Raw genomic sequence first — 72,089 nt, 5'->3', positions numbered from 1 at the left:
CAATCTTCCAAATGTGGGATCTAGGCAGAAAATGAAGCTAAAAGATGTCTGAATTCTGAGAACTGGAAAGGAAGGAGATTGCATTTCATGGAAGTCAGCACCATCTCCAGAACTGGGTGTGAAAAAATATGAACAGGCTAGTGATTTTTTTTTTAGTGATAGGATAAGGGAAAATTTGTTATCACTTTTTGCTACTCAGTTATTAGTTATAAAAACAGAGGGCTTCTATACATCATAAAATACAGTCAGAAGTTTAGAGTCAGGCATATACGGGTTTAAATGTCAGTTCTACCAATTAATAGCTTCATGATCTGGTTGAGTTTTCTTAACCCCATTTTTATGATGTGGAAACTGAGAACCAGGAAATAAAATAATCTCTAGTTTCAAAAACTTGAGTCATTTTATAGGAATTATCTAGCGAACATATGGCCCCAAACTGAAGTTAGTTTATTTTCTTCATATGACTACAGGGCAAGCCTAAATGCTTTGTGCAATTATGGATACGGGATCATGAAGGTGCCATAATGTTTTTCATCTAAGTAATATCATCTTGTTCCACAACTAAAGAGCTACGTAAACCTAAATGCATGGCAGGTTGGAATCATAGGTGTGAAGGAGTTCCTTCTGGTAGGATTAACAGAAAATCCAAATTTGCAACTCCCTCTCTTTTTGCTTTTTGCCCTCATTTATTGCATCACTCTGGTAGGGAACTGGGGGATGATTGTTCTGATTCGGTTAAGTGTTCGACTTCATACTCCAATGTACTTCTTCCTTAGCAACCTCTCTTTTTGTGACATCTGCTACTCTACTGTCTTTGCTCCTAAGATGCTGGTAAATTTCTTATCAGAACATAAGTCCAGCACATTTTCTGGCTGTGTACTACAGAGTTTCTTTTTTGTGGTATATGTGGCTACAGAGGGCATCCTCCTGTCTATGATGGCTTATGACCGCTATGTGGCGATAGCTAATCCCTTGTTGTATACAGTCATCATGACTCAAAGGGTTTGTATTCAGATGGTCCTTGTGTCTTACTTAGGTGGACTCATTAATTCCTTGACACATACGATAGGCTTGCTCAAACTACACTTCTGCGGTCCTAACATTGTGAGCCATTATTTCTGTGATATTCCTCCGCTTTTGAGACTCTCTTGCTCTGATTTCCATACCAATGAGAAGCTGCTTTTGAGCTTCTCCGGGGTTATTGCAATGTTCACTTTCATTATCATTATGGTCTCTTATGTCCACATCATCATTGCCATCCAGAGAATTCGCTCAGCTGAAGGAAGGCACAAGACCTTACTCTATGGGTCTGCGACTTTTAGTTACATCCAGCCAAGCTCCCAATATTCACTGGAGCAGGAGAAGGTCTCTGCTGTATTTTACACATTGGTGATTCCCATGCTAAACCCGCTGATTTACAGCCTTAGGAATAAGGATGTGAAAGATGCTGCAAAAGGTCAATATTGTGGAAGATAAACCCCACTGGACTGAATCCTGTGCGTGCCTTTGCTAACCTGACATTAATCAGTTAAGAGATAGGAGACTTTTAAAACTGTTTCATAGATATAATCACAAGCAAAACTATGACAAAATATTCTCATGCAATTTGGGGCAGAAGTGTTGAATATGGCATGAAGATTAAAAATCAATTTAATTCCCATTCATCATTTTGGTGATATAATAGTTTAATTTCCTCAAAAGTGGATAATTTTTTTTTCTAACTAAATGTCGTGCTAAATTCTGAAAGAGCTCACTGAGGATCCAAAAGAATCAGACTTTGCTGAGGTCTTAAAAGCTTGTAAGTGGCTACCTAAGATACGTCTACTCGTTCCATCCAGTTAGGAGCAAAGGAGAACGAAGAAAGTCAAAGACATAAGGCAAATATTAATCCAAAGGACTAATGAACCAAAAGCACCACAGCCACTACCAGCCTGAGCCCAGGAGAACTCCATAGTGCCTGGCTGAAATCGGGAATTGCTCTGACGAGGATCACAATAGAGGGTCCCAGACAGAGCGGGAGAAAAATGTAGGACAAAATTCAAATTCACACACACACAAAAAAGACCAGACTTAATGGTCTAACAGAGACTGGAACAACCCTTGAGACTATGGCCCCTGACGCACCTTAACTTAGAGCTGAAGTCACTCCCGAAGCTTACCCTTCAGTCAAAGATTAGACAGGTCTATAAAACAAACAATTACACACATGAGGATTGTGCTTCTTAGTCTAATCATGTATATGAGACCAAAAGGGCAACACCAGCCTAAAAACAATAAGAAGAAGGCAGGAATGGACAGGAATCATGGACAGATGGAAACAAGGAATAGAGATGTGGAAGAGGAGAGTGATGACACATCATAGGGACTGCAACCAATGTCACAAAACAATCTGTGTATAAATTGTTGTATGAGAAACTAAATTTTCTCAGTAAAGTTCCACCTAAAGCACAATTAAAAAAAAAAAAAAAAGAATAAGACTACTTCAAATTAAAAGAATATTCTAGGACAGGGATTTACCAAATGCATTTGTGCCTCAGAGAAAATTTGAAATATTCCCTTAGTCCAATTCTCTAAGATCAGTCACACAAATTGATTTTATTCTAAAAATGCCACCATTCAAGTAAAAATATATACCTTCTATTTTGTATTTAAATTTGCATATCTCACTAGTATCTTATAAAAAATGGCTGTAGAAAACAACTCTTATTTATAATTTATTTATTCAACACACTTCTATTGTGCCAGTTACTCTGTGTGATCTAAACCTAGACAGGTTTATGCTAGGCAACAAAAGCAGTTAGAGGAGCAGGGAGCAGATGAGCATGGGAAATGGAAGAACTCTTTAAAAACATGAAAATATATGAGTTTAGCTCTACCATTGAATGCTTAAACAAAGGCAATAGAAAATAAGGCTGATGAGTCATTTAGGGCCGTATGTATGAAGGCCTTTGGACGCCAGGATAACATGCTTTAAAACCCAATGTATGGTAAGTGGAGTCCTAAGTGAAATATAAATAGAACAGAAAAATTCTCATGATAACACTGTAATCAACATTTTGGAAGGCAAGAACAATTTGGGAAAATTACTCCAAACCTATAACAAAAACAATAATAATAAAAAATTATTACTTTGAGAAAGAGAAGAAGTATTACAGGTGAGCAATAGAGAGAAGTGAGTGATTTAAGACATAGTTCATGAAAAGCATCAACAGGACTTAAAAAAATAGATTTTTATTTTTGAGGGAAAGAGTATATAATGGATGGAAGACTTTGAAACTGTGTAACTAGCAAGACAAATTGGTTAAGGAGAAAAAAGATGAAATATAAAATATATACGTATATTAAAAAAAAAAAGCTATTGCTGTTGAGTTGATTTTGACACATAGTGACGCTATAGGAGAGAGAAGAACTGCCCCATAGCATTTCCAAGGTGAGCCTGGAAGAAAGAGCTTTCTGAAAAGTGGGTATAGCCAAGAACAAAGATTTCCTAGAGTGATCAAGAAACAACAAAACAGGCAGAACTGGAGAAAAGAGAGCAAGGAGAGATGTAGCAGGAGATGCTGCCAGAAAGGAAAAGGGAGCCAGACTGCATGGGCTGTATAGTCTAGAGACTTTGGACCTGAATGAGAGGAAAGGCAAAGAGTCTCATCAGGCAGAGGAGTGACATGATCCAACTTGCACGTTAAAAAGTTCACTTGAGCTGCTGTGTTGATAATAGATAAACCATGAAGGGCAAACCAGCCAGGAGGCTGCACAATAATTCAGTTAAGAGATGATGGCATGTTAAACCAAATCTATCATAGTGAAAGTAGTGAGGAATACAAGTGCAAAATACATTTTGATAGTAGACCTAGGCAGGATAGTGGAGAAAATAGAGGAATCAAAGATGATACCAAGGTTTTCTATTTTTTTATTATTATTTTTTTAATAGACAGCAGACAAAAGATAACAGCTTTCAAAATCTCAAAAAAGTGTATTGTTTTCAAGCATATATACAATATTTATGAAGTTGACTGTATGATGGGACAAAAACATGCCTTGATACACATCCAAGGATGGTATGTACTAGTTCTGTAAATGCAGAAAAGCTACTTAAATTTACTAAGAAGTTTTTTCACTTGTAAAGGGATAATAATCATACCTCCTTCAAAGTTTTATTAGATAGAAGAATAGATCGAGAGAGAGAGTTTACTGTGATTTTATTCTCTGTTAAGACCTGAAATTCTATAAGCTCACAATAATATGAAAATAATACCTTAAGGATCAAGAATCTAAGACACTTTAATACTACAAGAATAAAAAATTCAAAACAAATTTAAGCGATATAACACATTGGGCAGGGTTTGCAGGTTATTGTAAGATGAGAGTATTACCTTATATTAATCCTCAAACTTTGGGCAAGCATGAGAAACATATTAAAAAATAAAACTGTTACATTATTATGTATAAATAAATATATGTATATAATTGTGTATATATTGATATGTATGTATGTACACAGAGAGAGGGAAAGCAAATGCAACAATTGCACCTGGTGTTTATAGGCAAAGTACACCTAGGTGATCATTGTAGGAGTCTAACAAATTTGTGTTGTTTTTTAATCTCTAATATAAGTTTGAATTTTTTTTTTTTTCAGAATAAAATGTTAGAAAAACATGGCAAAGTGCTTATGAAAGAAACACTTTTATTTTGGGGTGTGATTGAGCAGCTGATAGTCAAGGCAGCATTTCTACAAAAATACCAGGAAAAGCAAGATAAGATAAAGAATCTATTGAAAAAGAATGAATCACTGCTAAGTCAAAGAGAACTGGACTGACTGCAAATTCAGAAGGATTAACCTTGGAGAGGGTAGCTGACTCATTGCACTGACTCAGGGCACACCTGAAAATCTAGGTTTGGCAAAAATGGAGGGCCCTTTGGGGCTCAGAGTAACTAGCAGTGTTCCTACCAGATGTTCTATAAGTCTCAGCACACATGGCTGTATTTTTCCTCAGGACATTAACCAAATTCTGGGCCTTGAGACCAAATATATAAACAGAAAAAAAAAAAATGGATGGATGGATGGATGGATGGACGGATGGATGGACAGATAGTCATAAGTGGAGAACTTATACAATGTAAAATGGTACAACCACTTTGGAAATCAATTTGACACTTCCTTAAAAAGCTAAAAATAGAACTACCATATGATCCAGCAATCCCACTCCTTGGAATATATTCTAGAGAGATAAGAGCCTTTATAGGAACAGATATATGCACACCCATGTTCATTGCAGCACTGTTTACAATACCAAAAAGATGGAAGCGAGCAAGGTGCCCATCAATGGATGAATGAATAAATTATGGTATATTCACAGAATGGATTATGACACATCAATAAAGATCAATGATGAATCTGTGAAACATTTCATAACATGGAGGAAACTGGAAGGCATTATGCCAAGTGAAATAAGTCAGTTGCAAAAGGACAAATATTGTATAAAACCACTATTACAAGAACTTGAGAAATAGTTGAAACAGAGAAGAGCATATTCTTTGATGGTTACGAGATGGGGGAGGAAGGGAGGGAGGGAGGGAGGGAGAAGGTTTTCACTAATTAGATGGTAGATAAGAACTATTTTAGGTAAAGGGAAAGACAACACTCAATACAGGCGAGGCCAGCACAACTGGACTAAACCAAAAGCAAAGCAGTTTCCTGAATAAACCGAACACTTCAAAGGCCAGCGTAGCAGGAGCGGGGGTTTGGGGACCATGGTTTCCAGGGACATATAAGTCAATTGGCATAATAAAATCTATTAAGAAAACATTCTGCATTCCACTTTGGAGTGGTGTCTGGGGTCTTAAACACTAGCAAGCAGTCATCTAAGATGCATCAATTTGTCTTAATCCACCTGGAGCAAAGGCAAATGAAACACACCAAAGACACAAGGTAATTAATTGCCCAAGAGCCAGAAAAAGCCATATAAAGCAAAGACTACATTAGCCTGAGACCAGAAGATCTGATGGTGCCTGACTACAAACGAAGACTGCCCTAAGAGGGAACACAACAGAGAACCCCTGAGGGAGTAGGAGAGCAGTGGGAGGCAGGCCCCAAATTCTCTTAAAAAGACCAGACTTAATGGTCTGACTGAGACTAGAAGGACCCCGGTGGTCATGGTCCCCAGGTCTTCTGTTAGCCCAAGACAGGGACCATTCCTAAAGCCAATTTTTGAGACAGGGATTGGACTGGACATGGGATAGAAAATGATACTGGGGAAGAACGAGCTTCTTGGATCAAGTAGACACATGAGACTATGTTGGCATCTCCCGTCTGAAGGGGAGATAAGAGGGTAGAGGGAGTCAGAATCTGGATGAATGGACACGAAAAGAGAGAGTGGAGGGAAGGACTGTGATGTCTCATTAGGGGGAGTGCAATTAGGAGCATATACCAAGGTGTTTTTTTACCAAGGTGTTTATAAATTTTTATATGACAGTTGGACTTTATTTGTAAATTTTCACATAAAACACAATAAAAGTAAAAAAAGTAGACAATATCAAGTATTGATGAAGATGTGGAGCCATGGGAACTCTCAGGAAGCACAGATGATACTGTGAATTGGAACACTTTGAAAAATAATTGAAAGTCTTCCATAAAGCTACATGTACAGAGTACAGAGCCTTTGCAATATATTTTCTAAATTTTCTAGTTTACAGTACTGCAATGAAACTGAAAAATGTGATTCATGCTCAGGAATAAAAAACAATTAGTGGAAACTATCTCTGAATGGCCCAAGTACTGGACTTAGCCACAAGAGATTTGACACCTCTGATTATGGTACTGGTGAAAAATACTGACAATGGCCTAACTTGAGCATGGTGTTTTCAATCACCTCACCTGCATGCGAAAGCTGAACAATGAATAAGGAAGACCGAAGAAGAATTGATGCCTTTGAATTATTGTGTTGGGGAAGGATATTGAATATACCATCAACAGCCAAAAGAATGAAAAAATCTCCCTTGGAAGGAGTACAGCCAGAGTGCTATAGCCAGAGTGCTCTTTAGAAGCATGGGCGTCAATGATTGTGAGGATGGCTCAGCACCAGGCAGTGTTTTGTTCTGTTGTACCTAGGGTCACTATGAGTCGAAATTGACTTGAGAGCGCCTAACGACAACAACATGACACAATTACTCATCAAAAACAGAATCTCAATAAACAGAAAAAAAAGTTATACAAAAGTACCAAATGAAAATTCTGTACTTAAGAAACAGATAACTGAAATGAAAAAATACACTAGGGAGGACTGAGATCAGATAGGAGATGTGTAATGGATTGAATTGTGTCCCCCCAAAATGTGTACCAACTTGGCTAGGTCAGGGTTTCTGTGCTGAGAAGCTCCTAGGCCAGGGGAAGGCTGATAACAAGGACCCTCCTCCAGACCCAACAGAGAGAGCCTTTCCCTGAAGCTGGAGCCCCGAATTTGGACTTCTATCCTCCTAGGATGTGAGAAACTACATTTCTGTTTGTTAAAGCCATCTACTTGTGGCATTTCTGTTATAGCCGCACTAGATAACTAAGACAAGATGGAAAAGGAAGGAATCAGTAAACGTGAAAATAGATAATTAGGCATGATCCCATTTCAAAAACAAAAAGAAAAAAAAAATGAAGAAAATAACCACAGCCTCAGAGACCTGTGGGATACCACAAAGGGTATTAATATATGCATAGTGGAGAAGGAAGAAAAACAATAGAAACAGAAGAAGGAGGAGGAAGAAGAGAAGAAAGAGGGGCAGAAGGAGAAGAAGAAGAAAGGATAGCTATCTTCAAGGGTTCCATTTCATATTTGATGACATCCAATTTTCCTAGTTTTGTAATTTGTACGTTACACATTCCTATTATTAAAGGATGTTTGCAGCTGTTTCTTCTCATTTTGAGTCATGCCACATCAGCAAATAAAGGTCCCAAAAGCTTTACTGCATACATCTCATTGAGGTCAACTCTACTTTGAGGAGACGTCCCTTCCTCAATAGTATTTTGAGGAATTCTAAACTGAGAGGCTCAACTTCTGGCACTATAAAAAAGTTCTACCCCTGCTGTTGTTGCTTTTAAGTGCCATGGAGTCACTTCCGACTCACAGTGATCCTATGTACAACAGAAAGCAGTACTGCCGGGTCCTATGCCATTCTCACAATTATGATGCTTGAGCCCATTGTTGTAGCCACTGTGTCAGTCCATCTCGTTGAGGGTCCTCCTCTTTTTCACTGGCCCTCTATCATACATAATGTCCCTCTCTAGGGATGGGTTACTCTAGATGAAATGTCCACAGTGTGTGAGACAAAATCTTGCCATTCTTACTTCTAAGGAGCATTTTGGCTGTACTTCCTCCAAGACAGAGTTATTCATTCTTTTAGCAGGCCATGGTATATTCAATATTCTTCGTCAACAAAATAATTCAAAGGCATCAGTTCTTCTCCCATCTTCCTTATTCATTGTCCAACTTTCACATATGTATGAGGTGATTGAAAATACCATGCCTTGGTTCAGGCCTGCCTTAATCCTTAAAGTGATATCTTTGCTCTTTAACACTTCAAAGAGGTTTTTTCGGAGCAGATTTACCCAATGCAATGCATGTTTTGATTTCTTGACTGGTGCTTCCATGCGTGGTTATTGTGGATCCAAGTAAAATGAAATCTTTGACAACCTCAATCTTTTCTCCCTTTATCATGATGTGCCTTACTGATCCAGTTGTGAGGATTTCTGTTTTCTTTATGTTGAGGCATAATTCATACTGAAGGCTGCGGTCTTTGACCTTTATTAGTAAGTACTTCAAGTCTTCTTCACTTTCAGCTAGGAAGATTGTGTCATTTGCATATCACATGTTATTAATGAGTCTTCCTCCAATCCTGATGCCCTGTTCTTCTTCATATAGTCCAGTTTCCTGGATTATTTGCTTAGCATACAGACTGAATAGGTATGGTGAAAGGATACAATCCTGACTCACACCTTTCCTGACTTTAAACCACCCAGTATCTCCTTGTTCTTTTAAAACAATTGCCTCGATCTATGTACAGGTTCTTCATGAACACAATTAAGTGTTATGCAATTCCCATTCTTCGCAACACTATCCATAATTTGTTATGATCCACATAGTTGAATGTCTTTGAATGGGCAATAAAACACGGATAAATATCTTTCTGGTATTCTCTGCTTTCACCCAGGATCCATCTAACATCAGCAATGATACCCGTAGTTCCACATCCTCTCCTGAACCTGGCTTGAATTTCTGGTGGTTCCCTGTCATTGTACTGCTGTAACCACTTTCAAATGATTTGCAGCAAAATTTTATTTGTCTGTGATATTAATGATATTATTTGATAATTTTCACATTCTGTTGGATCACCTGTCTTTGGAATAGGCATAAATATGAATCTCTTCAAGTCTGTTGGACAGGTAGCTGTCTTCCAAATTTCTTGTCATAGATGAGCGAGCATTTCCACCACTGAATCCGTTTGTTGAAACATCTCAGATGGTATTCTGTCAATTCTTGGAGTCTTGTTTTTCGCCAATGCCTTCCGTGCAGCTTGGACTTCTTCCTTCAGTACCGTTGGTTCTTTATCATATCTTACCTCCTGAACTGTGTGAACATTAACCAATCCTTTTCAGTACAGTGACTCTGTGTATTCCTTCTATCTTCTTAGACAAACTGACAGAAGTGTGGTGGCTGCAGAAGACAGCAGACCTGTTCTGGACACTCTGAATGTGATTATTTTGTTTTTGTCAACTGAGTGCCTGTAGATATAGACTTCTTAAAGGTCTTTTCAAATACTTTTTTTGTCCCTGATCTACCATTTCCTAGGAGAAAGAATATCTGAGACACTTAATTTCTTTATCTTTTTTTTTAATTAATATTTGGACAGAGAATGAACTATAGTTTAAAAAAAAATAGAGTATGTGCCAGGTGCTTAGAATGTTGGAGGGCTTCCAAGATAATGAATCATTTTCTGTCCTATTTCAAACTTAGAAAGTTTCCCAACCCCTAATCTTACTACCTCTGTATTGCACCACCCAGGTACATATTCGACAGAAGCTATTATAAAAAAAAAATTTTTTTTTTTTTTTTTTTATTATCAAATCCAAAATGAGAAGTTTAAAAAAAGATCTTCAATGAGGGGAAGAGTTTACATTTCCAAATTCAGTTATTAATCTTTCATGAACTGCACTTTTTTTTGTTTTGTTTCTTTAGAATGAAATTCAGTTTAGCTTTCACCTCCCTACTACCCTTTAAACATGGATTTAGTATGTAGAAAATTTTAAATATTTAATATAAAGAATAGAAATCAATTTTTATTTAGATACATATATAAGTGGACAGTGTGAGAGGTCCCTATCAAAATCACTCATGACACAGTTTAAGCTAAGGACAAAGTCCCCAAAATTACCTATCAGTAGACATCACAGTTTACAAGACAGGTGGTGGTCTTCATTTCAAGGATTACTGTTATGAACCTCGTTACGAGTAGGAATAAACTCAAAGGCAACTAACAACCACAACAGTATTAACTTCCTTTGATGCCATTCTGGCCATCCAAAGAATTCAAAGAATGGGACTGGTTTACATCAGGGCTCGCTCTACTAAGTTAAGGCCCTCTGACCCCCCTCCCCTCCCAATAACTAGGTCTAAGTAAAAGCTTCCTTTGCTAAAGTATTGAGCAGGTATCAGAATCAATTATATTTCTTTTTTTTTTTTCAGAGATCGTATATTCTGTGTTTTCCCCACATTTCTTTCTACTCAGTGTCACTTTTAGACAATTAAATACCTTAGGGAAGCATTATGTTCTTGAGAATTTCCTAAATCCCTCAAGAAACATGGAGGAACATTTCATAATACTTTTATTAAACCCGCTCAATCAGAAGATAGACTCCAGGGACTTTATTCTCATTTGAAGTAGGGAAAAAATATAGTGGGACTGTTTTTAAAATCATCTTGTTCTTGCTTTCATATCATGGAAGCTGTGCCTTGATAGTCACATATCAAAGGTTTATTTTGGCTTTTAATCCTGCTGCCTGTAACTACTGTCATTTGTGTTAGTTAGGTATTACTATAAATGACAGACAAATTTTAACTGACTTCTCTTATGCAGGAAAATAGTCCATGGGAATAGGTGAACATGAGTTTCCCAAAAGAGCCTTGTTTTTGAACATTTTGCCTTCAATCGGTAAGTTAAATTCATTTATTTGAATATCCTGTACAGTTATATTCTGCAGATATGGGTGGTCTCTTGAAAATACAGGGGTGGGAAAAATTTATAATTTGACCTCTTAATTCCACCCTTTGTTTGAAGCTTCAATCTCTTTTTCAATGTCGTTGTCAAAAGTGTTGTTCAACTTCTACTGAAATAATGCAAAATCACTATCTTAATTCAGTTTGTGAACATTCTTCCCTGAAGGACGCATTGCAGCCTAAGCTCTAACTACATATTCCCATGGAAATTATTCACCTGACACTGTAGATACTCTAGAATTAAAATATTTGCTGTCTCCTCATTTCTTATTCTATTAGTAGCCTGGCAATATTTTTCATTTTTTAATTTTAACCACTATGCTCAAAGAATAGTACCTCCCAGTGAAAGTCTGAAGAATCCACAAAGAAAAAAACCATATTTTACTTTACATATAGAAAGCTACTAGTATTCTGGATTGTTTAAAATATTTTTTATGATTTCTATACAAATATTATAAGCTAGTTAATATATCAGGGTGAATATAGAGATAATCAAACAGATGAGTTCTGGTTGTGTGTAAAAGACACTGCATGTTCTAAAAATTGTGTTGAACATTAAAAATATAAAATAAAAAGTATTGCAATGTACCATTTGTATCTTTTATAGGTTTGTTTTATCATCTAGGCTTACTTTAACTTTTTCTCAGAAAAAGCATGAAGGTTTCTGTTTCCTGAGTCTCTGTAAGGTGTTTCTGTTGGGCTTCAAAGGTCAATTAAAATTATAACTTGATGTTTATCATGTTTCATATTCCAGTTTGCAGTGTCCCTTCCTCCACTCCCCACTTTTCTAAGGATGACGAGTCCAGAGTTTTTGAATGCTAGAGCCTTCTCTTTCATCACTTCCAACTTAAATTTGGCGTATAAGCTAAACATAAACGGGTCATCTCAAGTTTAAATTCTGTAGGAACTATTATTCTAATATCTTGATATGTGTCACGTTAAACCAGCGGCTGCTGAGTCAGTTCTGCCTCATGGAGACCTATGTGCGTCAGAAGAAAACCACATCCACAGCGTTTTCAATGGCTAGTTTTTCAGTGGTAGATCACCAGGCCTTTCTTTTGAGGTGCCTCATGGGTGACCTAGAGCCTCCCACATTTCGATTAGCAGCCCAGAGTTAACCACTTGCACCACCCGGGCACTTAATTGACCAGAGCTATTATTAATCCAAAATGAGAAGTTTAAAAAAGATCTTCAGTGAGGGGAAGAGTTTATATTTCCAAATTCAGTTATTAATCTTTCATAAGCTGTACATTTTTGTTTTGTTTCTTTAGAATGATATTCACTTTAGCTTTTTCTTCACATCAACACCAACATTTTAAATGAATCTTGAAACTATTAAACCCTGCATGGTTTTCTAATGTAACATACAAATAAACAGTACTAATTTCATAAATAAGACAACCAGAGAGAGGGGATGTGATAACTCAAGTCACAGCGCTAGTTAAGAATTCCCAGTAGTCTTGATATTGCAGCACCATTATTCTCTCTTAATTTATTCCAATCTCCTTATCATTAGCAGGTATCAAGAAAGCCAAATGGCTCATGAGAATTTGACAGAGGTTACTGAGTTTATCCTACTGGGACTGACAGAGCGTTCGGACCTGAAAGTGGTCCTCTTCATGTTGTTCCTGCTGATTTACATCATTTCTTTGGTGGGGAACCTGGGAATGCTCTTTCTAATCCAAATCACCTCCAAGCTCCACACACCCATGTACCATTTCCTTAGCTGTCTGTCACTTGTAGATGCCTGCTACTCAACAGTCTTTGCACCCAAAATGCTGCTGAACTTCTTTGTTGAACAGGAGACAATCTCATTTTCTGCATGCATTGTGCAATATTTTTTATTTGCGTCACTCATCACCACTGAGGGCTTCTTGCTGGCAGCAATGGCTTATGATCACTATGTGGCCATTGTATACCCTCTAATTTATACAGTGACCAAGACTAAAATAGTGTGTGTTGTGTTGGTCATAGGATCATGTGTGGGAGGTTTAATGAACTCGTTAACACACACAATTGGCCTGGTGAAACTCTCTTTCTGTGGGCCAAATGTCATCAGTGACTTCTTCTGTGATCTTCCTCCCCTGTTGAAGCTGTCCTGTTCTGATACATCCATGAATGAATTGTTGCTTTTAATCTTCTCTGGTGTGATTGTCATGATCACTTTCTTGATTGTGATCATCTCCTACCTCTTCATTGTTTCTTCCATCTTGAGGATCTGCTCAACGGCCGGTAGACACAAAGCCTTCTCCACCTGTGCTTCACATCTGACAGCTGTGACTTTATTCTATGGTTCTATAAGCTTTAGTTACATTCAGCCAAGCTCTCAATATTCCCTAGAACAAGAAAAGGTGGTGTCTGTGTTTTATACCTTGGTGATTCCCATGTTAAACCCACTGATTTACAGCCTAAGGAACAAGGAAGTAAAGGATGCTGTGAAGAGGGCAATAGAAATGAAACATTTCCCCTGTTACTTTCATGCCACACATTTCTCAAAATAGGATACAGACGTGTACTCAGTCTAATGATATCTAGACGAATTTAGTAAAAGTTCATGGCTGAAAAACTTGGAGTTTATTCAATTCAATCCATTTGCTTTAGAAAGGAAGAGAAAATCTGAGAAGTGTAACCTGTCATAGGACACATGACTGGTAATTGCAGCAACTAACTCAAAATAAGACCAGAGACATAGACCAGATAACTCTGGACAATCTGTAACAGATCCAGTCCCCTCCCTCCACACATATAATTGATTACTGCTCAACATCAACACTTGGAGAAATCAGGATTTAGCAGAATTTTTTTTTTTTTTTTTTTTTTTACCTTACATAGATTTTATCTCAGACCTTAGGGGAATCTTTAGGAAATATGTGTTAAATTTTTCTTTCATGTCTGTTAAGTTGGGTTTGAGATTTTGAAATGGGCCTTGCTGACCTTGAAAAGAAGTCATTGGCACCATATGAACTGCTCGTAGTCATATTTGCATCAAGAACATTTGTTACTTATTAAGAAAACCAGGAGCCAAAGCAGTGAATTTACATTCCTAAGATTTCATTTTTTGTCCTGTGCATGAACTCATAGTGATTAGATTGATCTCAGCTTTGATGGATATTTTCATTTGTCCTTGGTCAAATGTGACATGTGGGCAAACACTGACTCCCAAAATCATGGACATCTAAGGATCATACAACCCTCCCATCCAAACCCTAATCTGATATAGAATAAACTCTTAAAAGTCCTTAACTCATGGTTGTCTACCATCTCCTCCAAAATCGACACTCTCTTATTTGATGAATTAAATAAGCACATATTGTTTCTCATTTTAAACAAGAAATACATCTTTTCTTAAGGCTTAAATAATTTAATCTTAGATATGCCTTATGAGGAAACCCTGGTGGTATAGCGGTTAAGTGCTACGGCTGCTAAAAAAAAGGTCGGCAGTTCGAATCCACCAGGCGCTCCTTGGAAACTCTGTGGGGCAGTTCTACTGTACCCTACAGGGTTGCTGTCAGTCAGAATCGACTCAACGGCAATCGGTTTGGTTTTTTGGAAGCCTTATGAAGTCTCAGAACTTGGATCTTTTCATTCTTCATAAAGTTCTCAAATGTTTTTGCCAGAATACCCTACTGAGTGCAATTTTTCTCAGGCTATCTCCAGTCTTTTCAGTTATGCTTCATGCAATATCATTTCAAATTTCATCATCGTCTTCATTCTTTAGTTTGTCAATGTGGAAAGATTACATGGAATAAATGGTAAAAGAAACACAGGTTTTTATATCAGTGAATTGTTTTAAAATTATTGTTCTACCAATTCTTACAGTGTAAACTTAGAGAAATTCTTTAAATATTTCAGGCCAACTCTAATGTGAGTCATGAGAATAAAAATACTTAACTAAATCAATCTCATGATAACTAGAGATAATACCTGGAACATATGTATCTGGAACATAGTATAGGCATTTAATAAATAGAAACCTTTGCAACTAGGACTCTCTTAACTTTCAGTTTTCAGGAAGAAAGATATACTCCATTAAAAAAATATACATATGTATTATTATAATATTTTTAGTATTTCTTTCTTTTTAAATCATTGCAAATTTTTTCCACTTGTTCTTGTACACTTTTCTTTATTGGTCTGATTTCATTTTACCTATCTTTGTGGAAGCAGAATCGACTCGACAACACTGGGTGTTTGGGTATCTTTGTGCTTTATAATACTTATTCTTTCATTCTTTTTGTTGTAGATTTAGACTATCATTTTACCCTGTATTTATCTCTTTTATACTTTCATTCCATTTTCCAAATATCAGCCTTCTCAATATTTCTGAACATTTCTTTCTATGTCTGGAAAATGTATTAAAAAAATGTTGAGCATGATAATTATATCAGTATCTTAATTGATTAAATTTGTAATAATTTTTTGAAAAACATATTGTAGACTTTTAACATACATGTTTTTTCAAAAAATATTACAAATAATAGTGTATATATAAAGGTATTCAATCACCAAAATTTTGAATTAAAATACATTTGGATTGAAACAAATTTAAAATAGAAATATACATGATATTTAATTACACCATAAAGTTGTATAAATTGTAATTATAAACACTAATGGAGTTAATTTTAAATATTCAGTTTTTCATTATATAGTCTCACATAGATAAGAAAAATATCCACAATGATTTTCCTTTAATATTGAGAAAAATTCAAACATGTACTCTTTAGATAGAAAATGTTGGGGCCTTACTTTTCCCAGGCTTATATATTTTTTTATATTTAGCTGCTTTAATGGTATGAAACATGCTGAATCTGAAATTGACTGTTCACATAATCACTGGAGATTCCATCCTCCAAATGTCCTGAACCAAATATAAACAATAGTCAGGAAACATAACCAAAAACTCCCGGGTTTCCTCTCAACTCCAGGTAGGTGTCGTGTTTACGTATTCACCAAAGCAATCACAAATACCTTCTCTGGTTTTCAAAAGCATCATCTCTCAGTATATGCTGTGAATAGAGTATGAAGAAAAATCTACGAGGTCATTGTCAAAGTCAAATTGTTTTCTTAAAATATTTTGCAGACATATTTCTTATTTCCCTCAGGATGATGTTGTTAGGTGCCTTCTAGTAAGTTCCGACTCAGAGCAACCCTATGTACCCGAGAAGGAAACTGTCTGGTCCTGTGCCATCCTCACAATTATTGCTATGTTTGAGCCCGTCATTGCAGCCATTGTGTCAACCCATCTCAGTGAGGGTCTTCCTCTTTTGCACTGACCATCTACTTTAACAAACATGATATCCTTCTCCAGGGCCTGGTTCCTTCTGATAACATAACAAAAGTACATGAAATGAAATCTTTCCTTCCTCACTTCTAAGGAGCATTCTTATTGTACTTCTTCGAAGACAAGTTGGTTCATTCTTCTGACAGTCCATGAAGTATTCAATATTCTTTGCCAAAAGCATAATTCAAAGACATTAATTCTCTTTCAGTCTTCCTTATTCATTGTCCAGCTTTCACATGTGTATGAGGCGATTGGAAATTTCTCAGCTTGGATCAGGCACATCTTCATCCCCAAAGTGACACCTTTGCTTTTTAACACTTTAAAAAGACCTTTTGCAGCAGATTTGTCCAATGCAATGCATCCTTTGTTTTCTTGACTACTGCTTCCATGGGCATTGATCGTGGATCCAAGTAAAATGAAACCCTTGACAAGGTCAATCGTTTCTCCATTAATCATGATGTTGCTTACTGGTCCAGTTGTGAGGATTTTTGTAGTTCTTTAATTGGAGGTGCAATTCACACGACAGGCTGTAGCCTTTAATATTCTTTAGTAAGTGCTTCAAGTGATCTTCACTTTCAGCAAGCAAGGTGGAGTCATATGCATATCTCAAGTTGTTAATAAGTCTTCCTTCTTTTTTAAAAATTTATTTATTTTTTGTATTGTACTTTAGGTGAAGGTTTACAGAACAAACTCATTTCTTATCAAACAGTACACGCATTGTTGTATGACCTTGGCTAACAACCCCACGACATGTCAACACCCTCCTTTCTCAACCCTGGGTTCCCTATTACAAGCTTTCCTGTGCCCTCCTGCCTTCCAGTCTGTGTCCCAGGGCTGGTATGCCCCTTTAGTCTTTTTTTGTTCCATGGGCCTGTACAATCTTTTGCTGAAGGGTGAACCTCCAGATTGGCCTCATTACTGAGCTGAAGGGGTGTCCAGTGGCCATATTCTCAGGGTTTCTCCAGTCTCTGTCAGGGCAGCAAGTCTGGTCTTTCTGTTTCAGTTAGAATTTTGTTCTACATTTTCCACCAGCTCTGTCTGGTGCCCTCTATTGTGATCCCTGTCAGAGCAGTCAGTGGTGGTAGCCGGGGACCATCTCCTTGTACTGGACTCAGTCTGGTGGAGGCCATGGGAGATATGGTGCATAAGAACTTTGGACTAATCTTTCTCTTGTATCTTTAGTTTTCTTCATTATTCCTTGCTCCCAAAGGGGTGAGACCTGTGAAGTATGCTAGATGGCCACTCATAGGCTTTTAAAACCCCAGACACTACTCACTAAAGTAGAATGTAGGACACATTCTTTGTAAACTATGTTATGCCAATTGAACAAATATTCCCTGAGATCATGGTCCTCACAACCCTCAGCTGAACAATTCGGTTCCTCAGGGAGTTTGGATATGTCTGTGGAGCTATGATGACCTTGCCTTGTACAGGTTGTGTTGGCTTCCCCATTATTGTGTAATGTCTTACCCTTCAAGGAAGTTTCCATTTATCTATTGTCTATTAAGTGTTTTTCCATCTCCACCCCTCCCCTTCCTTGTAATCATCAAAGATTGTTTCTTTTTTATGTAAACCTTTTCATGAGTATTTAAGGTAGTGGTCTCCTACAACATTTGTCCTTTTTTGACTGACTTATTTCTCTCAGCATAAAGTCCTCCAGATTCATCCATGTTATGAGATGCTTCACAGATTCATCATTGTTCTTTATCATTGCATAATATACTCCATTAATTGTACCTACCACAGTTTGTTTATCCATTTATCTGTTGATGGGCAACTAGGTTGTTTCCATCTTTTTGCTATTGTGAACAATTCTGCAGTGAATATGGGTGTGCCTTTGTCTCTTTGTGTGATGACTATTTCTCTAGGATATATTCCTAGGAGTGGGATTGCTGGATCATATGGTATTTCTATTTCTAGCTTTCTAAGGAAGCTCCATATCGTTTTCCAAAATGGTTGCATCATTTCGCATTCTCACCAGCAGTGCATAAGGGTTCTAATTTCCCTGAAGCCTCTCCAACATCTGTTATTTCCTGTTTTATTGATTTGTGACAGTACTTCTGGAGTGAGATGGTATTTCATTGTGGTTTTGGTTTGCATTTTTCTAATGGCTAGAAATTGTAAGCATTTCCTTATGTGTCTGTTGGCTGTTTGAATATCTTCTTTGGTGAAGTGTCTGTTCATTGCCTTTGCCCATTTTTTAATTGGGCTGTCTTTTTGTTGAAGAGGTGTTGAATTTTCTTATAGATTTTAGAGATTAGACCTTTGTCTGATTTGTAATAGCCATTTTTTTTCCCCCTAGTCCTTAAGTTTTCTTTTCACTATTTAGGTGAAGTCTTTTGATGAGCATAAGTGTTTAATTTTTAGAAGACCCCAGTTATCCTTAATTCTGATGCCAAATTCTTCTTCATACGGTCCAGCTTCTCAGACTATTGGCTCAGCGTACAGGCTGAATAAACATGGAGAAAGGATACAACCCTGACGCATACCTTTCATGATTATAAAACAAGCACTATCCCCTTGTTCCATTCAACCAACTGCCTTTTTGTCTATATATGGTTTCCACATGAGTACAATGAAGTGTTCTGGAATTCCCTCTATTCCCAATATCATCCTTAATTTGTTATGATCCACATAGTTCAATGTCTTTGCATATTCATTAAAACACAGGCAAACATGTTTCTGGTATTCTCTACTTTCAGCCAGGATCCATTTGATATCAGAAATTTTATCCCTCATTCCATGTTCTCTTCTGGATCTGGTTTGAGTTTCTGACAATTCCCTGTCAATATGCTGCTGCATCCACTTTTGAATGATCCTCAGCTAAAATTACTTGCATGTGATATTAACGATATTGTTCTATAATTTCTTAATTCTGTTAAATCAATTTTCTTTGAAACAGGGACAAATATGGATCTCTTCCATTCTGTCAGCCAGGTAGCTGTTTCCCAATTTTCTTTGCATAGATGAGAGAGTGTCTCCAGTGCTTCATCTGTCTGTTGAAACATCTTAATCGACATACCATCACTTCCTAGAGACTAGTTTTTCCCCAATGCCTTCAGTGCAGCTTGGATTTACTCCTTCAATACCGTCCGTTCTTAGTCATATGCTACCACCTGAAATGGCAGGACATTGACCAATTCTTTTCAGTAGAGTGACTCTGTATATCCTTGCCATCTTCTTTTTATGTTTCCCTTGTTATTCGAATTTTGCCCATTGGTCCTTCAGTATTGCAACTAGAGGCTTGAGGGATTTCTTCAGTTCTTTAAGCTTGAGAAATGCCGACTGTTTTCTTCCCTTTTGATTTTTTTAACTCCAGGTGTGTGCACATATTTTTATAATACTTTGTCTTCTTTAGCTACCCTTCGAAACATTCTGCTCAGCTTTTTTACTTTGTCATTTCTTCCATTCACTTTAGCTACTCTAAGTTAAAGAGCAAGTTTCAACGTGTCTCCTGACATCCATTTTGGTCTTTTCTTTCTTTTCCATCTTTCCATGGCCTTTCACTTTCTTCATGTATGATGTCCTTGATGTCATCTCACAACTTGTCTGGTCTTCTGTCATTAGTGTTCAATTCATAAATTCTATTCTTGAGATGGTTTGTAAATTCACATGGCTTATACTCAAGGTCATATTTTGGCTATTGTGGACTTGTTTTAATTTTCTTCAGTTATTCAACTTGAACTAGTATGTGAGCAAATTATGCTCTGTTCCACAGTTGGCACCTGGCCTTATTCTGACTGATGTTATTGAGCTTTTCCATTTTCTCCTTCCACAGATATAGTCAATTTCATTCACGTGCATTCCATTTCATGAGGTCCGTGTGCATAGTCACAGTTTACGCATTGAAAAAAGGTATTTGCAGTGAATAAGTCATTTGTCTTGCAAAATTTTATCATGTGATCTCTGGCATCCTTTCTATCAATAAAGCCATATTTTCCAACAGCTGTCCTTCTTTGTTTCTGACTTCCTCATTGCAATCACTAGTAATTATCTATGCATCTTGACTGTATGTTTGATCAACTTCAGACTGCAGAAATTGATAACAATTTTCAATTTCTTCAACTATGGCATTAGCGTTTGCTGGATAAATATGAGCAATAATTATATCAACTGATTTTCATTGGAAGTTTATACATGTTATCCCATCACTGACAGGGTTCTGCTTCAGGATAGATGTTGAAATGTTCTTTTTTGCCAACGAACGTGGCACTGTTCCTCTTTCACTTGTCATTCCCAGCATAGTAGACTATATGATTGTCTTATTCACAATGGTCAATACCATTTTTTTTAAAGTAGATCACCAGGTCCTTCTTCTTAGTCTGTCTTAATCTGAAAGCTTCCCTGAAAACTGTCCACCGTGAGTGACCCTGCTGTTATTTGAAAAAGTGGTGGCATACCTTCCAGCATGACAGTAGCACACAAGCCACCACAATAAGACAAACTTACAGACAAATGGTGGTGTTTTCTTTTAATGGATGTTTTTCCCTACAAAATGCGAGGATCTGGCCTTGTGTTCTTTAATCTGGAATACACTGTTACATAAGAGTCATCCACTAAATTCTCTCTGTTAAACAAACGTTTCTACTAAGGCCTTTCGGGGGGATTTCAGTTTCTCCGTGGCATCTATGTGGCACATAATGACAATCTATATGCCCTGCTGAGAGCTTGATATAATGAAAGCCTTGTATCAGGCTAACTTTTCACGGTTTTGAGAATTACATTTACTGTAAATTAATATTACAGACTATTAAAGTCATACAGTGTTCTAAAGGTGTTAGTAGATTGAATTCATACTTTCAAGCTCTATATTTGTTTTTTTCTTTTTCTCTGTAGCTCTCTCATAGGGGATCTACACATGGCAGACAGAAATGTCGATGGAATCACTGAATCCATCCTCCTGAAAGTCTTATAATCATAAACTAAGATTTAAATCTATATTGGATCTACCGAAGTATCCATTGCAGAGCATTATATATGTAGTGTTTTTACATTTTGACTAATTAAGTTACAACCTAATGATAATATGTGCATATACAACTTCCCAGTTAATTTCATTTTATTTTTTGTTTCAAAAGATCCCTAACAATGGAATTATTAGGTAAAACATATATAAACATTTTAATATGATACTTTGCCAAATTGTTTCCCAAAAAGCATTTATTTAAAAAAAAAAAAAACTAATTCTTTGATAAAGGCAATTATTACATTTATTTGAAAATTTACTTATAATATCCTAATAAGAAGAAATAAATAATGAATATGTTGTATAATAACATCTCAACAAAAGAGGGGAAAAAAATCAAAACCAACAATGTGAAAATTAATGAAAATACAATGAGCAATCTTGCTCTTCTTTCACCAAATTATTAGCTAATTGCATGAAAACGTTTAGGGAATTAGACTTTGAGAATAAGATCATCAGACCAAATTCAGTATTAGAACCACGCTGATAGAATCAGGTTGAATTAAGTTCAGGGAACAGAATCCAAGGGAACGGACTTTCCAAAATACTGTACAATTAGAGACATTGTTTAGCAATCTTGTTAAAAAAACGGGAGATATTCATATAATATTTCTTACTTGAGTTACAAATTATTAGGGTAAATTTTCCTAGTGGTTTTAGCCTGAAATCCGAGCAACAATTAAGTACTGAGAATCTACTATTTGGAAACCTATTAAAAAATCATGTTCAGCCACAAGTACCAACTTCTGAGATCTAGAAAGACCTTCTGTTACGGACAGTTTCTCCAGCAACCCCCAACCTTGGGGGAAAGCCTGACCAAGCAAAGCGTTCCCTAGTGTGCTCTTAAACTGTGCGATCACCTGGTCACTCAGAATATTTTCACGATTTTTTAATTGACCCAATCATTTAATCTAACTTTAAGCATGTAAGTGAATGTGATCTATTTCTTTAGATCCATAGCCAACCTAAAGTGATTTTTTTTTATTGCTAACAAAAGCTTCTGTTAACAGTTTAATGCTGCCAAAAAAAAAGAGAAACTTTATTAATAGAGATATAATTTATAGGATATGTCTGTGTTTGATTTAATACACGGTTGTTCAGCCACACTGAATTAATATGTGTAGCTATAAATAGGGTATATTTATCATGTTCCAATTTATTAAAGTTCTTTTATAGAGAAAAGCCAGAAAGATGATAAAATTATACCCTGTGGAGAAGCATATGTTTTCATAAAAACTGAATGAAAAAAAAAACAAAACTGAATAGCAACTAGTAATAAGAAATCTTCCCTTATCCTGTGGCTAACCTGTTCCTGTTTCTCCATACCCAATTCAGGTCATGGTGCTGCCTCCCATAAAACGCAACCTCCTTCCTTCCCAAGCCTCAGAACTCAGGCATCTTTTAGCCTTATCACCTGCCCAGACTGATGACTATAACATCCTGAAGAGTTGATTTGTGGGAAAGAGATAAAATAATCTTTTCATTTGCTATTTAGTATTACAGGATATCAAGAGTAAAACATTCTATCTCATTAACACCCAGAGAAGGGAGAATATTCTCTATTTATACTTTTTCCCATTTCTGTGGGTATTCACAGAAAATAGTTATGGGTTTTAATTGCCATGAACATTCATTCACTCCTACTTGATATAACTTCTATTAGCTTATACAAAAGGGCATTGTTTTCTCCTCTTTCTATTGTCTTAGACACCTCCTGGATTTTATTCTGTGTGTATAAACTTACAATCTTTTGTACATTTGCCATGCCTTTTTATGTCTCTCTCATTAAAGAATAGATTACATATCTGTTTATCAGTTCAATGAATATACCCTCGATGCAAGATGCTATGTTCCCTCATGAAACTTGACCTTTACTGGGTTAACATTTGGGTTAGTCTGAGGGGCAATCTTCAGGGTATTGCTAAATCAAGATTATAATCTCCATTATTAATTTACAAACTATATCTTGTTTATATTTTTGAACTGTGACCATGGAAAGCAAAGTGAATCCAAGTCTAAATGTTCCATGGAGAAGAGGCAATAATTTGCTGGAAAGTAGCAGTTTTTTTTCCCTGTTAATAAAATGAAATCATAAATAGGGAATCAAAAGGTATGTATAACCTGGAAATAAGCTCAACTTTAAAAAAAAAAATAATGGAGGTGAAGGGACATTTGTGTATGTTTCTTAATGGCAACCAGTTTTCTTCTATTGGGAGGCTGATAATGGGAACATCACAGGAATATAATAGGATAAAGACGGTCTGGATTCTGATATAGCTCTGTCCTTGACTTTCTGTACATTTCGCCTAGCTACAAAAAAGCCATAAAAAAGAACCAAGACACTAGGGTTTGTATAATACAAACTAGAGTTTGTATGATATTCCCCTTTATCATTCAGAGACAGAGGAAAAAAACAAAGTTCCTGCTAGTGTAACTGGCATGTGGTTTCAAATTGTGGATGTAGCAATGATCCAAGACATGACTGATGGACAAGTCTCAAAGCCAGAGAACAGAAAAACAGGACTCATGTGGGGGAGAAAGGAAAAGTGAGGAAAACAAGTGTACTTGGAAAGAAAACATGTTCTGAAGGTTGAAGCCATGAGAAATAGATGTTTTTCAAGTTTATACCATGTTAGTACTAGATCCTCAAGGAAGAAATCAAAGTCATAATTGTAGGAAGTAGATTTTTTAAATCTAAGTAAAACTCTAACTTGCCGCTTTTATAATTGGCAATGCAAACATTCTTTCTATAGCCAGGGAATACTGTGCTAAATAACCAGTAACCCTATATGCGTCAAAGTAGAACTGGGCTTCACAAGGTTTTCAATGTTTGATTTCTCAGAGGTAGATCACCGGGCTTTTCTTCTGAAGTGCATCTGGGTGAAATTGAACCTCTAACCTTTCAGTTAGTAGCTGAGCATGTTAACCATTCTCACCCAAGCTCTTGATAAAAAAAAAAATACTAATAGTTAATATTTATTGAGTGCAATTATTTTTACTTATAAACAATATAATGGTATTAAAAATTATTATTATCTATAGTTTAACCAAAACCAAACGCATTGCTGTCAAGTCAATTCCAACTCATAGCAACCCTATAGGACAGAGTAGAAGTGTCCCATAGGGTTTCCAAGGAGCACCTGGTAGATTTGAACTGCAAATGTATAGATCTAAGGAAATTGAGGCACTGAGAGGTTAAATAGCTTAACCAGTGCCATATAGCTATTAGTAGAGGAGCTGGGATTCAAACTCAGGCAGTCTGGATCCAGAAGTCATGCTTTTGGTCCCTCTGCCATATACACATTCTTATATTTTATCCAGTTTCTCTCAAGTACTTGCCAACAGCTTATGTCCAGTTCTCTAGCACCAAACCGAGTCCAATGGGGTCAGGCGTATTTGCCACACATTCTCCCCGCAAGTCTCTATCAATCATTTCGTTGTACTCAAGGCTGCAAAATGGAAGTGTTTTTAAGAAAACGTATTTCAGGAAAATCATATCTCATTGCTTTTAATTGTCATTTTGTTATTTCTTAGATTTCTTGGTTTTCTGAGAATGTTGGCACTATAATTAAAGGGCAGTATTTTTCCCACAAAATCAAACAATTCCACATGTCTTTACTCAGTTTGTCGTAATATTTCTAGCAACTATTTTTGTTTGTTGAACTCATAATACAAAACAGTAAATAGAAATGCTATTGAGGGTCAAAGTAAGATTTGTTCCTATGCTGTTAGAGTTTGAACTAGAACACAGATCACTCTGTCACTAAACACAGGAATTTTGCTACCACTTAGTGCTGCCTTCCGGATAAGTCTCCTTTAAAATATTAGTAAGTGTGCACATTCTCTTAGGAGCATAAAGACAAGAAACAAAATTTTAAAACCTAATGACGTTCTCAGGCCCAGTGGTTAAGAGCCACAGTGTCCTACTGCTGCAAACCAAAAAGATTGACAGTTCAAATCCACCAACCACTCCTTGGAAACCCACTGGAGCAGTTCTACTCTGTCCTGTAGGGTCGCTATGAGTTGGAAATGACTTGATGGCAATGTTTTGTTTGTTTGTTTTAAAGGACATATTCCAACATTCAAATCTTGAAAGGTCATGTTAAAATAAGGGTGTTTGTTTAAAAAAAAAAAAAGAAAGAAACTTCTTCACATAATTTATTTTTTATTCATGGCACCGAAGGAATATTAGAAAATATGCAGCCATCAGTGATCAAGAACACAGTTGAAAATAAAGATATTAATGAGAAAATAAGAAAATTGGAAACATTTATAATTACAGTGAAATAGGGAACCCAGCCAAATGGCTATCAGAAAAGTTAATGATTATTAAAACTATTCTCTCTCCATTCTGTGGGACTATGCATGGTCGTTAATCGAAGCTTACATAGCTCGGTGTATGCTTTCATGGAGGTTTACTATAAAATATGATTTGCTGACATTATATTTACAAAAGTATTTATTATAAAATGTATACAAATATATTTCATGAATTATCTCATGTTATTATAAAATATATACAAATAAATATATAATTGATTAAATGATATATGAAACTTTATGCTACAGATATAAATTCATAGTTTTATACACGCACATGCTCTTTTAAACAGTATACACTGAATAGCTTATGATTTAAAAGGGTTTAGAGAACTAAAGAAGCAAAAAATCCATCAAATACTAAAAGGGCAAAAACTTCACAAATAAAAAACACATATTACAAAAAAAATAAAACTTTCAAAAACCCTGGCATACTGAAAGACCTAAAAATGTAGTTTAGATACTGTTATCTAAAGAAAATACATTAATGTAAAATTATTTCATTCAGACACACTAGTGTTGCCGTAGGAAGCAGCAGCTGGGTGTAGAAAACATGTCCTGAACTCTGGGAATTAAGTGCCATTTGCAAGTCCCAGTTTTACTACAGATGAGATGAAGCAACAAACACAAAGGAAACTGAAAATAATTCCTAATATATCATTACAATCATAAAGAAATGTTGATTCTAAATGATTGCCAAAAATAGTATTGTACGAGACTGTGAAGAAATTATTTTCTTTAAAATATAGCTAAAATACATTACAACCATCAAATGTTATATTTTAAGGAATTTTCTATAAAGGTGCAAGTAACTTTAAGTTAGTATATAAACCCAGTATTGAATTCCATCAAAAAAATCACAGATATAAAAAAATATTAGACATAAATATTTTGTAAATATTGTCTTTCCCCACAAAAAGAGAATAGCTCCGTTGAGAAATCAATGAATCACAGTAAGGGAATTTTATTTTCTGGCTCTTTGGGGCTAATACTAAGTTTATAAAACTGGTACCAGATTCTTTTAGTATGAAACGATGAGAAAATATTAGAATTATAAAAATAATCCTAGTTTATCACTTATTAAAGATACTCACAGCTAAGCAAAGTTGAAAGTACATAGAACTTCTAGTGAAGGAGACCAGGCTTCCATGATTCTTAAAGAGGTTTTAAGGAACACAAACTGGAGCTCATTGCATAGACATGAATCTCAGATGTCCACAGGTTGGGTGATTAACATTCTTTCTGGTCTCTTGAGAGAGAAACTAACCCTAGAGCTCCAGGTCCTCTTGATCATTGTTCAGAAGATACCTCAGCTTTTCACTTTGGTAAAATATATTTCCCTTTGTAAAAAATAAAATTAAAATTAAAAAAAATGTATATCTTTTCTAAAACACAAATATCACCAGATAAAGTCACAATACAGATAAAAGATGTAATTTCAGGACCCAAGTAATATATTGTAATATGTGATCTCGAATATAAATAGTTTATTTGAATTCCAGAAAAAATCCAGAAAAGGCCTGTGCCACAAGCAGAATAATCAATCATTACCAACACTTCTGTAAATGCACACCTTTCTAAAAAGCAGATGACTAGTGTAGGCCAAATGGTGGGCTACATAATTTTTGTGAGAATATATCCTCCGATAAAATGTGAAGCAACACTTGTCAATACAAAAAGCCAAAACAGATGAGCTTTGCCTAAGAGATGATGGAGGTGGAGAGTAATGATTAACATAAACCAAGTCAGATTCCTTATAGGCTGCCCTCTTGAAAACCTACAGGGGAAGTTGCTACACCTTAATGTTAAGGCAATCGAGACTGGTAATCAACGCTGAGATGACTCCGGTCACAAGTTCTGACATGTCATAAAGCACCTCGTTAATTGCTCTTTAACCTCTGATTGAGATGACAAAGACGGTGATGTTCCCTTAACCATGAAGCCTGAGGAGGAAGGTCAGGTCCCTGGACGGACCAATCACATATTTGCTTCTGTAAGGCTTGGCAGCAGTTTCTTAATCTTTCTCAGGCCACGGAACAGCTGTTACTTCCCAAGTGATAAATGTTGAGGAGACAAAATTGTGATGTAGATGAGCTTCAGCAGCATACTTCTGTTGTATCCCACTCCAGTTTCCACTAGGAGAGGCACTTGTGCTTTTCTAATTATGAGACAGAAAAGCCCACAGCCAAAGGACAAAGGTCCTTCTCTTATATAATAATGTCCAGCTCTACCAGGTTACTGACCACATCACAGGAAACCACATTCTGTTGTCTTAAAATCCAACGGTAATGTTTTAGTAGCAAACAAACAAACATTATATACTGATACTATATGCGAGGCACTTTTCTAATAGTTTCCGCAAATATTCTAGGAAATTTATATCTATTAGCTTGTTTAATCCTCAAATCATACATATACCAGTAGCTTTCCATATAATGCTATAGCCACTAACCTAAAGGTCAGCAGTTCGAATCCAACAGGCGCTCCTTGGAAACTCTACGGAGTAGTTCTACTTTGTCTGGTAGGGTGGCTATGAATCAGAATCCACTCAATGGCAATGTTTTTTTTTTTCTCCATATATTAATTTATTTGATTCTCAAAACTATACTATCCCATACGTAATATCTTATTTTCTCCATTTATGAAATAGGACACTGAGACATTCATATAAGAAATATTTCATTCCAAATTTACTTGGCTAAATTTTTACATTGACAACAGGTTATGTTCAGTATAACTAATGAAATTATCTATATTTTCATAATTACTGCAAAATACTCAGAAGTATATATTCACATGTATACATTTTATTGTTTTGGTCCTTTCAAAATAAAACAAAAAGTAAATAGACACTGAGGAATCAAACATAACCACAGAAAATACATGATATATTAATAATAAAAAATAATACGAGAAAAAGCTGCCTACACTTCAATTAGTTTGCATTGCCAATTTCCAAGAGAAAATTATCAGAGCGATTATTCACCTTCTCTTAAAAATATTGTCTCAAAAGCTATTTCAGTAATATATGTAGAAATAATAAGTAATTTCGAGTTTATAATCTTTATGGTTTTCACAATCTTGTTTCGTTTTCACAAATATTCAGTGTGAATGGAAGAGTAGGCAACCTCTTGCAGAAATAAATCTAGCCCAAAGTTGCCTGTTAACCTCAAAAAAAAAAAAAAATGCATACGACTGTAGGAATAAAACGGCATTGTTTTGGAGGGAATTTGCACCTCAGTGTACATACTCCTCCAAGAAAAGGAAGTTTCATTTGGACCCAGTGTTTGGCTGTGCTTTGAATTTGACAGTAACTTTTGGGTTAGGTAAAATTTATACTTCATGTGAGGAGTGATTTTAACATTTGACTCTTGTTGCTAACACAAGCTGATGGCATTGGTCTTTCAAGCCTTGCCAATACAAATTTTTAATAAGACTGTGGACAGCTGGCTGGGAGATTATGCTGCTATGGCAGAAATATAAATCATTCCTCATTATCTATTCTTTCCTTTATGCATTTGAATAATAAACTTTCCGACATTGAAGTTTGGTTTGGCACATGGATGCACAGCTATAAATTACATTACCACCTTGGCTGTATATATATACACCCTGACAAACTCCACATGTCTGTTGTAATGTGGGGGTTTGTGTGTTGCTGTGATGCTGGAAGCTATGCCACTAGTGTTCAAGTGCCAGCAGAGAAACCCATGGTGGATAGGTTCCAGCTCAGCTTCCACACTAAGACAGGCTAGGAAGAAGGAGCCAGCAGTCTACTTCTGAAAAAAATTAGCCAGTGAATACTTTAGCCAGTGAACAGTGAATAGCAGGGGAACATTGTCTGATATAGTGCTGGGAGATGAGCTGCTCAGGTTGGAAGACGCTCAAAATACAACTGGGGGAGAGCTGCCTCCTCAAAGTAGACTCAACCTTAACGATGTGGATGGAGTCAAGCTTTTGAGATATTCATTTGCTGATGTGGCACAGCTCCAAATGAAAGAAACAGCTGCAAACATCCATTAATATCAGAATGTGGAATGTATGAAGTATGAATCTAAGAAAATTGGAAATCTTCAGAAATGAAGTGGAACACATAAAGATTGATATTCTAGGCATTAGTGAGCTGAAATGCATTGGTATTATTCATTCTGATTCAATCATATGGTCTACTGTGTTGGGAATGACAACTTGAAGAGGAATGGGACTGCATTCATTGACAAAAAGAATATTTCAAGATCTATCCTGAAGTATAATGCTGTCAGTGATAGGATAATATCCATATGCCTACAAGGAAGACCAGTTAATAGGACCGTTACTCAAATTTAAGCATCAACCACTAAGGCCAAAGATGAAGAAACTGAAGATTTTTACAAATTTCTACAATCTGAAATTGATGGAACATGCAATCAAAATGCATTGATAATTACTGGTGATTGTAATGCAAATGTTGGAAACAAGAAGGATCGGTAGTTGGAAAATATGGCCTTGGTGATAGAAAGGATGCTAGAGATCACATGATTGAATTTTACAAGACCAACTACTTCTTCATTGCAAATACATTTTTTCACCAACATAAATGGCAACTATACACATGAATCTCACCAGATGGAGTGCGTAGGAACAAATCAACCACATCTGTGTAAAGAGACAATGGAAAAGCTCAATATCCTCAGTCAGAACAGGGCCAGGGACGGACTGCAGATTAGACCACCAGTTACTCATATGCTAGTTCAAGTTGAAACTGAAGAAAATTAGAACAAGTCCAGGAGAGCCAAAATACAGCCTTGAGTATATTCCACATGAATTTAGAGACCACCTCAGAAATAGATTTGATGTGTTTAACAGTAATGACCGAAGACCAGGTGGGTTGTGGAATGACATCAAAGACCTCATACATAAAGAAAGCAAGAGATCATTAAAAAGACAAGAGAGAAAGAAAAGACCTAAGTGGATGTCAGAAGAGACTCTGAAACTTGTTCTTGAATGCCGAGTAGCTTAAGCAAAAGGAAAAAATGATGAAGTAATAAATCTGAACAGAAGATTTCATAGCGTGGCTCCAGAGAATATGACGGCATGTGCAAACACCTGGAGATAGAAACCGAAAGGGAAGAAGCACTCAGCGTTTCTCAAGCCGAAAGCACTGAAGAAAAAAATCAAGCCTCAAGTTGCAATAGTGAAGGATTCTAGGGGAAAATACTAAAGCATGTAGGAAGCATCCAAAGAAGATAGGAAGAATACAGAGTCACTATGCCAAAGAGATTTGGTCTACATTCAACCATTTCAGGAGGTAACATATGATCGGGAATCGACGGTACTGAAGGAAGAAGTCCAAGCTGTGTTAAAGGCATTGGTGAAAAACAAGGCTTCAGACATTGATGGAATGTCAGTTGAGATGTACTCACTCATCTATGCCAAGAAATTTGGAAGACAGCTACCTGGCCAACTGACTAGAAGAGATCCACATTTATGCCTATTCCCAAGAAAGGTGATACGACTGAACACAGAAATTATCCAGCAATATCATTAATATCACATGCAAGCAAAATTTTGATGAAGCTCATTCAAAAACAGCTGCAGAAGTATATCAATAGGGAACTGCCAGGAATTTAAGCCAGATTTAGAAGAGGACCTGGAAGCAGGGATATCATTACTAAAGTCAGAAGTATCCTGGTTGAAAGCAGAGAATACCAGAAAGATGTTTACCCATATTTTATTGACTATGCTAAGGAATTCAACTGTGTGGATCATAACAAATTATGGAAAACATTGCAGAGAGTGGGAATTCAGGAACATTTAATTGTGCTTATGAGCAATCTGTATATGGATAAAGAGGCAGTTGTTGAAACAGAACAAGGGAATACTGCATGGTTTAAAGTCAGGAAAGGTGTGCATCAGGATTATATCCTTTCACCATAATTATTCAATCTGTATGCTGAGCAAATAATCCAAGGAGCTGGACTATGTGAAGAAGAATGGGACATCATGATAGGAGGAAGACTTATTAACAATCTGCACTATGCAGATGACACAACCTTGTTGTGAAGAGGACTTGAAGCACTTACTGATGGAGATCAAAGACCACAGCCTTCAGTATGGATTACACCTTAACATAAAGAAAACAAAAAATCCTCACAACTGGACCAATAAGAGACATCATGATAAATGGAGAAAAGATTGAGGTTATCAAGGATTTCATTTTACTTGGATCCACAGTCAACACCCATGGAAGCAGCAGTCAAGAAATCAAAAGACACATTGTGCTGGGGAAATCAGCTTCAAGAGATCTCTTTAAAATGATTAAAAGCCAAGATGTCACCATGTGGAGAAAGGTACACCTGACTCACGCCATGGTGTTTTCAACTATTCACATAAATTCATTGAGGCCCTGTTCTACACCCTGGGTATACAGCATTGAACAAAACAGGTAAAACTTTTCTCTTCATAGAACTTATATGAAAGTGGGAGAAAACAGACAAGAAAAAGAATAATCAAAATACATAGAATGTTAGAAGGAGATAAGTGCTATGGAAAACAAATGAAGTAGGAAGTGATGGCACAGGTTCTTTTTAAATAGGATGGTAAAGTATGGTCTCATTAGAAAGAGAATAAAAAGAGTCATGTAGTTATCTATTTGGGGGAGGAAAATTTCAGGGTGAAGAAGAGCAGACAGGAAAGTCCTAGGCAGTATCAGAACCGATGAGTCCAAGGAGGAGAGAAGGGGTCAGTGTGGCCAAAAAAAGGGGGTAAAACAGATAGAATAGTAAAGGGTGGATTCCCAGAGGTAAGGAGCAGGGGAAAAATTATTTTGTACCTTAGGTTCTTTTAAGGGGTTTGGCCTTTACTCTTAGTGTGCTAGGAAGTTTTGCAAGGTTTGTGAAGAAAAATGATATTTGGCAGTATCACTTTGGCTCCTCCATTGAAATTAGATTTGAGGGGTGTAGGGGGAATAAACAGAGACAAGCTAAGAAGATGCAGCAGTAATTAAAACTGAGATGCTAGTTCCTTGGGCCAGGGAGGTAGCAGAGTTGGTTCTGAGAAGTAATCAGACTCTGAGTATACACCACAGGCAGAATCAGCATGATATGCTGAAGGATTGGATGTGAGGGGTGTGAAATAAAAAGAAAATACAAGGATGCTTCCTCAGTTTGAGCATGAAAAAGTAGAAGGATTACCTAAAATCAAGTTACCTAAAATGAAGTTTTGAATATTGCTGTTGCCCATCTGCCGGTTGAAGTCCCTGGTTGGCACAAAAGGTTAACTGAAAGGTTGGAGGTTCAAGTCTACCCAGAGCACCTTGGAAGAAAGGCCTGGAGGTCTACTTCTGAAACATCAGCCATTGCAAAGGCTGTAAAGCACAGTCCTACTGTGACATCTGTGGGATCACCGTGAATCACCATAAACTTGATGGTGACTGTTTTATTTTTGTTTGAATCTTATCTTGTGAAGATTAGTCATGCCCATTAATATTATTATCTATTCATCAGTTATTTGGAAGAAAAACATACTTGGAAAGTGTTCACATTTTATCACGGTCTGTTCCCGTCTTATTTTCTTTTTCATTATTTAAATAATGAACTTTTTCATTACATAGATTTTTGGCATAGCAGCACAAACAAGAAAATTATATTTTAAAAATATGTAAGAACACATATTACATAAAACATGGAAAGCACTTATATGGCAGGAAAATAAGAGGGGAAATACAGATAGCATAACTCCTATTGCCCATAGGTTCTATCATTCTTATTTACTAATGTTATATACATATTTTCTTCACTTCTCAATTGTATTATAAAGATGATAGTGTAGCCTGAGTTTAGTTAAATTTTAAGCATTTCTTTTTTTTTGAGATTAGTGTTGCCTACAAAACCGTAGACTATGGTGGACATCTTGCTAATACAGACTTACAGGAAACATAAAAAAAAATACATAAATGAAAGCAAGCCAAAGATAATTTATAGAAAAGACCAGAAAAGTAGAAATAATATGTAAATACAAGAAATGACACTGACATAATGTGCTTATAAAATTAGAGATAAGCCAAAAAATACTTATTAAAAAATGCTTATTTATCTGTAGTGTAATGCTTTACATACACACACATGCACACACACGCACACACACACACACACACACATATAGATTCCAGGCAATGCAGGTTTTAAAACAAAAATGTTATAATAAAATAATTCTATATAGTATATGCAGTATTGATATATAAGACACATTTTTATTTTATTTTTTTAAGTTTTGAACCATCTTTCTTTTTTTTTATTAACTTTTATTAAGGTTCAAGTGAACGTTTACAAATCCAATCAGTCTGTCACATATAAGTTTACATACATCTCACTCCCTACTCCCACTTGCTCTCCCCCTCTTGAGTCAGCCCTTTCAGTCTCTCCTTTCGTGACAATTTTGCCAGCTTCTCTCTCTCTCTATCCTCCCATCCCCCCTCCAGACAAGAGCTGCCAACACAGTCTCAAGTGTCCACCTGATATAATTATCTCACTCTTCATCAGCATCTCTCTCCCACCCGCTGACCAGTCCCTTTCATGTCTGATGAGTTGTCTTCGGGGATGGTTCCTGTCCTGTGCCAATAGAAGGTCTGGGGACCATGGCCGCTGGGATTTCTCTAGTCTCAGTCAGACCATTAAGTTTGGTCTTTTTATGAGAATTTGGGGTCTGTATCCCACTGATCTCCTGCTCCCTCAGGGGTCCTCTGCTGTGCTCCCTGTCAGGGCAGTCATCGATTGTGGCCAGGCACCAACTAGTTCTTCTGGTCTCAGGATGATGTAGGTCTCTGGTTCATGTGGCCCTTTCTGTCTCTTGGGCTCTTAGTTGTCGTGTGGCCTTGGTGTTCTTCATTTTCCTTTGGTCCAGGTGGGTTGAGACCAATTGATGCATCTTAGATGGCCGCTTGTTAGCGTTTAAGACCCCAGACGCCACATTTCAAAGTGGGATGCAGAATGATTTCATACTAGAATTATGTTTCCAATTGACTTAGAAGTCCCCGCAAACCATGTTCCCCAAACCCTCGCCCTTGCTCCGCTGACCTTTGAAGCATTCATTTTATCCCGGAAACTTCTTTGCTTTTGGTCCAGTCCAATTGAGCTGACCTTCCTTGTATTGAGTGTTGTCTTTCCCTTCACCTAAAGCATTTCTTATCTACTGATTAATCAATAAAAAACCCTCTCCCACCCTCCCTCCCTCCCCTCCTCGTAACCACAAAAGTATGTGTTCTTCTCAGGTTTACTATTACTCAAGATCTTATAATAGTGGTCTTATACAATATTTGTCCTTTTGCCTCTGACTCATTTCGCTCAGCATAATGCCTTCCAGATTCCTCCATGTTATGAAATGTTTCACAGATTCGTCACTGTTCTTTATCGATGCGTAGTATTCCATTGTGTGAATATACCACAATTTATTTACCCATTCATCCGTTGATGGACATCTTCGTTGCTTCCAACTTTTTGCTATTGTAAACAGAGCTGCAATAAACATGGGTGTGCATATATCTGTTTGTATGAAGGCTCTTGTATCTCTAGGGTATATTCCCAGGAGTGGGATTTCTGGGTTGTATGGGAGTTCTATTTCTAACTGTTTAAGATAACGCCAGATAGATTTCCAAAGTGGTTGTACCATTTTACATTCCCACCAGCAGTGTATGAGAGTTGCAATCTCTCCGCAGCCTCTCCAACATTTATTATTTTGTGTTTTTTGGATTAATGCCAGCCTTGTTGGAGTGAGATGGAATCTCATCTTGGTTTTAATTTGCATTTCTCTAATGGCTAATGATCGAGAGCATTTTCTCATGTATCTGTTGGCTGCCTGAATATCTTCTTTAGAGAAATGTGTGTTCATATCCTTTGCCCACTTCTTGATTGGGTTGTTTGTCTTTTTGTGGTTGAGTTTTGACAGAATCATGTAGATTTTAGAGATCAGGCGCTGGTCGGAGATGTCATAGCTGAAAATTCTTTCCCAATCTGTAGGTGGTCTTTTTACTCTTTTGGTGAAGTCTTTAGATGAGCATAGGTGTTTGATTTTTAGGAGCTCCCAGTTATCGGGTTTCTCTTCATCATTTTTGGTAATGTTTTGTATTCTGTTTATGCCCTGTATTAGGGCTCCTAGGGTTGTCCCAATTTTTTCTTCCATGATCTCTATCATTTTAGTCTTTATGTTTAGGTCTTTGATCCACTTGGAGTTAGTTTTTGTGCATGGTGTAAGGTATGGGTCCTGTTTCAGTTTTTTGCAAATGAATATCCAGTTATGCCAGCACCATTTGTTAAAAAGGCTTTCTTTTCCCCAATTAATTGACACTGGTCCTTTGTCAAATATCAGCTGCTCATACGTGGATGGATCTATGTCTGGGTTCTCAATTCTGTTCCATTGGTCTATGTGCCTGTTGTTGTACCAGTACCAGGCTGTTTTGACTACTGTAGCTGTATAATAGGTTCTGATATCAGGTAAAGTGAGGCCTCCCACTTTCTTCTTCTTTTTCAGTAATGCTTTGCTTATCCGGGGCTTCTTTCCCTTCCATATGAAATTGGTGATTTGTTTCTCTATCCCCTTAAAATATGATATTGGAATTTGGATCGGAAGTGAGTTAAATGTATAGATGGCTTTTGGTAGAATAGACATTTTTACTATGTTAAGTCTTCCTATCCATGAGCAAGGTATGTTTTTCCACTTAAGTATGTCCTTTTTAATTTCTTGTAGTAGAGCTTTGTAGTTTTCTTTGTATAGGTCTTTTAGATCCTTGGTAAGATTTATTCCTAAGTATCTTATCTTCTTGGGGGCTACTGTGAATGGTATTGATTTGGTTATTTCCTCTTCGGTGTTCTTTTTGTTGATGTAGAGGAATCCAAGTGATTTTTGTATGTTTATTTTATAACCTGAGACTCTTTCAAACTCTTCTATTAGTTTCAGTAGTTTTCTGGAGGATTCCTTAGGGTTTTCTGTGTATATAATCATGTCATCTGCAAATAGTGATAACTTTACTTCTTCCTTGCCAATCCGGATACCTTTTATTTCTTTGTATAGCCTAATTGCCCTGGCTAGGACTTCCAGCACGATGTTGAATAAGAGCGGGGATAAAGGGCATCCTTGTCTGGTTCCCGTTCTCAAGGGAAATGCTTTCAGGTTCTCTCCATTTAGAGTGATATTGGCAGTTGGCTTTGCATAGATGCCCTTTATTATGTTGAGGAATTTTCCTTCAATTCCTATTTTGGAAAGAGTTTTTATCATAAATGGGTGTTGAACTTTGTCAAATGCCTTTTCTGCATCAATTGATAAGATCATGTGGTTTTTGTCTTTTGTTTTATTTATGTGATGGATTACATTAATGGTTTTTCTGATATTAAACCAGTCTTGCATACCTGGTATAAATCCCACTTGATCAGGGTGAATTATTTTTTTGATGTGTTGTTGGATTCTATTGGCTAGAATTTTGTTGAGGATTTTTGCATCTATGTTCATGAGGGATATAGGTCTATAATTTTCTTTTTTTGTAATGTCTTTACCTGGTTTTGGTATCAGGGAGATGGTAGCTTCATAGAATGAGATGGGTAGTATTTCATCATTTTCTATGCTTTGGAATACCTTCAGAAGTAGTGGTGTTAACTCTTCTCTGAAAGTTTGGTAGAACTCTGCAGTGAAGCCGTCCGGGCCAGGGCTTTTTTTGTTGGGAGTTTTTTGATTACCGTGTCAATCTCTTTTTTTGTTATGGGTCTATTTAGTTGTTCTACTTCTGAATGTATTAGTTTGGGTAGGTAGTGTTTTTCCAGGAATTCATCCATTTCTTCTAGGTTTTCAAATTTGTTAGAGTACAATTTTTCATAATAATCTGAAATGATTCTTTTAATTTCATTTGGTTCTGTTGTGATGTGGTCCTTCTCGTTTCTTATTCGGGTTATTTGTTTCCTTTCCTGTTTTTCTTTAGTCAGTCTAGCCAATGGTTTATCAATTTTGTTAATTTTTTCAAAGAACCAGCTTTTGGCTTTGTTCATTCTTTCAATTGTTTTTCTGTTCTCTAATTCATTTAGTTCAGCTCTAATTTTTATTATTTGTTTTCTTCTGGTGCCTGATGGATTCTTTTGTTGCTCACTTTCTATTTGTTCAAGTTGTAGGGACAGTTCTCTGATTTTGGCTCTTTCTTCTTTTTGTATGTGTGCATTTATCAATATAAATTGGCCTCTGAGCACTGCTTTTGCTGTGTCCCAGAGGTTTTGGTAGGAAGTACTTACATTCTCGTTGCTTTCTAAGAATTTCCTTATTCCCTCCTTGATGTCTTCTATAACCCAGTCTTTTTTCAGGAGGGTATTGTTCATTTTCCAAGTATTTGATTTCTTTTCCCTAGGTTTTCTGTTATTGATCTCTAGTTTTATTGCCTTGTGGTCTGAGAAGATGCTTTGTAATATTTCAATGTTTTGGACTCTGCAAAGGTTTGTTTTATGACCTAATATGTGGTCTATTCTAGAGAATGTTCCATGTGTGCTAGAAAAAAAAGTATATTTTGCAGCAGTTGGGTGGAGAGTTCTGTATAAGTCAATGAGGTCAAGTTGGTTGATTGTCGTAATTAGATCTTCCGTGTCTCTATTGAGCTTCTTACTGGATGTCCTGTCCTTCTCCGAAAGTGGTGTGTTGAAGTCTCCTACTATAATTGTGAAGGTGTCTATCTCACTTTTCAATTCTGTTAAAATTTGATTTATGTATCTTGCAGCCCTGTCATTGGGTGCATAAATATTTAATATGGTTATGTCTTCCTGATCAATTGTCCCTTTTATCATTATATAGTGTCCTTCTTTATCCTTTGTGGTGGATTTAAGTCTAAAGTCTATTTTGTCAGAAATTAATATTGCTACTCCTCTTCTTTTTTGCTTATTGTTTGCTTGATATACTTTTTTCCATCCTTTGAGTTTTAGTTTGTTTGTGTCTCTAAGTCTAAGGTGTGTCTCTTGTAGGCAGCATATAGATGGATCGTGTTTCTTTATCCAGTCTGTGACTCTCTGTCTCTTTATTGGTGCATTTAGTCCATTTACATTCAGCGTAATTATAGATAAATAAGTTTTTAGTGCTGTTATTTTGATGCTTTTTTATGTGTGTTGTTGACCATTTCATTTTTCCACATACTTTTTTGTGCTGAGGCGTTTTTCTTAGTAAATTGTGAGATCCTCATTTTCATAGTGTTTGACTTTATGTTAGTTGAGTCGTTACTTGGCTTTTATCTTGAGTTATAGAGTTGTTATACCTTTTTGTGGTTACCTTATTATTTACCCCTATTTTTCTAAGTAAAAACCTAACTTGTATTGTTCTATATCGCCTTGTATCACTCTCCATATGGCAGTTCAATGCCTCCTGTATTTAGTCCCTCTTTTTGATTATTGTGATCTTTTACCTATTGACTTCTATGATTCCCTGTTATGTGTATTTTTTATAATTAATCTTAATTTGTTTGTTTTTGTGATTTCCCTATTTGAGTTAATATCAGGAAGTTCTGTTTTGTGACCTTGTGTTGTGTTGATATCTGATATTATTGGTTCTCTGACCAAACAATATCCTTTAGTATTTCTTGTAGCTTTGGTTTGGTTTTTGCAAAATCTCTAAGCTTGTGTTTATCTGTAAATATCTTAATTTCACCTTCATATTTCAGAGAGAGTTTTGCTGGATATATGATCCTTGGCTGGCAGTTTTTCTCCTTCAGTGCTCTGTATATGTCGTCCCATTCCCTTCTTGCCTGCATGGTTTCTGCTGAGTAGTCTGAACTGATTCTTATTGATTCTCCCTTGAAGGAAACCTTTCTTTTCTCCCTGGCTGCTTTTAAAATTTTCTCTTTATCTTTGGTTTTGGCGAGTTTGATGATAATATGTCTCGGTGTTTTTCTTTTTGGATCAATCTTAAATGGGGTTCGATGAGCATCTTGGGTAGATATCCTTTCGTCTTTCATGATGTCAGGGAAGTTTTGTGTCAGGAGTTCTTCAACTATTTTCTCTGTGTTTTCTGTCCTCCCTCCCTGTTCTGGGACTCCAATCACACGCAAGTTATCCTTCTTGATAGAGTCCCACATGATTCTTAGGGTTTCTTCATTTTTTTTAATTCTTTTATCTGATTTTTTTTTCAGCTATGTTGGTGTTAATTCCCTGGTCCTCCAGATGTCCAGTCTGCAATCTAATTGCTCGAGTCTGCTCCTCTGACTTCCTATTGCGTTGTCTAATTCTGTAATTTTATTGTTCATCTTTTGGATTTCTACATGCTGTATCTCTATGGATTCTTGCAACTTATTAATTTTTCCAGTATGTTCTTGAATAATCTTTTTGAGTTCTTCAACAGTTTTATCAGTGTGTTCCTTGGCTTTTTCTGCAGTTTGCCTTATTTCATTTGTGATGTCTTGAAGCATTCTGTAAATTAGTTTTTTATATTCTGCATCTGATAATTCTAGGATTGTATCTTCATTTGGGAAAGATTTTGATTCTTTTGTTTGGGGGGTTGGAGAAGCTGTCATGGTCTGCTTCTTTAAGTGGTTTGATATGGATTGTTGTCTCCGTGCCATCACTGGGAAACTAGTTTTTCCAGAAAATCCGCTGCGTCCAGTCCAAATCCCGGTGGGATGGTTCCCTGGCTGGGACGCTGCTCTCCCCATTCCAAGGCCAGTCACTGCCTCCCGGGGACTTCTTCTACTGGCTGCGTCCCATGCCGCTCACAGAACCAGCTGGTCCCCCTCCTGGGGTTAGTTCGGGGGGTGGAGCTTGTGCCGTACCTCACTGATACACTGGCTCCAGGCTCTGAAAACAATCGCTGTTTCCCCGTATTAGTTCGTTCTCCGTCTCTAAATCTGTGTTTGTTGTTCAGGGTTCGTAGATTGTTATGTATGTGATCGATTCACTTGTTTTTCCATGTCTTTGTTGTAAGAGGGATCCAGGTAGCGTCTGCCTAGTCCGCCCTCTTGGCTCCGCCTGTCCACATTTTTATTTTTTTATTTTAATTTGGATGAAGATTTACAGAACAAACTAGTTTCTTATAACACAGTTAGTACACGTTGTTCTATGACATTGGTTAACAACCCCACGACATGTCAACACTCTCCCTTCTCAACCTGGGTTCCCCAGTACCAGCTTTCCTGTTCCCTCCTGCCTTCCAGTCCCTGCCCCAGGGCTGGTGGGCCCCTTTAGTCTTATTTTGTTTCAGATGCCTGTTCAATATTTGACTGGAGGGTAAACCTCAGGAGTGACCTCATTACTGAGGTGAAAATGTGTCCGGGGCCATACTTTCTACAGCCTCTGTCAGGCCAGCAAGCCTGGTCTTTCTTTTTGAGTTAGAATTCTGTTCTACATTTTTCTCTAGCTCTGTCTGGGACCCTCTACTGTAATCCCTGTCAGAGCAGTCAGTGGTGGTAGCTGGGCACCATCTCGTTGTTCTGGACTCAGTCTGGTGGAGGCCGTGGTAGATGTTATCCATTAGACCTTTGGACTAATCTTTCCCTTGTGTCTTTAGTTTTCTTCATTTTTTTCCATGCTCCCGAAGAGTTGAGACTAGAGGAGTATCCTAGGTGGCTGCTCACAGGCTTTTAAGACCCCAGGCACTACTCACCAAAGTAGAATGTAGAACATATCTTTTATAAACTATGTTATGCCAATTGAGCTAGAAGTTCCCCAGGACCATGGTCCCCACAGGCCTCAGCCCAGCAATTCAGTCCCTCAGGGAGTTTGGAGCTACCATGACCTTGTAAGGCACATTTTTTAAATAAATTAAGAAAGTAGAAAACCAATGTTGATTAAAAGATTTGAATAAATCAGTCAGCAGTTTTCAAACAGTGGAAAATATTTAAAGTTTTTAATCCTAAAATAGAGGTTACACTTCATGTTAGACATTTAAAGAAAAAAAAAATTAACACCAATAACAAAATATAATTTTAAAAAGAAAACCTTTATTAAAAATTAATGGCATTACCTGAATGCAAACAACATATGCAGTAAACATGACAGAAATTAAGTATCTAACACATGGAAAATGGGAAAAAAAAAATCTTTCTGAAATAATCTTTGAACAACAGAGAAAATTAAAACTACAATACTAGTATATGTAGGTGTTATCAAAAAATGTATATCTGTTTAGCAATCTCCTTGACCAAAATTTCTGGAATGCTCCAATCCCTAATTCATTGCCTATTCTTAACCTTATATTTTTTTCTCTAGCGACAGTTTTCAAAGAAGTGAATGAAGCATTTAACTTGAGAATTTATTTTTATTGAACGTAATGAATCTGTAGAAATCAGAGTGAAGACAATGATTTTTTGAAATATCCAGAAGTCCAATGGAAGTAATTTACTGAGGCTTGCTGATAATCATAGAAAGGTAGGATTTTCAAATGTATTGCAAGTTTACACCAACAATACATCACCGCATGCAAGGTGTTAAACCGATGAATTTACAACTTTCCAGGTCCAAAGGTGTTACAAATATTGCAAGGATGTGCATATTCTAATGAAAATGGGCCCCATATATTAGTACTATACAAAATGTACTTTTTGTCAGATTTAAACTTTATAGACCAGGAATAATTTATTTTTCACAGTTAAGAAAACTGAGGTTTAAGGTGTTCATAACTTATTAAGGGTCATGAAGCTAAGAGGGTAGCAGACCTGGAATCTACCCTGCCATGCCTAACTCTAAAACAAGTGCCCTTAACCATTGTGCTATACTTCTTCTCTGTATAATACTTAAACTGACTTCTGAAACTGTTATCATTATGCCAAAAATGTAGCTAATGTTTATAACTGAATTCTATGAAATTGGTTATGCATGGAGGTTGGTATGATACAGTTTAAAAAAACGACCAAACCAAACCCTTTGCCTTCAAGTCAATCCCAACTCATGGTGACCTACAGGACAGAGTAGAACTGCCCCACAGGATTTCTAATGGACAGCTGGTGGATTTGAGCTGCCAACCTTAGGGTTAGCAAATGAGCTCTTAACCACTGGGCCACCAGGGCTCCATTACCCATAACTAAAATCTTTGAAATCAGATATGCATGAAGGTTGGTCTGATATAGTTTAAAAGATGATACCATATTTTCTTGCTTTGCACATTAATTTCCCTTAAAAGCATATATATGTAAATGACAAGTTTAACTCATATCTACTGGTTTCCAATTACAATACAGTTTTCTAAAAAAAGCTTATTGCTGGAGATGTCTAAGATCATATATAGTTAAATAAAGAATGGCTCAACAGAAACAGAGACTACTTGAAAGATTAGATTGTTTTTAGAGAGAAAAACCAAAGAAATACCTACTAGGAAAGAAAGAAAATATGAGATTAAATAGGGGACATCACCGTCATCTTAAATGCCTTGTGCTCTCTCTCCTGTATAACTCTAATGAGAGCATTTTTCACTTCTTTGTTCCTGAGACTATAAACGAGTGGATTCAGCATGGGGATCACAATCGTATAAAAAAACAGAGGCCACTTGGTCCTTTCCCAAGGAGTAGGACTTACCTGGCTTTAAATAAGTAAAAATCATGGTACCGTAGAAGATGGTGACACCCAGGAGGTGGGAGGCACAGGTAGAGAAGGCTTTTCGCTTTCTTGAAGTAGAATTGATTTTCAGGATAGTAGAGAGAATGGATGCGTAGGACACAGAGATTGTGATAAGAGACACCATTAAGGTAGAGGCAGCAAAAATGAGAATCATAATCTCAGTATCATGTGTATCAGTGCAGGACAGGGCTAAAATTGGGGGTGTGTCACAGAAAAAGTGACGGATTACATTGGAATCACAGAAATGCAAAGTGTTTATGCAAAGCACGTTGACAAAGGAGACACCGAAGCCAATCACATAGGATCCAGTGATGACGGAACAGCGGAGTGTCGTGGTCATAACAACTGGGTATTGTAGAGGGTTGCAGATAGCTACGTAGCGATCATAGGCCATTGAAGAGAGAAAAAAACATTCAGTGGCACCCAAGAAGACAAAAAAATAAAGCTGGGTGAAAAAAAAAAAAAAAAAAAACAGCCCACAAATGAAATATACTTGGTAGAAGTCAGTAAGTTCTCTAAGGTTTTAGGAGTAATGACCGTCGAGTAGCTGAGGTCAAGGAATGAAAGATGACTGAGGAAAAAAAACATGGGGGTGTGAAGCTGGAGATCCAGGTGGATTATTAGTATCATCCCTGTATTCCCCAGCAGAGTAACCAGGTATATCAGGAGAAATAAAGAGGACCAGCCGGATCTATTCAGAGTCTGTCAGTCCCGTGAGGATGAAGTCAGACACGTTTGTATTATTCCTTCTGCCCATAGTGTGCAACTCCTGTAAAGCATAGGAGGTTAAAGTTGATACTTAGCAGCAGTGACTTCAAATAGGCTTTTGTTTGGATGAACGACCTGGCGTTAAAAAAAAAAAAAAAAGTTTTGTGTTTCCGGAAATTGATAATGAAGAGTGGTTTACAAAATATGACTGAACAAAATCTTAATTTCGTTGCCATGTATAAATACGGGTATAAATTGACATTGGAATGTTATATAATCAATAAGTAACATATATTATGTAATTAACATGAACCTACCAGTGTCCACAATGCTTATGTTTGCTAACATGTTCAATCTCCATGGAAATATCATACTGTAGGTGTTACTATTATGCCCATATTTAGATAAGAACACTGGCAAGGAAGTTTAAGCAATTTATCCAAAATCAGAGCTTGTAAATGTTGCCCCTGTGATTAAACCATGTTATGTTTATTACGAAAACATGTTCATAACACTATATCCTTAATTGTAATAAATTTCAGCCACCTAAGAAAATTCTAAACAAGGTAGTAAGTAGAAGTAGAAACATAGTTTTAATGCATCCTTTACTGTCCTCTTACTTCCGATATTATTTAAGACTACAGACAAATCAAAATTTTCAGCCTCTGGGGTCTTTACTGTCATGCATTAAAATTGAAGATCGCAGATTATTCATTTCCAGAAGACATTTTGTTTTCTTCACTTGAGCATTAAAAATCAAATTCCTTCTGAAAGTTATATTTCAAAAAAATGTACATTGCTCATATACAATTGATTCTATTAACTCTGTATATTTGTTTCCTCAAATGCTGGCCTTACTTAGGGTAAAAAAAAAAGATCGAACCGGTTGCTGTCAAGTCCGACTCTTAGCGACCGGGTGTATGTACATATGTATTATATTCTTCCTAGAATGTCTCCGTTTTATTTGATCTGACCTAAACCAAATCAAAACCCACGGCTTTCCAGTTGATTCTGACTCATGGCAACCATATAGGACACAGTAGAACTGCCGCACAGGGTTTCCAAGGCTGTAAATCTTTACGGAAGCAGACTGCCACGTCTTTCTCCCATGGAGCAGCTGGTCGGTTTGAATTTTTGGTTAGCAGCAGAGCACTTAACCACTGAGCCTACGGGGATTCTTGATCTGACCTAAAACCCTCTAATTTTGAGAATCATACTTACATTGAGCCAAAGTTGGTGAAATTTTTTTCTTCCAATATTACCTGACTAGAATTTTGTCAAGCTCAAAGTTTTCTTCCAAAAATACATATATAAAACATTCATAGAGATGAAAATTTCTGTGATATATTTTTTCTTTCAGATGTATTAATTTTACGTTTTCACGCATGCATTTTTTTTCCTGAGATAAATCAACCTACAAATTTTGTTCAGTTCCTAGTCAAACGTAAAATTCACAAGAAAATTTTATCTCTTAAAAAATACCTGCGAACTGCTATGAACTTAAGCAGAGCAGAACATCCCTTACCGCTCACCCTAATAATTCCAGGGCACCTTATATACTGGGAATTGCTGATAATGCAACGTTCTATCGTCCTCGGGGACTGATTTCCAAGAGAGATTTCCTGGCACATTTCCAAGGATAAAAGTTCAAGGACTAATGCATTCATGTTAGGCTTGTAACAGATTGTTGCCTACTCTCTTTGAAGCCATATAATGAGGATCATGGTGGTTTGGTCTTCCTTTGTGATACTCCACATTTTTTACTAGGATGTTAGAGAACTCTTTCTAGAGAAATAATTACTCTGTAACTCAAAGTCCAAGTAGTTAACTATGAATTTTTGAACAGCATGTTTTTTACACTGAATTATTTTAAAGTATGATACTATCATAGGAACAAAATGTGTTTATTAAAAAAAAAAGTTTGAATACATGAAAATATAAAAAAAATACTCATTCAATTCTGTTATTAATATTTTGGTTATTTTTTCCGATTATTTTTATTTGTGCATAAAATGCTTACATGTCTATTTACATAGTGTACCAATTATCATACTACACATTCAGTGTCTTATCCTCATTGTATCACTAAACACTTATAATACCCCTTGACCTATATTAGATTAACCTTCTATAAAACACATAATTTCATGTGTCACGCATTGACTGGTTCCCTGCAGATAACTTATCTCCAGGAATATTCACTAGCAGACTGCGGGGACACTTTGCTGCATCACAAGGAAAGCATGGTGCCGGTTCTCCATTCAGGTCGCCAGTGTCATCTTAATTCATCTACCCAGAAATCCATGCAAACTGTTTTACCTTTTCAGCGCACTGGGCTTTTGTTTCACACAAAGAAAAATGAGAGCAAAAAGAAGAAGAAGAAGAAGAAAAAAAAAAAAAGGATCATGAGACAAGTCAACATTTTACAATGCTTTATTATAAAAGATTAATATATTTAAAAAATTATTCCTCTGAATATGATCAGGTCAAAACTTTTCTTAGTTACAAAGGAAAAGGAATTAAAATATGAAAAAAGCTGAAATACTTTATTTAAGATTATTTGTCCAAGATGAAGAAGCAAAGAACAAATCTGAAAACAAATATAAACTTGGAAGCAGAATAAAACATTCTTGTGATTTGTGTTGCTGGTATCTAGAAATATAACTACTTTTCATATACTGTATCTGTACGCAGATAAAGCGTGTCTTCAGCTTTTATTCATCAGCTGCACCCGCCTCCTGCAGCGCACCCTCATAAGGCCTGCCATGCCAATTCTTTTCCATATGTTGCTGTAAAAATTTCACATAAGGAGCTTCTGAAAATACCTTGAGGGGTTAGGGCACAGCCAACAAACAAATGCAGAAGGAGAACGATATTTGTGTAAAAATACTGTGTTTACTTTATCTTAATATATTGTCACATTAATTTATTTTATCTTGTAGTTTTCTTTTTTTTTTTTACTTTGTCTTAGTCTATTGTTATATTCGTTTATTTTATCTTATACTTTTTTGTGGATTCTACAATCAGGAATAAAAAAAAGTAGTTTAACTTCTTTTCAAATCTGTATGCTTTTTTATTTCTTCTTCTTGCCTTTTTGTCCTGGCTAGGTTAATCCACACAATGCTGACTAGAAGGAGGGAGAGTATATGTATCCTTCTTGTTTCAGGTCATTGGGGAAAAAATTAGATATGCACCAATTAAACAATAAGTTAGCCATTGCTGTTCCATGATGTCCTTGATCAGATTGAGGGAATTATTTTTATTTTTATTTTTTATATCATGAATCCATTATAACATCTTTTCCTTTATTATTATTTTAATATGGTAGATTACATTGACTAGTTTTTTAATATTTACCTAATCTTATGTTTCTGAGTTAAATCTCACTTGATTATGATGTATAATTATTTTCAGTGTTTCTGGTTAAATTTGCATTTTTTACTAAAGATTTTTAAATACATGAGCATAAAATGTAAGTCTTTTTTTTTTTTTTTCCTGTAATGAATATTTCAAATTTTGGTATTAGACTTCTGTTACACCCACATAATGATTTTGGAAGAGTTCCTTCTATTCTCTTTTCTGAAAGAACTCGTGTAATATTTGTATTGTTTCTTCCTTAATTGTTTGATAAAAGTTACCATTGAACTATCTGGGTCTAAAGATTTTAGTATTTCTTTTTTTTTTAAGATAGTGGTACTTGTGAATTTATAATCATAAATTTAATTTTTAGTATATAGTGGGATGTTTCAATTTCTTTTCCATCACATTCAATTTTGGTAAATTGTGTTCTAAAAACAATATTCCCATTTCATTTATTTTTTTTAATTCATTATTATATATATGTTTATAATATATTCCCTATTGCATATGGTATCTGTAGGTGTTTGTGTCTTATCTCATATCTTGCTGAACAATCTTTCTAGTGATTTATCAATTTTGTAACTTGTTTTTTCAAAGCAGAAAATTTAAACTGTATTCATTTTCTCTATGTTTTCTGTTTTACTTATTTCTGCTTTATGCATGTTCTTTCCTTCAGTTTCTAAACTTCGGGAAATTTGTTCTTCTTTTACAAACTTGTCAAGGTGAAAACTTTGATCATTGATTTGAGACTTGTCTTACTTATTATGTAAAATTAAAATTCCCCCTTCCGCCTGGGACTACTTAGGCTGCATCCACAGTTTGTGATACATTGTGTGTTCATTTTCCTTCAGTTTAACACTTTCTAATGATTCAATGAGAAGTTGACATTTGAGCTAAGACTTAAAGAAGGGAAGAGTTAGTGATGGAGGTATGTAGGAAGAAAGTGTTCTCAGCAGGCGGAATGTCAGGTCTTTGATCCGTTTTGAGTTAGCTTTTGTACATGGTGTGAGGTATGGTTCTTGTTTCATTTTGTCCAGGGGATGGGCTGGGCTGTGCAACTGCAGGATTAGTGAAGAGGCCTGCTTAGCAAGAATGCCATTAGTCAGTGGGGGTGGGGAGAGGATAAACAATAAAGTGTATGTATGTTGATGGTTATAATGTTATGCAGAAAAACAAGGTGGTGGGAAAACATGGGGACAGTTGGGTTTGCTATCTTAAGAAAGAATTTTCAAGAGATGGAATCCATGTAACCTCATCTTAAACCTGGGCAGTACATTTTGGACTTCATGCCTGGTTTGTTGAATAAAATGGGGCAGAAGTGACACTGCATGTCTTTTGAGGTCATAAAAGATGGTACAATCTCCACCTGGCCCTCCCTCTCCTTCAGGAAACTCTCCTTTGAAACCCAGCCACCTTGTTGTGAGGACCCCAAACAAGCCCATGTGAAGAGATCACATGGAGAAGCACTGAGGCCTTCAGGTAACCATCAACTGTTTTCAGTGTCAGCTGTCACAAGTGAGTGAACCTTTAGATGATTCTAGTTCCCAGGTTTCGAGTCTTTCAGGTGGAGCTTCAGACATTGTGGAGATGAAATATGTCATTCTTGCCCACCTGAATTCCTGACCTACGGAATTCATGAGAAAAATAATGGTTGTTTTACACCACTAAGTTTTGGGGAAATGTGTTATACAATCATAGTAACCGCAACACAACCACTTAACTTTGAGATTAACCATGAGTAGCTTTGAGCAAAAGAATGTTACAAGGTGGGTTGTAGCCAAGTCTTGAAATACATTTGTGTTCTCAGGAGAGCCCTCGTGAATGTCTGTCATTGCTGCCAGAACAACAAGCTCCACTAACCTGCTGGTCCAAACAGGATGAGAGACATGTGGGGCAAACCTGAGCCCAGCAACAGCCTGGAGTCCAGCCTCGTCGAGCCCAGCCCAGATCAATAATTCTAGCCAACGTGCAGATGCATGAATGAGAGTTTACAAACTCCATTTAAAGCAACTCAGTTTTGGTTGATTTATTGTGTAGTAAATACGTGATCAAAAGTCATCCCCAACCATTTGAACACAACCTGGAAAAAAGAGCCTAAGTTTTATACTAATAATGGCATAAAATAGAGAAAAATAATCTCTAATAACTCTAAAACACAGGACTTTGACTATACATTCCTAGAAAGATAAACCTAAGGGAAAAGGATAAACAAAGAAATCTTGAACTACATTTTGAAGCATCATTTTTAGTAAAAATATCTATTTATTAGTTTGAAACAAAATCACACACATACATTTATGCACACATACACAGGAGTATGTACACACTCTAGAATAAAGCAAATAGGTAATAATGACAATGTCTTAAGAGCTGAGATTTTTTAGTTCAAGAGATGCTGAAAACATCCAGGTTCTATAAGAGCATGTGGAACTGAAATTCTTGCTGAAAGAAATGTTTGGAAATACAGTCTGCCACAGCCAGGAAACTCTCCTCAACCACCGCTGGGAAGAAGTGCAAAGTTACAAGGCAAAGGTTGGGAATCCACAGGAGGTAAAGAATTGAGAACAATAATGTCATCTACCTACATGTGAAGACTGCTAAAATAGTGACCTTTTTGTTACATATCCGGGAGTCCCCAACATATGATGGGTTTTCCTTCTGACAACTGCTGTGCCATAAGTTGGTTCTGAGATAAGTCGAATATCTTATTTTTTTTTTTTTAGGTTTCATTTCCTTTTATTATCAGGATGTTTATAAATCTGATCTCTATTTGTATTTGAGGGTTGGAAACATTGCATCTGAGAACAATAGTATCAACAAATTATGTGCTGCAGCGTTCAATACAGTACATATTACTAACAATCAGATGTACAAAAATAATGGTCAGTTGTAAAGTGCAGATCATTCCAACTCAAATACATCATACATTGGTGACTACCTGTATATTTATCACAATTAAAAAAAAATAATGCTATCTACCATACTTTATTACCATACTTTTTTCTTTTCTGATTTACTTTTTAAGTATGTAAACTTTCATGTGATTCCAAAGAGAAAACAATAAAACAAGCTCTACTGAAAAAAATAAGATGAAATTTGCAGAGAAGCCTTCAGTGGACAGATCACATTTGAGCAACTTGAAAGAAGTGAAGTAGACAACCGTAGAGACACCTGGAGGAGGTGAGGGTGTGGTAAATGGAGTAGCCAAAACAATGTTCTGTAAACTAAGACCACAAATGAAAGAAATGCAAGGACTTTTTTAATAGGGCACCATATACTTACAGACTGTACACTAATAATTACCTTTATTTTGAAACCTGATACATCAAACATATTTTGAACTGAATGGAGGAATTTGAATATGGAGAAGTAAAATATATTACTACTTCTTATGATGGGCAAGGAAAACATAACATGCTTTTGCTCCAAGGGACAAAACAACAAGAAAATGTAAATAATTTTCAAAGAACAATTAGATGTATGATTATATTAATGCTAAAGAAACAAGCGTGAAAGCCACTTGACGTTAGCCATAGAAGAATACATATTCATTACAACTGGAAAATAAAAATAACACGTAAAAACTACATGATGGGTAAATATAAATAAGACCGCAAGCCGTGATGTTTCACACAATTATTAAAAACTGAGCAGGAAATTTAGAATAACAATCTCTGGTAGGAAAAAAAAATACAATCAGTTTATAATTTTCAATGATGATGATGGTTAAAAGCCTTTAAAAACCCATTGCCATCGAGTCAATTTCAACTCACAGCAAACTCATAAAAGTCTTTAGGGTGACCAATATTAATCACAAGGAAAGAACTCGTATGAGCATAATAAAGGGGAATGAATAACGAGGTAGACAGTATCTTCAACACATCCCTCCAATAATGCAGTAGTGTGTTTCAAGGTTGGCCCTTATAATAATTTAAAATACAAAATATTACATTATGAAATGAAGTTTGGAGGAGTCAGACCCCTGTAATACAGATCAGAGAAGAAAAAAGCTAACAAGCTCACTCGCAGGTGCACACAAACACAGGCAGATCCCATCCCATGAACTACCTTAAGTCATTCCCAAGACTAAAGACTGATTCTCTTTATAGAAGATTTGTTTTAGATCATAGGAAATATGATCAAAACTTTAACTATTATGATGAAATGACTTCACATGATCAAGAGATTTCCCTATACTCTTTTTTTTTTTTACCCAATGTCCCCTAGCCTTATCAATGCTGGCACCTCACTGAAATGACCTTTTTTTTTTTTTTTGTCCTCTGTTTTTATTAGTTCTGTACACTTTACTGCTTTGCTCCCAAGTTATCTGCTGTCATTTCTTATTGTTAGTGAAACTTAGGGACCCTCGCACCTTAATTCTCTAATTTTCTGCTCTCATTTTGCAAACAGCTGAGAAAACAGAACATCAAGCTGTATTGAGGGTCAATTTACTCCTTTGTTTACATGTTTCAGTGTGACAGCCTTCTCACACATGGATGGCCAAGCAAAAACTCAGCCACTGCTCAGATAGCTCTTTACTGACTTGTACAGGTCTATGTTCTAAATAATGATGTTTCTAAATAATCTAATACAGTGATCGGTATTCACTATAAACAAATAAATGATAATTCACCTCCTAAATTTCAAGACTCAAATTGATCCTTTATTTTGTGATATGTCATATTAGGTTACCATAATATTTTCCTGAAGGTTGGAGCCATTTAATGTCTGAACCCACCCAGGTTTGTTTTTGTAACATGCACAGATTTGTCATGGAGATAGTTTTTTATGTATGACTCTCAAGAGACCGTTCTTCACATCCTTGTTCCTCAGACTATAGATCAGTGGATTCAGCATGGGAATGACAATGGTATAGAATACAGATGCCACCTGTGCCTGAGTCAGGGAGGATGTGTTTTCCGGCTGTAAATACGTGAAAATCAGGGACCAGTAGAAAATGGTTACACCCATGAGGTGGGACGCACAGGTGGAGAAGGCCTTCTGCCTGCCCGCTGCAGACTGGATCCTCAGGATGGCTGCGATGATGGCAATGTACGTGACTATGATGATCAGAACTAAGGATGGTGGACCCAGCTAAAACAAAAATCACCATTTCTGTACTGAAAGCATCTACACAGAACAGGGCCAAAAGGGCTGTGGTGTCACAGAAAAAATGACTGATGCTGGAATCACAGAACGCCAAACTGCTTATCACACAAACAGATATCAAAGAATTTGTGAAGCCAATCACCTAAGGCGTGGTTCCCAGCCAGCTGCACACTTTTTGGGACATAACCACTGAATAGAGTAAGGGATTGCAGATTGCTACATAGCGGTCATAGGCCATGGATCCCAGAAGAAAACACTCACTACACAACAGACCAACAAAAAAGTACATTTGGGCAAAGCAGCCAACAAAGGAGATGGTTTTCTGGTTGGACTGGAAATTGACCAGAGCCTTGGGCGTCACGGTGGAGGAATAAAACACGTCAATGAATCCCAGATTGCTAAGGAAGAAGTATATAGGTGTGTGAAGTTGAGGGTCAATTCTGATTAACATGATTAACCCAAGGTTCCCCAAGACAGTGAACAGATAGATAAATAGAAATATCAGAAAAAGACTGACTTGAAGTTCAGGGTGGTTTGCGAATCCAGAGAAGATGAATAGGGTCACCTCAGTGAAATTGGACTCAGTCATTTATTTCGACTGAGGTCGGTCGTTGGTTTACCTGGTAGTAAGAACAATAAAAATCAGAGAAGGGTTCAGGTCTAAGGACCTAATAATCACAGCTTACTTAGACTCAAATAAAGAGAAGTCACCATGAAGGCAAATATTTAATGATTTCAACACAGTTAAGGATTTATTTGATTTTCATTTCTTACAACAGTGAGCTCAAGCATAACAACGATTGTAAGGATGGCTCAGGACTGGGAAGTGTTTCGTTTTGTTGTTCACAGGGTCGCTATGAGTCAGAATCAACTCAATGGCACCTAACAACAAACAGAATCGGCAGCTGCTGATTTAAAAAAAAAAAAATTCCAAGTTCAAAACTGTGTGGAATTGATAGCATCCCCCCAAATTTCTCTCTGAAATGATTTAAAGGGATTTCTACTGTGTTATGCCATCCTCTAACCCAGTTTATTATTAAGCCTTAAATTGTACACTTGTCAGTTTACCTACAGGAATTAATTATATTATTGGAAAATTAAATGCTCATTTGAAGAAAAGACGCTCCATGATTTGTGGATTGAATGATGCTGTTGTGTGGCAGCCTTATTTTTTTGTCACCTGACAGCTACTTCACAGTGTTTTTTAAAGAGCTGAATAAAAACTTAGATGGACAAAGTTTTGCAAGAGTTTGTAAAAAGAAAAGAAAATTAGGAATATCTTGCTTATTTTACAAATGTATGCTAAAGTTACTTGTACTTTTCTTCTATTACTTCTTTTTTTTTCCTCTCTATTGGTTGGTTAAGACCAAATTAGGAACTTAATCTATGATATATTGCCAATTATTTTGTTTGTGGGGGAACAGAAAAAAAGATTGCTATTGCTTCCAATATAAAGCATGTAATTATCTATGACATCAGGCAGTTGCCAATTCCTTGCCAAACATTGATATTCAAAAGTGGTAATAAAAAAGCTAGAAACAGTAAAATAAGTATGGTTTGCTATATTTAAAACAAAGTTTAAAAATATAAGGTGATCTAACATTAGAAGTAAATAAAAATATAGGATGATCTATCGTGAGACCTGTAGGGTCACTATGAGTCAAAGTCCACGCAACGGCAAGTTTTTTATTTTTTTTGGTTTATCATTAGAAGTTAGATTACTAATTCAATTGATGTAAATTTGTTATAAATACAATCCAAAGCTACCTGTGCAGTTAATTCCAGTTGGTTTCTGACCTATAACACTCTACTTAAATAACTCAAAGGGATTTGATGTTATTTAAGCGTACTTAAACGTTCAGCTGCTAACCAAAAGCTTGGCGGTTGGAATTCACCAATTACTCCTTAGAAACGCTATCGGGCAGTTCTACTCTGTCCTAAAGGATTGCTGTGAGTCAGAATTGACAGGACACTAGTGGATTCGTTTTGTTTTGTTTTTGATTTAATCATTAAGTACCCACACATTTCTTTCTGTTTATCCATGTATTGATTTAGAAAGCATTTATTCAACGAAGGCATTTTGTCTTGCTTCTCCTTAGAGACAGTTTTCTTAAGTCCTATTGGAAGATGCAGACAAGTAAAAAGGATACTTCTTATTATGGGAGATTCACATACATGCACACACACACACGCACACGCACACGCACACACGAGTTTCAGATCGGGTACACACGAGTTTCAGTTCGGACACACACACACAAAAACCCGTTGCAGTCGAGTCAATTCTGACTCACAGCGACACTACAGGACAGAGTAGAACTGCCCCATACGACTTCCAAGGAGCACCTGGTGGATTCGAACTGCCGACCTTTTGGTTAGCAGCTATAGTTCTTAACCACTACACCACTAGGGTTTCCATCATCAATACAGCATGATAAATAATTTAATGAATAAATATACAAAGTATTTTAGGAACAGCCACTGAAGAATGGTTATGCTGTTTTAGAATCCAGAAGTGTTCCACACAGTAGAAGCTTTAGAAAGGGAATATTTCTAGAAGAAAAGACAGAGAATTGGAAAATACTGAGGTTGAAATGTTCTCTTTATTTTTAGCAAATATGGAGACATTTAAAATTGTTGAATCATAACCTATGCATGGAATCGCAGAAAATGGAGAGATTAGAAGGGGAGATTAGCCCTCAAATATTCTCAAATGAAATACATTTTATTTTTATAAGATAATAAAATTAGACTTACCTGGAATTCAGTTATCCAAAGAAAATCTCCTTCTCTCTCTACTATCTTCTTAATTTCAGGTTTATGATCAGACATTAAGAAAAGAAAATCACCATTAATTTTTTGCATATATTTGCCTCATCTATGATTCTGAATCTTACGAATTGTCTGTTTAATGATCTATATCTGTTGTTTTTGTTGTTTAGCACAGAGCTTTATTGCCTATACGGATATATTTATAATTTATATATATATATATAGGATTTATTTCCTATATAATGGATCCCTATAAGTATGATGTTGATGAAAAATATATAGGTGTTTATGGTCATAGTACTGGGTATTGTCTCCTTCCATTGGTAGGATAGAAAGAGAAATTGAATTAACTAAGATAATTATTTAAAGTTTTTTTTTCCAGCTCAAACCTAGATTTGTAAATTCAGGGTTAATTCTGTTCTTAGTGTATTTCTAAAGCAGTGTCATGGCATCTCATAAAGGAATTGGTCAATTAGCATCTTTCTTCTCTCGACATTTGTATTTTAATTGTGCCCCAAGGTCTTTCCTTAATTTACTTGGAATACTTCTTCAATTGAAATATACAGAAATGTGTATTTCTTACTTTTATCTATTTCAATGTAAATGGTTGCACACATACTAAAATCATTCTAAAAATCATGTTTATATCCAAATATGATGTATAATTACTAGTGTATAAGAAATATTTTGAAGTTCTATAGGGATTATTGTATGTTTGCAAATTTGCCTCCAATTACACAGCACCTGCACATATATTATCCTCATCACCATTCATCGTCATCATCAAAATTTCTAAACTGATGGAGCTCTTAGTATACGTCAAGCACAGTTTTAAGGAATGTAATTCATAAACATATTTAATCTTATTACAGTGAGTGACGTTGGGACTAATAAAATACCATTTTATTAATAAGTAAACTGAGTCAAACTCTTCTTTTTTAATTTTATTATGTCTTAAGTGAAAGTTTACAGCCCACATTAGCTTTCATTTAAAAAATTTTGTACAAAAATTGTTTAGTGACATTAGTTGCAATCCCAGCAATGTGTCGGCACTCTCCCCCTTTTGCTTTCACCCTGGGTTCTCTGTATCCATTAGTCCAGTTTTCTTGTCCCTTCTTGCTTTCTCCTCTTTGCTTTTGGGCAGGTGTTTCCCGTTTAGTCTCGTATACTTGATTGAACTGAGAAGCAAGTTCCTCACATGTATTATTATTTTATAAGTCTGTCTAAACTTTGGTGAAATGGTGGACTTAGGGAGTGCTTCAGTTCTGAGTTAGCAGGGTGTCCGGGGGCCATAGTCTCGGGGGCTCCTCCAGTCTCTGTCGGACCAATAAGTTTGGTCTTTTTTTGTGAACGAGGGTTATTGTTCTACATTTTTCTCCCACTCTGTCCAGGACCTTCTACTGTGATCTCTGTGAGAGCGATCATTAGTGGTTGACGGACACCATCTAAGTTCTTCTGGGCTCAGGCTGGTGGAGCTGTGGTTCAGGTGGTCCATTAGTCTTTCGGTCTATTATTTTCCTTGTGTCTTTGGTTTTATTTGGAGCCCTGGTGGTCCAGTGGTTAAGAGCTACAGCTACTAACCAAAAGGTAAGATGGTTGTTCAAAAGCTTTTAAGACCCCAGGTACTACTCACCAAATTAGGATGTAGAACATTTTCTTTATGACCTATGTTATGCCTGTTGACCTAGATGTCCTCCGACACCATGGTTCCCAGCCATCAGCTCCAGTAACAGTCCTTCAAGGTGTTTGGAATATGTCTAGGAAACCTGTATGACATTGCCTTGGTCAAATTGTGCTGACTTTCCCTATATTTGTGTTGTCTTATCCGCTGTCTAGTTAGTGATTCTCTTTTGCCACTCCTCCCCTCCTTCTTAACTATCAGGTATTTTTTTTTTTCTGCAAATAAACCTTTTCTTGGGTTTTTACCATAGTGGTTTCATATAATATTTGTCCTTTTGTGGCTGATTTATTTCGCTCCGCATAATGCCTTCAAGATTCATCCATGTTGTGAGATGTTTGTTGGATTCATCATTGTTCTTTATCATTGCATGATATTCCATTGTGTGCATGTAACATAGTTTGCTAGTCTGTTCATTTATTGATGGACACTTAGATTGTTTCCATCTCTTTGCTATTGTGAATAATGCTACAATGAACATGGGTGTGCATGTGTCTATTAACGTGATGGCTCTTATTTCTCTAGAATATATTGCTAGGAGTAGGATTGCTGTATCCTATGGTACTTTTATTTGTAGATTTTTAAGGAGATGTCCTATTATTTTCCATAGTGGTTATACCATTTTACACTTCCTCCAGCACTGCATGAGTTCCAATTTCCCTGCAACCTCTCCAATATTTGTTATTTTATGGGTTTTTTTTTTTGTGTGTGTGTGTGTGTGTGTGTGCGCCAGTTATATCAGAATCAGATGGTATCTCATTGTAGTTCCGATTTACTTTCCTCTGATGGCTAATGATCGGGAGCAAGTCCTCATGTGTCTGTTAACTTCTTGAGTGTCTTCTGTGGTCAAGCATCTATTCATATCCTTGCTCATTTTTCAATTGAGTTTTTTGTCCTTTTTGTTGTTGTTGTTGAGGTGTTGAAGTATTCTATAGATTTTAGAGATTAGACTTTTGTCAGATTTGGTGCAGCCAAAATTTTTTCTTAGTCTGTCAGTTATCTTTTTACTCTTTTGGTGAGGTCTTTTGATGAGCATAAATGTTAATTTTGAGGTGCTCCCAGTTATCTAATTTCTCTTCTGCTGTTAGTGCATTGTTAGTTAAGGTTTGTACACTTTTTATGCCATGTCTTAGGGCCCCTAGTGTTGCCCTTATTTTTTCTTCCATGGTCTTTATCTTTTTAAGTTTTATATTTAGGTTTTTGATAATTTTGAATTAGTTTTTGTGTGTGGTGTGAGGTATGGATCCTTTATCATTTTTTTTTTTACAGATGGAAGAGTCAAACATTTTTAAGTAACCTTTCAAAAGCTATTTCTTAAGTATTAAAGTTGAGTTTAAACACAGTTTTCTTGTTTTCAGATGCTAATCTATTAAGTATCCCCTTTTACTGCTCTTAAGCATTTATTTTTAAGCATTTATTATTATGACAATTATTTTATTATGGGGGTATATATGAGGGGTATTGGGTTCTGAGATATTAATCACAAAGAGAATTATTTAGTGGATATGCCCATCAACCCTTTTTTAAAGCACTGTCAAAAAAAAAAAAAAAAAAAAAAACAAGGCTCCAGGAATTAACTGGATACCAATTGAGATGTTCCAACAAATGGATGCAGCAATGGAAGTGATCAGTTGTCTATGCCAAGAAATCTGGAAGACAGCTACCTGGCCAACCATCTTGAAGAGATCCATATTTATGCCTATTCCAAAGAAAGGTGATCTAACCCAATGTGGAAATTATTGAACAATGCCATTAATATCACACACAAGTGAAATTATGTTGAAGATCATTCAAAAGGGGCTGCAGAAATATATGGATGTGATAGAAATGGAACATCCCACTATATACTAAATACTAAATTTATGATTATAAATTCACGAATGCCAGAAAAAAAAAAAAAACTAAAATCTTTAGACCCAGATAGTTCAATGGTAATTTCTGTTAAACTTTTAAGGAAGAAACAATATAAACATTACACAAGTTCTTTCAGAAAAGAGAATAGGGGCAACTCTTACAAAAATTGTTGTATGGATCTAATATAAGCCTAATATCAAAATATGAAATATACATTATGGGAAAAAAAAATGACAGACATGTCTTTAATGCTCATGTATTTAAAAATCTTTAATAAAATAAAATAATAGAAAATTTAATCCAGAAACACTAAAAATAATTACCTATCATAATCAAGTGGGATTTATCTCGGATATGTAGGATTGGATAAATATTGAAAAATCAACCATATTAAAATAAGAATAAAGGAAAAGATGTTATCATATTGGATTCAGAAAAGATTCCTGAGATTTTTTTCATATTTCAATTTCTTTTCCTTTACAATTAAGAAAGTGTTTGACCTGATCCTATTCAGAGTTTTTATGATATATTAACATATCTTAATAATTATTTTTAATAATAATTTATATTATAATAAATTAATACATTTTATGATATATTAATATTTTTCTGATATAACATTGTAAAATGTTTACTAGTCTCAGCATCTTTTTTTTGTCCCTTCTTCTCTCATTTTTCTTTCTACACAACAAAAGCCAAGTACCTTAAAATGGTAATACAAGTTGCACGTATTTCCGTGCAGATGAATTAGGTAACACTGACCTAACAAACCCGAATAGAGAACCCACGTCACAGTTTCCTTGTTATCCCTCAAAATGTCCCCCTGTCTGCTGGTGAATACTCCTGGAGAGAATTTATCTACAGAGCACCAGTCAATGCATGACATATGAAATTGTGTGTTTTGTTTTTTTTTTTTTCATCTAACATAGCCCAAGGGGTATTATCAGTGTTTAGTGATAAAATGAGGGTAAGATACTGAATATATAGTATGATAATTGATACACTATGTAAGTAGACATATAAGTAAACATTTTAAACACAAAGAAAAATTATTGGAAGAAAATACATCAAAATATTAAAAACAGTTTTGAATGAGCTTCATTTTCTTTGAATTTTGTTGTATTCTCTACTTTTTCTAATAAGCAATGCTTTATTCCTATGATAGTATCATACTTAAAAGTATAAAGAGAATTTAGTGTAAAGAATGTACTATCCTACCATTGGTAGTCATCTACTCGGCCTTTGAGTTACAGAGTATTTAAGCATTTCGAAAAAGTTTATCTAACGTTCTAGTAAAAAATGTGGAGGATCACAAAGGAAGACTAAACCATCATGGTTCTCATTATGTCTCTTCTAAAGGAGCAGGAAACAATCTATTACAAGCCTAGCGTTCACATGTTAGTCCTTGAGCTTTTATTTTTGGAAAGGTGCCGAGCAATGTCCCTTGGAAATTAGTCCCCAAGGATGATGGAATGTTGCATTCTCAGCAACCTCCAGTATATGAAGTGCCGTGGAATTATTAGGGTGAGAGGCAAGGGATATTCAGCTCTGCTTAAGTTCATAGTCGCTCGCAGGTATTTTTTAGAGATATAACTTCCTCTCAAATTTTGCATTTGACAAGGAACTGAACAAAATTTGAAGGTTGATTTACCTCAGGAAAAAAATCCGTGACAAAAATGTAAACATTATGCATTTGAAAGGAAAACAATATTATATCACAGAAATTTTCATCTCCTTAAAGGCTTTATTTTATTTTACTTTATTTTTTTGAAGAATACTTTGAGCTTGACAAAATTCCAGGCAGGTAATATTGGAAGAAAAAATTTTCACCACGGTTGGCTCACTGTAAGTATTATTCTCAAAATTAGAGGGTTCTAGGTCAGATCATGCAGCCCTGGTGGTACAGTGGTTACACGCTCGGCTGCTAATCAAATCCTCAGCAGTTCAAATCCACCAAGTCAACCCGTGGGAGAAAGACGTGGCAGTCTGCTTTCGGTAAAGATCTACAGCCTTGGAAACCCTGGGGGGCACGTGGTACTCTGTCCTCAGGGTCACAATGAGTCGGAGTCAACTCCACGGCAACGGGTTTTGGTTTCTTTTAGGTCAGATCAAATAAAATGGAGACATCTACACATGCCTTACCATAAGTGACGCTAGGGTTTGTGGAAACAGACTTACGGAGTTGGTGGAATCAGCTGTATATGAGCAATTGTTCATATTTTGGAACTATAACTTTCAGAGGGTATTTTATTTTCAGTAGTCAAGAAAACAAAATGTCTTCTGGAAATGAATATTCTGTGGTCTCCAATTTTAATACATCACAGTAAAGACTCCAAAGGTTGAAGTTTCCAATCTGTCTTGTTTTAAATGACACTGAAAGCAAAAGGACAGTAAATGATGGATTAAAACTTTGTTTCTGTCACTGCTTACTACACGTTTAGAATTTTTCTTCAGGTTGCTGAAATTAATGATAATTAAGAACATAGTGTTATGAGCGTGCTTTTTGTAGTAAACCTAACGTGGTAGAATCACAGAGCCAACATTTACTCGCTTTTACTTTGGATAAATTACTTAAACTTCTGTGCCAATTTTCTTATCAAAAAATGTGAGTAATAATAACACCTATGGCATGATATTTTCATGGAGATTAAATGTGTTAGGAAAGCCTTGAGAACACTGGTCATTTCATGCTAATTACATAATATATGTTACTTTCTGATTATATAACATTCCAATGTCCATTTACACCCTATTTACATATAGCAATGAAATTAAGATTTTGTTCAGTCATATTTTGTAATCTACTCTGTATTACCAATTTCTAGAAACACAGAACTGTTCTTTTTTTCTTTTTTTTAATGCCAGATCATTCATCCAAACAAAAACTTGTTTGAAGTCACTGGTGCTAAGTATTAATTTAATCTTCTACAGTTTAGAGAAGTTGCATACTATGAGTAGAAGTAATAACACAAACGTGTCTGACTTCATCCTCATGGGACTGACAGACTCTGAAGAGATCCGTCTGGTCCTCTTTACTCTATTTTTCCTGATATACTTGGTTACTCTGCTGGGGAATACAGGGATGATACTAATAATCCGCCTGGATCTCCAGCTTCACACCCCCATGTATTTTTTCCTCAGTCATCTGTCATTCCTTGACCTCAGCTACTCGACGGTCATTACTCCTAAAACCTTAGAGAACCTACTGACTTCAACCAAGGATATTTCATTCAGGGGCTGTTTCACCCAGCTTTATTTTTTTGTCTTCTTGGGTGCCACTGAATGTTTTCTTCTGTCTTCTATGGCCTATGATCGCTACGTAGCTATCTGCAATCCTCTACGATACCCAGTTATTATGTCCGTGACACTCTGCCGCTCCCTCATCACTGCATCCTATGTGATCGGCTTCATTGACTCCTTTGCCAATGTCCTTTGCATGAACACGTTGCGTTTCTGTGACTCCAATATAATCCATCACTTTTTCTGTGACATACACCCAATTTTAGCCCTGTCCTGCACTGATACACGTGATACTGAGATCATGATATTCATTTTTGCCGGCTCTACCTTAGTGGTGTCTCTTATCACTATCTCTGTGTCCTATGCATCCATTCTCTCCACTATCCTGAAAATCAATTCCACTTCAGGAAAGCGAAAAGCCTTCTCTACCTGTGCCTCCCACCTCCTGGGAGTCACCATCTTCTATGGTACCATGATTTTTACTTATTTAAAGTCGAGTAAGTCCTACTCCTTGGGAAAGGACCAAGTGGCCTCTGTTTTTTATACGATTGTGATCCCCATGCTGAATCCACTCATTTATAGTCTCAGGAACAAAGAAGTGAAAAATGCTCTCATTAGAGTTATGCAGAAGAGAGAGAGCACAAGGCATTTAAGATGACGGTGATGTTCCCTTTTTAATCTCAAATTTTCTTTCTTTCCTACTAGGTATTTCCTTGGTCTTTCTCTCTAATAACAATTTCATCTTTCAATTGGCCTCTATTTCTGTTGAACTATTTTTTACTTGACTATATATGATCTCGGACATCTCTAGCCATATTTTTCTTTTTTTTTTTTTAGAAATCTAAATAGTAATTGGAAGCCAGGAGATATGAGTTAAACTTGTGGTTTAAATATATATGCCTTTAAGGAAAATTAATGTGCAAAATAAGAAAATAGGCTATCGTTTTTAAAACTCTATTGTACCAACCTCTATGCATATCCAATTTCAGAGAATTTAGTTATGGGTAATGAAGCCCTGGTGGCGCAGTGGTTAAGAGCTCGGCAGCTAACCAAAAGATCAGCAGTTCAAATCCAGGAGCTGTTCTTTAGAAACCCCGTGGGACAGTTCTACTATGTCCTGTAGGGTCTCTGTGAGGCAGGATGGACTCAACAGTAACGGGTTTGGTTTGGGGATTTTTTTGTTTGTTTTAAATTACAGTATATCAACCTCCATGCATATCCAATTTCAGGGAATTCAGTTGGGGATAATAGCTACATTTCTGGCACAATGATAACAGTTTCAGAGATCAATTCATGTGTTATACAGAGGGATGTATACATAGCTCAGTGATTATGAGCACTTGTTTTTGAGTTAGACCTTCCAGGGTAGATTCCAGGTCAGCTACCCACATAGCTGTAGGACCCTTAATGAGTTACTAACACTTTAAGCCTCAGTTTTCTTAACTGTGAAACATAAATAATTCCTGGTCCATAGAGTTATAGTAAAGTTAAATCTGACAAAAATGCATTTTGTGCAGTACTTAAATGGTGCTCATTATCATTAGAATATATGCATCCTTGCAATATTTAAGGAGGCCTGATGGTAGAATGGTTAAAGCACTCAGCTGCTAACCAAATGGTCGGAAGTTCCGACCCACCAGGCACTCTGCGGGAGAAAAATGTGGCAGTCTGCTTTTGTAAAAATTCACAGCCTTGGAAACCCCATGGGGCAGTTTTACTCTGTCCTACGGAGTCGCTATGAGTTGGAATCGACTAGAAGGCAGGGGGTTAGTGTGCAATACTTTGAATGCACAATGCCATTTGTTATGAAGCATTTCCTGGTGTTTTGTAAATTATTTTTCATTAACTTAATTGATACACACACCAATAGCTTAAAAATTAAAAAAAAAAAAAAAACTCAGCCCATCACATTTTTGGACTTGTAATGAAGTAAATACTGTAATATAATTAAGTATAGAAAAAAGGTTTACGTTAATATTAAAGAAAACTTGGAAAACATACAAAAATATTAAAGAAGATAGAGATGACCTAATCTTTCTTGGTATGTTCCTGGTCTTACTAATACCTATGTGTGTGTATATATTACACACAGAAACAAAAATTCAGTATTGTTTTGCATCTTTCTGCGTCCACTTACCTGTATAATATTTGTTAATTGCTTTGTCATTTAAACCTTTGAAATGAGCATGATCTTATCACGTGGGAAAATCATCTTGCAACACTTTTGGACCTGGAAAGTTGTAAATTCATCAGGCTAAAAACCTGCTTGCAGTGATGTATCATTGGTGTAAACTTGCAGAACACTTGAAAATCCTACATTTCTATGCTTGTCAACAAGCCTCGATACATTACTTCTATTGGACTTTTGTCTATTCAAAAAATCAGTGTCTTCACCAAGATTTCTATAGGCTAATCATGTTCTTTAAAAATAAATTTTCAACTTAAATGCTTCATTCACTTGTTTTAAAACTGTTGATAGAGAAAAATTATAAAGCTAAGAATTGACAATGAATTCAGGATTCGGGCATTCCATATACTTTGGTCAAGTGAATTCCTAAACATCTTTTTTTTTTTTTTAAATGTCCCCTACATATCCTACAATTGGGGTTTCAATTTTCTCTATTGTTCAAAGGTTATTTCAGAAAGTTTTTTTTTCATTTTCTGTGTATCAGATTTTTAATTTTCGTAATGGTTACTTCATATGTTGTTTCCATTCAGGTAATATCTTTATTGTTATTGTCTTTTTAATTTATATTAGGGTTTTCTTTTAAAAATTATACTTTGTTATTTGCATTAAATTTGTTTCTTTAAATGTTTAACAAGAAGTGTAATCTCTGTTTTAGGATTAAAAACTAATTATTTTCCACTATTTGAAAACTGTTCATTGATTTGTTCAAATCCTGTAAATCAACATTATGTTTTTCTGCTTTCTTAATTTATTTAAAAAATGTGCCTTATATATTAATACCATATAGAATTATTTCATTATAACTTATTTCTACTTTGAAGCATGTGTTGTCTGGAATCTCTCTCTTCATTTACATTAGAAATAAGTGATAAGCATTTTTTCAATAAGAATTTGTTGGCTTATTTCTAATCTTGTAAATGCATTGTGTCTTTTCTTATATTTACATGTTATTTCCATTTTCTGGTCTTTTCTGTAAACTACATTTGGCTTGCCTTCATTTATGTATTCTTTTATATATCCTGTAGGTCTGTATTGGCAACAGATTCTACTATTTTGTAGACGACACAAATCTCAAGAAATGCTTAAAAATTAACTCAGACTATACTACCATCTTTATAATACAATATAAAAGTAAAGAAAAAATATATATATAACATTAAATAAGAATAGTGTAACCTATGGGCAATATGACTTAGACTATCTGTATTTCCCATCTCATTTTTCTACTACATAAGCGCTTTCCAAGTTTTATGTACTATTTGTTCTTATGTATTTTTAAAACATAATTTTCTTGTTCATGGTACTATTCCAAAAATCTATGTATGGTAAAATTTCAACTATTTATGTAGTAATAAAGGCAATAAGACTGGAATAGAGCATGACAAAATGTGAACATTTTCCAAGTACATTTTATTTCCAAATAATTGATGAATAGATAGTAATATTAATGGGCATGGCTTATCTTCACAAGATAATTCTCAGATTTAAATAAAAATAAAACAATTGCTATCAACTTTATTCTGATTCATAGTGATCCCAAGTATGTCGTAGTAGAGCTGTGCTTCATAGTGTTTTCAATGGCTGATTTTTTGCAAGTAGATCTCCAGTCCTTTCCTCTGAGGTGCTCTGGGTAGACTTCGACCTCCATCCTCTCGGTTAACCATTTGTGCCACCCAGGGACTCCAACTTACAGATGGGTAATAGCAATATTCACAACTTAATTTTAGATAACTGAAAGCCATCCTTCTACTTGTTCATATTAAAACTAAGAAAGCATCCATAGGTTTTCTTTTTATTTCACAAAACTCACAAACAGTCCTTCAGCATATCATGTTGATTCTACCCACAGTATACACTCAGAGTTTGACTACTTCTCAACACCTCCTCTGCTACGGCCCTGGCCCAAGGAACTATTATATCAGCCTTAGTTACTGCTGCATCCTTTTAGTTTGTCTCTGTGCATTCCCTTACTCCCCTTGAATCTAGTTTCAAAAGTACCATTTTTCTTCTCAAACTTTGCAAGACTACCAAACATACTAAGAGTAAAGGCCAAAACACTTAAAAAAGCCTAAGGTACAACATGATCTTGCGCCTGTTTCTTTCCTCTGAGAATTCACCCTTTACTGTTCTGTCATACTCACTTTGTTTTGGCCACATTGACTCTTTCACTCCCCCCTGGACACATCAGTTCTGATACTGCCTAAGACTTTCCTGTCTGTTCTTCATTCAGAAATTTTCCTCCCCCAGATAAATGTTTGACTTTTTTTTCATTCTCTTTCTAGTAAGACCATCCTGCCCCATCACTCTTTTTGCTTCATTTTGTTTTCCATAGCACTTATCTCCATTTGGAAACCCTGGTGGTGTAACGCTTGAGCGCTACAGCTGCTAACCAAAGGGTTGGCAGTTCAAATCCACCAGGTGCTCCCTGGAAACTCTATGGGGCAGTTCTACTCTGTCCTATAGGGTCACTATGGGTCAGAATCGAATCCAAGGCACTGGGTTTGGCTTTTTTTGGTCATTTCCATACTCTTATTGAAAAATTGCCTTAGCAAAGCTTGAAAGGCCAAAGTCATCAACCTGTGTTAGAAGCAATAGTTAAATTTTAAAATCACACTCACATGAAGTATAAATTTTACCTAACACAAAAGTTACTATCAAATTCAAAGCTCACAGCCAAACACTAGGTCCAAATGAAACTTTCTTTTCCTTGAGGAGTATGTGCACTGAGATGCAAATTCCCTTCAAAAGAATGGCCTTTTATTCCTATAGTAGTACAAATGTAGTTTGGGGTTAACTGGCAAGCTTGAACATTATTCTCACATCGATATTTTAGTTTTGGAAAATCTCAAATTATACACCTTTCATGACACAGTTTATGTGTCTAGCTCCCATTCACCAGTGTGTCATGCTTTATAAATTCATACACTCCCAGTTTCCTGATAGTCAATGATCTATTCTAATAAGGTATTTTTACCTGTTGTCTTCAAGTTGATTCTGACTCATGGCAAACCCACACGTTTCAGAGTAGATCTACAAACCATAGGGTTTTCCGTTGTTGTAATCTTACTAAAATTTCCCTAGGTGGCACAAACCAATTGTCCTTGACTACTAACCTAAAGGTTGGTTGGTTGAACTCACCCAGCATCTTTGCAGAAGAAAGGCCTTGCAATCTGTTCCATAAAGATTACAGCCAAGGAATCCCCTCGGAACATATCTACTCTGTAACACATGAGGTCACCGTATGTCAGAATCGGCTCCACTGGCACCAGGTTTTTGGTTTTTTTTTAACTTTATGGAAGTAGGTCTCTAGGCCTTTCTTCTGCAGCACCACTGGGTAGATTTGAACCACCAACCTTTCAGTGAGTACCCAAGAGCAAACTATTTGTACTACCTAGAAACTCTCTGTTGTTGTTGTTGTTAGGTGGCCTAGAATCAGTTCCAACTCATAGCAAACTTATGAACAACAGAACGAAACGCTGCCTGGTCCTGTCCCATGCCCACAATCCATGTTATGCTTGAGGCCATTGTCGTAGTCACCGTGTCAATCCATCTTCTTGAGGGCCTTCCTCTTTTTTGTTGACACTGTACTTTACCAAGTATGATGTCCTGCTCCAAGGACTGATCTCTCCTGACAACATGCCCAAAGCATGTAAGACATACTCTCTCCATCCTTGCTTCTAAGGAGCATTCTGGTTGTACTTCTGCCAAGACTGATTTGTTTATTCTTTTGGCAGTCCATGGTATATATTCAATATTCTTTGTTAACACCGCAATTCAAAAGTGTCAATTTTTCTTCTTTATGCCTTATTTATTGTCCAGCTTCTGCACGCATATGATACAACTGAAAATACCATGGCTTGGATTAGGCGCACGTTAGTCTTCAAGGTGACATCTTTGCTTTTTAACACTTTAAAGGGGTCTTTTGAGGCAGATTTGCCTAATACAATGCATCTTTTGATTTCTTGACTGCTGCTTCCATGGGTGTTGATTGCGGAGCCAAGCAAAATAAGATCCTTGACAGCTTCAATCTTTTCTCCATTTATCATGATGTTGTTTATTGGTCCAGTTGTGAGGATTTTTGTTGGCTTTATGTTGAGGTGTAATCTATACTGAAGGCTGTGGTCTTTGATCTTCATCAATAAGTGCTTCAAGTCCTCGTCACTTTCAGCAAGCAAGGTTGTGTCATCTGCATAATGCAGGTTGTTAATGAGTCTTCCTCCAACCCTGATGCCCCGTTCTTCTTCATATAGTCGAGCTTCTTGGATCATTTGCTCAGTTTACAGATTGAATAGGTATGGTGAAAAGATACAACTCTGACACACAACTTTACTGACTTTAAACCATGCAGTATCCTCTTGTTCTGTCCGGACAACTGCCTTTTGATCTAAATATAGATTCCTCATAAGTTCTAGAATTTCCATTCTTCACAATGTTATGCATAATTTGTTATAATCCACACAGTCAAATGCCTTTGCATAGTCAGTAAAACACAGGTAAACATCTTTTTGTTATTCCCTGATTTCAGGCAGGATCCATCTGACATCAGCAACGATATCCCCAGTTCCACGTCCTCTCCTGAATCCAGCCTGAATTTCTGGCCGTTCCCTGTCGATATACTGCTGCAGCTGCTTTTGAACTATCTTCTGCAAAATTTTACTTGCATATGGCACTGGGTTAACTGGGTTTTTATGATGTTAATGATTTTGTTTGATAATTTCCTCATTCGGTTGGATCAATTTTCTTGGTCATAGACAAGAATATGGATCCCCCTCTTCCAGTCATTCGGCCAGGTAGCTGTCTTCCAAATTTCTTGGCATAGACAAGTGAGCACTTCCAGTACTGCGTCCACTTGTTGAAACATGTCAATTGATATTCCGTCAATTCCTGGAGCCTTGTTTTTTGCCATTGCATTCAGTGCCACTTGGACTTCTTCCTCAGTACCACTGGTTCCTGATTGTATCCTACCTCTTGAAATGGTTGAACATCGACTAACTCTTTTTGGCATGATGGTTCTGTGTATTCCTTCCATCTTCTTTTGATGCTTTCTGCATTGTTTAATATTACTTCTATAGAAACCTTCACTATTGCAACTTGAGGCTTGAATTTTTTCTTCAGCTCTTTCAGCTTGAGAAACTCTGAGCATGTCCTTCCCTTTTGATTTTCTATCTCCAGCTCTTTGCACATGTAATTATAATGCTTTACTTTGTCTTCTCAAGCCACCCATTGAAACCATCAGTTCTTTTACTTGATCAATTCCTCCTTTGGTTTTAGGGACTCAATGTTCAAGAGCAAGTTCCAGAGTCTCTTCTGACATCTATTTTGCTGTTTTCTTTCTTTCCTGTCTTTTTAATGACCTCTTGCTTTCTTCATGTGTGGTGTCTTTGATGTCATTCCACAACTCGTCTGGTCTGTCATTAGTGTTCAACATGTCAAATCTATTCTTGAGATGGTCTCTACATTCAGGTGGGATATACTCGAGGTCGTTCTTTGACTCGCATGGATTTGTTCTAATTTTCTTCAGTTTCAACTTGAAATTACATATGAGCAATTGATGATCTGTTCCACAATTTCCCCCTAACCTTGAAGTGACTGAGGATATTGCAGTTTTCTGTTGCCTGTTCCCACAGATGTAGTTTTTTGATTCCTGTGTATCCCATCTGGTGAGGTCCATGTGTATAATCACTGTTTATGTTAGTGAAAAAAGATATTTGCAATGAAGAAGTCATTGCTCTTGCAAAATTCTGTCATGTGATCTCTGGGATCATTTCTATCACCAAGGCCATCTTGTCCAACTACCAATCCTTCTTCTTTGTTTCCAAATTTGCATTCCAATAACCAGTAATTAGCAATGCATCCTGATAATAGTCATTGGCTCAGGTAATTGGTGCTGGTATAACAGAAATACCACAAGAGGATGGCTTTAAAAAAGAGAAATTTATTTTCTCACAGTCTACTAGGTTACAAGTCCAAATTTAGGGTGTCAGTTCCAGGGGAAGGCTTTCTCTCTTTGTCGGCTCTGGAGGAAGGTCCTTGTCCTCAATCTTCCCCAGGTCGAGAAGCTTCTCAGGTGCAGAGACATCTTGTCAAAAGGATGTGCTCTGCTTCTGGTGCTGCTTTCTTGGTGATATGAGGTCTCCAATTCTGTGCTTGCTTCCTTTTCCTTTGATCTTTTGGAGATAAAAGGTGGTGCAGGCCACACCCCAGGGAAATAACCTTTACCTTAATCCTCTGAACAGAAAATTAAAATCACAAAATGGAGGACAACTACATAATACTGGGAATCGTGGCCTAAACAAGTTGATACACACATTTTTAGGAGGACATAATTCAATCTATGACAAAGTATTAACTGGTCTTCCTTGTAGGAGTATGGATATTATCTAATCACTGATAGCCTTGTACTTCAGGGTAGATCTTGAAATGTCCTTTTTGAGGATGAATACAATGCCATTCCTCTTCAAATTGTCATTCTGAGCATAGTAGGCCATATGACTGTCCTATTCAAAATGGCCAGCACCAATCCATTTCAGCTCACTAATGCCTAGGATATCAATGTTTATGCATTCCATTTCATTTTTGACAATTTCCAATTTTCCTGGATTTATGCTTGGTTTTCTGTATTTTTGGGTAGTACCACATCAGCAAATGAAGGTCCGTAAAGCTTGACTCCATCCATGTCATCAACGTCGACTCTACTTTAAGGAGGCAGGTCTTCCCCGGTTGTCTTTTGAGCATCTTCCAACCTGGAGGGCTCGTCTACTGGCACTATATCAGACAATGTTTTCACTGGCTAATTCTTTTCAGAAGTAGACTGCTGTTTTCTTCTTCCTAGGATCTCTTAGTCTAGAAGCTCAGCTGAAACCTGTCCACCATGGGGGACCCTACTGGTATCTGAACACCTGTGGCATAGCTACCAGAGTCATAGCAACACACAAGCCCACAAAGTAGGACAAACTGACAGGCATGTGGGGGAATAACTCTCTAGACAAGGTATATCACCTGCAAACATTTTATAGGAATGGCAGTCCCTTCATTAGCTTTTCATTAATCACTAATTAACACTGTATTGTTTACCAAGAGGTTTGTTTGGGTGCGTGGACATTAGCCTATTTACAAATAGATTTGATTGAATCCATTTATTCCTTTCTAGGGTCCTGGTTGAGATAAAATGGGTGCAGACTTCATGTTAAACCTTTCTTCCCATGACTGTAATATGAAAGATCACACTAAGAGGAAGAAAAGAGAGAAAGTGAGAACAAAAAATACAGAAGGAAGCTGAACAAGAATACATAAAAACAAACAAAACAAAAACCTCTCGCTAGTACGCTTAGAGATGTAAAATTTCATTTTCACCCTGAATATAAAAGAAATACTAAACGAACAAAGACAATTCCTGAGATTTAAACATGGTAGCATAAATTAAACATGATTGGAGATTAATAAAGAATCTTAAAATGCTCCATCAAAGTAAAACAAAAAGATGAACAAATCAGAAAGAAAATAAAAGATTCAGTCAAGCAGGTTTAACATCTGAATTGGAATAGCTTCAAAAAGAGACATTAAAAAATATAAGAGGGACAATTCCTGGAGAATTCATTAAAGGCACATTTCCAGACCAGAGAAAATGATTCCCCATGTGTCTGGTAGAATACTTGAAAATTGTCAGAAAACTTTAGAATGAGGAAATGGGAAAATTCTAAAAGTTTCTGAAGAGAGAGATGTGGTCTCATTAAAAGAATCAGTCAGAATAACTCTGATTACCTCTCATTTCTCAACAGTAATATCTATAACGCAAAGAAAAAAATTCCAAATTTTTAT

At 36.2% G+C, this 72,089-nt stretch overlaps 3 protein-coding genes and 2 pseudogenes across 3 annotated transcripts in view; 3 read left to right on the top strand and 2 right to left on the bottom strand.

Moving 5' to 3' along the window:
• The window catches only part of LOC126063779 (olfactory receptor 1052-like), a 6,324-nt gene extending 4,848 nt beyond the window's left edge, over positions 1-1,476 (top strand). Inside the window, exon 2 of the mRNA XM_049862165.1 lies at positions 568-1,476. Within this exon, the coding sequence (XP_049718122.1) occupies positions 568-1,476 (909 nt within the window). The remainder of the gene's footprint in view (positions 1-567) is intronic.
• An 11,242-nt stretch (positions 1,477-12,718) lies between these two features.
• On the top strand, positions 12,719-13,759 carry LOC126063778 (olfactory receptor 1052-like). Its single transcript, XM_049862164.1, has one exon. The coding sequence runs from the start codon at positions 12,794-12,796 to the stop codon at positions 13,757-13,759; it is 966 nt and encodes a 321-aa protein (XP_049718121.1). The 5' UTR covers positions 12,719-12,793.
• A 29,381-nt stretch (positions 13,760-43,140) lies between these two features.
• On the bottom strand, positions 43,141-44,119 carry LOC126063777 (olfactory receptor 8H1-like; annotated as a pseudogene).
• An 8,081-nt stretch (positions 44,120-52,200) lies between these two features.
• Positions 52,201-53,128, bottom strand: LOC126064005 (olfactory receptor 8I2-like; annotated as a pseudogene).
• An 8,665-nt stretch (positions 53,129-61,793) lies between these two features.
• LOC126063994 (olfactory receptor 8H1-like) lies at positions 61,794-62,741 on the top strand. The gene has a single exon (XM_049862553.1). It carries the CDS (start codon positions 61,794-61,796, stop codon positions 62,739-62,741), a length of 948 nt encoding a protein of 315 aa, XP_049718510.1.
• Positions 62,742-72,089: the final 9,348 nt, after the last annotated feature.

Source organism: Elephas maximus, chromosome 20, assembly GCF_024166365.1.
Source record: "Elephas maximus indicus isolate mEleMax1 chromosome 20, mEleMax1 primary haplotype, whole genome shotgun sequence".
Lineage (NCBI taxonomy): Eukaryota > Metazoa > Chordata > Mammalia > Proboscidea > Elephantidae > Elephas > Elephas maximus.
Note: the sequence above shows the minus strand (reverse complement) of the source record. Positions and strands in the feature narration are given on the sequence as shown.

Bases quoted from the DNA above. Each gene is read 5' to 3' on its own strand.
- LOC126063778 (XM_049862164.1), top strand. From the start codon at position 12,794: ATGGCTCATGAGAATTTGACAGAGGTTACTGAGTTTATCCTACTGGGA.
- LOC126063994 (XM_049862553.1), top strand. From the start codon at position 61,794: ATGAGTAGAAGTAATAACACAAACGTGTCTGACTTCATCCTCATGGGA.